Below are 68,453 nucleotides of genomic sequence, written 5' to 3'. Positions count from 1 at the left end.
GCGCTGCCTGCCACACCCCCTTGCTGCCCGCACTGTCTTCACTGCTGGCAGGCCTCTGTGTGCACAGCCCAGTCTCTGCCAAGGGAACAAGGGGCTTGCTCGCCCCTTGCTAGGACCTCCTCCTACAGCACTCTGGACCAGGGCACACACGCCCCTGGACCAGCAGCCTGCAAGGAAGCTGCAGCTGAGCCAGCCACAAAGGCCTGCAGCCCTGGGCAGGGAGCCTTCTGCTAAGGACAGCTTTGCCACTCCAAAGCCCTGCAGGAGTTCCTGGAGGCTCAGGCCTGCAGCATTTTCCATCACAGGGCACTGGGTGCCCAAAGCCTCCCCTGCGGCTTCCGAGCACCCTGCAGCCCACAGGCCCTTGGCCCCCACTCTGTTGCCAGAGGCAAGTCCTAGGCAGGACTCTCGAGCTTGTAGAGCCACAGGGCCTCCAGCTTGGAAACCTGCTCAGGAACTCAGTGGCAGCCAGGCTTCACCTTCCATGCTTGTGAGCCAGCAGATGGAGCCCTCGCTCCACCGAAAAACTCTCTGCTTTGCCTTCAGCCAGGGAATCGCCTAGCTCAGCTCTCTCTGCCTCAAGCAGAAACTCGAGGGTGCATCCAGCCTGCAGAAAGAAGAGTGCCTTTTCCTGAGCACTGCTCTGCTCTGGCAGCTCCCTGAAGGCCTTCTGGGGCCTTCTCTGCCCTCACCCAGTCGTGCCATTCGGCCCACCCGGGGAGCAAAGGTCCCCCCTCGGCAGGGCTCAGGGTACGGCCTGTGTGTTTTCAGGGCTGGGAAAGGGCCGATCCAGAAGCTGGGTGTGCACTTGGGAATGGGGCCTGGTGGGCCTAGCCGGCCTTCCCTAGTTGGGAAGCAGGAGATCTGGGGCCTCCGAGCTGCATGCCCATCCCCTCCCTGGATGCCCCTCTTGCTTTCTCTCTGCTGCCAAGCCTCTCTCACCACACGTGCGTCTCATCGAAAGGAGCAGGCTGCTTGCCATTCTTTGCAAGGACCTCACCCCACAGGCCTCGTTTCCTCGAACGGGAGTGCACACTGACCCAGAGCCTCCAGAGGAGCTGCTGTCTCTCCAGCCACAAAGGCCTGCAGCTGAATCCACGACAGCCTGCTGCATGGAGGGCGTCTATGGGAGAGGGCCATACATGCCAGGTGGGTGCCTCTCTGGCACACCGCTTTCCATGGGCAGACACGGTGTGTGCCAAGTGTCTCCTGTGTGCAGAAAATGTAGTCCCGGTGCCCGCGGTGCAGGGAATCCTCTTTGCACCCAGAGCAATGTGCTGGGCAGGCCTCCCATGCTGGGAGAGCCTCCACTTCCCCCAACTGTCCAAGGGCCTCAGAAGCACACTTCGAGGGAGTGGTGGGTCTGACAGGCAGAACGGCCCGAGTGAGGAACGTGGATGGCAGGCCAAAGCCAGCCCTAGGGCCTGTGCTGGCCTAGGCCACTGCCAGCCAGCAGGGCCTCGACAGAGCACAGTTCATTCGAGTAGGCCCCAGGGGCTTGCCTGTGTGCCTCTTGCCCTGCTGGGAAGCTGCAGGTCCAGAGGCTGTGGGAGCCCGGGGCCACTGGGGCCTGAGCACAAAACCGTCAGGACCCCACTCTCAAGCAGGACTCCTGCCACCTCGGCGCTGCCTGCCACACCCCCTTGCTGCCCGCACTGTCTTCACTGCTGGCAGGCCTCTGTGTGCACAGCCCAGTCTCTGCCAAGGGAACAAGGGGCTTGCTCGCCCCTTGCTAGGACCTCCTCCTACAGCACTCTGGACCAGGGCACACACGCCCCTGGACCAGCAGCCTGCAAGGAAGCTGCAGCTGAGCCAGCCACAAAGGCCTGCAGCCCTGGGCAGGGAGCCTTCTGCTAAGGACAGCTTTGCCACTCCAAAGCCCTGCAGGAGTTCCTGGAGGCTCAGGCCTGCAGCATTTTCCATCACAGGGCACTGGGTGCCCAAAGCCTCCCCTGCGGCTTCCGAGCACCCTGCAGCCCACAGGCCCTTGGCCCCCACTCTGTTGCCAGAGGCAAGTCCTAGGCAGGACTCTCGAGCTTGTAGAGCCACAGGGCCTCCAGCTTGGAAACCTGCTCAGGAACTCAGTGGCAGCCAGGCTTCACCTTCCATGCTTGTGAGCCAGCAGATGGAGCCCTCGCTCCACCGAAAAACTCTCTGCTTTGCCTTCAGCCAGGGAATCGCCTAGCTCAGCTCTCTCTGCCTCAAGCAGAAACTCGAGGGTGCATCCAGCCTGCAGAAAGAAGAGTGCCTTTTCCTGAGCACTGCTCTGCTCTGGCAGCTCCCTGAAGGCCTTCTGGGGCCTTCTCTGCCCTCACCCAGTCGTGCCATTCGGCCCACCCGGGGAGCAAAGGTCCCCCCTCGGCAGGGCTCAGGGTACGGCCTGTGTGTTTTCAGGGCTGGGAAAGGGCCGATCCAGAAGCTGGGTGTGCACTTGGGAATGGGGCCTGGTGGGCCTAGCTGGCCTTCCCTAGTTGGGAAGCAGGAGATCTGGGGCCTCCGAGCTGCATGCCCATCCCATCCCTGGATGCCCCTCTTGCTTTCTCTCTGCTGCCAAGCCTCTCTCACCACACGTGCGTCTCATCGAAAGGAGCAGGCTGCTTGCCATTCTTTGCAAGGACCTCACCCCACAGGCCTCGTTTCCTCGAACGGGAGTGCACACTGACCCAGAGCCTCCAGAGGAGCTGCTGTCTCTCCAGCCACAAAGGCCTGCAGCTGAATCCACGACAGCCTGCTGCATGGAGGGCGTCTATGGGAGAGGGCCATACATGCCAGGTGGGTGCCTCTCTGGCACACCGCTTTCCATGGGCAGACACGGTGTGTGCCAAGTGTCTCCTGTGTGCAGAAAATGTAGTCCCGGTGCCCGCGGTGCAGGGAATCCTCTTTGCACCCAGAGCAATGTGCTGGGCAGGCCTCCCATGCTGGGAGAGCCTCCACTTCCCCCAACTGTCCAAGGGCCTCAGGAGCACACTTCGAGGGAGTGGTGGGTCTGACAGGCAGAACGGCCCGAGTGAGGAACGTGGATGGCAGGCCAAAGCCAGCCCTAGGGCCTGTGCTGGCCTAGGCCACTGCCAGCCAGCAGGGCCTTGACAGAGCACAGTTCATTCGAGTAGGCCCCAGGGGCTTGCCTGTGTGCCTCTTGCCCTGCTGGGAAGCTGCAGGTCCAGAGGCTGTGTGAGCCCGGGGCCACTTGGGCCTGAGCACAAAACCGTCAGGACCCCACTCTCAAGCAGGACTCCTGCCACCTCGGCGCTGCCTGCCACACCCCCTTGCTGCCCGCACTGTCTTCACTGCTGGCAGGCCTCTGTGTGCACAGCCCAGTCTCTGCCAAGGGAACAAGGGGCTTGCTCGCCCCTTGCTAGGACCTCCTCCTACAGCACTCTGGACCAGGGCACACACGCCCCTGGACCAGCAGCCTGCAAGGAAGCTGCAGCTGAGCCAGCCACAAAGGCCTGCAGCCCTGGGCAGGGAGCCTTCTGCTAAGGACAGCTTTGCCACTCCAAAGCCCTGCAGGAGTTCCTGGAGGCTCAGGCCTGCAGCATTTTCCATCACAGGGCACTGGGTGCCCAAAGCCTCCCCTGTGGCTTCCGAGCACCCTACAGCCCACAGGCCCTTGGCCCCCACTCTGTTGCCAGAGGCAAGTCCTAGGCAGGACTCTCGAGCTTGTAGAGCCACAGGGCCTCCAGCTTGGAAACCTGCTCAGGAACTCAGTGGCAGCCAGGCTTCACCTTCCATGCTTGTCGGCAAGCAGATGAAGCCCTCGCTCCACCGAAAAACTCTCTGCTTTGCCTTCAGCCAGGGAATCGCCTAGCTCAGCTCTCTCTGCCTCAAGCAGAAACTCGAGGGTGCATCCAGCCTGCAGAAAGAAGAGTGCCTTTTCCTGAGCACTGCTCTGCTCTGGCAGCTCCCTGAAGGCCTTCTGGGGCCTTCTCTGCCCTCACCCAGTCGTGCCATTCGGCCCACCCGGGGAGCAAAGGTCCCCCCTCGGCAGGGCTCAGGGTACGGCCTGTGTGTTTTCAGGGCTGGGAAAGGGCCGATCCAGAAGCTGGGTGTGCACTTGGGAATGGGGCCTGGTGGGCCTAGCTGGCCTTCCCTAGTTGGGAAGCAGGAGATCTGGGGCCTCCGAGCTGCATGCCCATCCCATCCCTGGATGCCCCTCTTGCTTTCTCTCTGCTGCCAAGCCTCTCTCACCACACGTGCGTCTCATCGAAAGGAGCAGGCTGCTTGCCATTCTTTGCAAGGACCTCACCCCACAGGCCTCGTTTCCTCGAACGGGAGTGCACACTGACCCAGAGCCTCCAGAGGAGCTGCTGTCTCTCCAGCCACAAAGGCCTGCAGCTGAATCCACGACAGCCTGCTGCATGGAGGGCGTCTATGGGAGAGGGCCATACATGCCAGGTGGGTGCCTCTCTGGCACACCGCTTTCCATGGGCAGACACGGTGTGTGCCAAGTGTCTCCTGTGTGCAGAAAATGTAGTCCCGGTGCCCGCGGTGCAGGGAATCCTCTTTGCACCCAGAGCAATGTGCTGGGCAGGCCTCCCATGCTGGGAGAGCCTCCACTTCCCCCAACTGTCCAAGGGCCTCAGGAGCACACTTCGAGGGAGTGGTGGGTCTGACAGGCAGAACGGCCCGAGTGAGGAACGTGGATGGCAGGCCAAAGCCAGCCCTAGGGCCTGTGCTGGCCTAGGCCACTGCCAGCCAGCAGGGCCTTGACAGAGCACAGTTCATTCGAGTAGGCCCCAGGGGCTTGCCTGTGTGCCTCTTGCCCTGCTGGGAAGCTGCAGGTCCAGAGGCTGTGTGAGCCCGGGGCCACTTGGGCCTGAGCACAAAACCGTCAGGACCCCACTCTCAAGCAGGACTCCTGCCACCTCGGCGCTGCCTGCCACACCCCCTTGCTGCCCGCACTGTCTTCACTGCTGGCAGGCCTCTGTGTGCACAGCCCAGTCTCTGCCAAGGGAACAAGGGGCTTGCTCGCCCCTTGCTAGGACCTCCTCCTACAGCACTCTGGACCAGGGCACACACGCCCCTGGACCAGCAGCCTGCAAGGAAGCTGCAGCTGAGCCAGCCACAAAGGCCTGCAGCCCTGGGCAGGGAGCCTTCTGCTAAGGACAGCTTTGCCACTCCAAAGCCCTGCAGGAGTTCCTGGAGGCTCAGGCCTGCAGCATTTTCCATCACAGGGCACTGGGTGCCCAAAGCCTCCCCTGTGGCTTCCGAGCACCCTACAGCCCACAGGCCCTTGGCCCCCACTCTGTTGCCAGAGGCAAGTCCTAGGCAGGACTCTCGAGCTTGTAGAGCCACAGGGCCTCCAGCTTGGAAACCTGCTCAGGAACTCAGTGGCAGCCAGGCTTCACCTTCCATGCTTGTCGGCAAGCAGATGAAGCCCTCGCTCCACCGAAAAACTCTCTGCTTTGCCTTCAGCCAGGGAATCGCCTAGCTCAGCTCTCTCTGCCTCAAGCAGAAACTCGAGGGTGCATCCAGCCTGCAGAAAGAAGAGTGCCTTTTCCTGAGCACTGCTCTGCTCTGGCAGCTCCCTGAAGGCCTTCTGGGGCCTTCTCTGCCCTCACCCAGTCGTGCCATTCGGCCCACCCGGGGAGCAAAGGTCCCCCCTCGGCAGGGCTCAGGGTACGGCCTGTGTGTTTTCAGGGCTGGGAAAGGGCCGATCCAGAAGCTGGGTGTGCACTTGGGAATGGGGCCTGGTGGGCCTAGCCGGCCTTCCCTAGTTGGGAAGCAGGAGATCTGGGGCCTCCGAGCTGCATGCCCATCCCCTCCCTGGATGCCCCTCTTGCTTTCTCTCTGCTGCCAAGCCTCTCTCACCACACGTGCGTCTCATCGAAAGGAGCAGGCTGCTTGCCATTCTTTGCAAGGACCTCACCCCACAGGCCTCGTTTCCTCGAACGGGAGTGCACACTGACCCAGAGCCTCCAGAGGAGCTGCTGTCTCTCCAGCCACAAAGGCCTGCAGCTGAATCCACGACAGCCTGCTGCATGGAGGGCGTCTATGGGAGAGGGCCATACATGCCAGGTGGGTGCCTCTCTGGCACACCGCTTTCCATGGGCAGACACGGTGTGTGCCAAGTGTCTCCTGTGTGCAGAAAATGTAGTCCCGGTGCCCGCGGTGCAGGGAATCCTCTTTGCACCCAGAGCAATGTGCTGGGCAGGCCTCCCATGCTGGGAGAGCCTCCACTTCCCCCAACTGTCCAAGGGCCTCAGAAGCACACTTCGAGGGAGTGGTGGGTCTGACAGGCAGAACGGCCCGAGTGAGGAACGTGGATGGCAGGCCAAAGCCAGCCCTAGGGCCTGTGCTGGCCTAGGCCACTGCCAGCCAGCAGGGCCTCGACAGAGCACAGTTCATTCGAGTAGGCCCCAGGGGCTTGCCTGTGTGCCTCTTGCCCTGCTGGGAAGCTGCAGGTCCAGAGGCTGTGGGAGCCCGGGGCCACTGGGGCCTGAGCACAAAACCGTCAGGACCCCACTCTCAAGCAGGACTCCTGCCACCTCGGCGCTGCCTGCCACACCCCCTTGCTGCCCGCACTGTCTTCACTGCTGGCAGGCCTCTGTGTGCACAGCCCAGTCTCTGCCAAGGGAACAAGGGGCTTGCTCGCCCCTTGCTAGGACCTCCTCCTACAGCACTCTGGACCAGGGCACACACGCCCCTGGACCAGCAGCCTGCAAGGAAGCTGCAGCTGAGCCAGCCCCAAAGGCCTGCAGCCCTGGGCAGGGAGCCTTCTGCTAAGGACAGCTTTGCCACTCCAAAGCCCTGCAGGAGTTCCTGGAGGCTCAGGCCTGCAGCATTTTCCATCACAGGGCACTGGGTGCCCAAAGCCTCCCCTGCGGCTTCCGAGCACCCTGCAGCCCACAGGCCCTTGGCCCCCACTCTGTTGCCAGAGGCAAGTCCTAGGCAGGACTCTCGAGCTTGTAGAGCCACAGGGCCTCCAGCTTGGAAACCTGCTCAGGAACTCAGTGGCAGCCAGGCTTCACCTTCCATGCTTGTGAGCCAGCAGATGGAGCCCTCGCTCCACCGAAAAACTCTCTGCTTTGCCTTCAGCCAGGGAATCGCCTAGCTCAGCTCTCTCTGCCTCAAGCAGAAACTCGAGGGTGCATCCAGCCTGCAGAAAGAAGAGTGCCTTTTCCTGAGCACTGCTCTGCTCTGGCAGCTCCCTGAAGGCCTTCTGGGGCCTTCTCTGCCCTCACCCAGTCGTGCCATTCGGCCCACCCGGGGAGCAAAGGTCCCCCCTCGGCAGGGCTCAGGGTACGGCCTGTGTGTTTTCAGGGCTGGGAAAGGGCCGATCCAGAAGCTGGGTGTGCACTTGGGAATGGGGCCTGGTGGGCCTAGCCGGCCTTCCCTAGTTGGGAAGCAGGAGATCTGGGGCCTCCGAGCTGCATGCCCATCCCATCCCTGGATGCCCCTCTTGCTTTCTCTCTGCTGCCAAGCCTCTCTCACCACACGTGCGTCTCATCGAAAGGAGCAGGCTGCTTGCCATTCTTTGCAAGGACCTCACCCCACAGGCCTCGTTTCCTCGAACGGGAGTGCACACTGACCCAGAGCCTCCAGAGGAGCTGCTGTCTCTCCAGCCACAAAGGCCTGCAGCTGAATCCACGACAGCCTGCTGCATGGAGGGCGTCTATGGGAGAGGGCCATACATGCCAGGTGGGTGCCTCTCTGGCACACCGCTTTCCATGGGCAGACACGGTGTGTGCCAAGTGTCTCCTGTGTGCAGAAAATGTAGTCCCGGTGCCCGCGGTGCAGGGAATCCTCTTTGCACCCAGAGCAATGTGCTGGGCAGGCCTCCCATGCTGGGAGAGCCTCCACTTCCCCCAACTGTCCAAGGGCCTCAGAAGCACACTTCGAGGGAGTGGTGGGTCTGACAGGCAGAACGGCCCGAGTGAGGAACGTGGATGGCAGGCCAAAGCCAGCCCTAGGGCCTGTGCTGGCCTAGGCCACTGCCAGCCAGCAGGGCCTCGACAGAGCACAGTTCATTCGAGTAGGCCCCAGGGGCTTGCCTGTGTGCCTCTTGCCCTGCTGGGAAGCTGCAGGTCCAGAGGCTGTGTGAGCCCGGGGCCACTGGGGCCTGAGCACAAAACCGTCAGGACCCCACTCTCAAGCAGGACTCCTGCCACCTCGGCGCTGCCTGCCACACCCCCTTGCTGCCCGCACTGTCTTCACTGCTGGCAGGCCTCTGTGTGCACAGCCCAGTCTCTGCCAAGGGAACAAGGGGCTTGCTCGCCCCTTGCTAGGACCTCCTCCTACAGCACTCTGGACCAGGGCACACACGCCCCTGGACCAGCAGCCTGCAAGGAAGCTGCAGCTGAGCCAGCCACAAAGGCCTGCAGCCCTGGGCAGGGAGCCTTCTGCTAAGGACAGCTTTGCCACTCCAAAGCCCTGCAGGAGTTCCTGGAGGCTCAGGCCTGCAGCGTTTTCCATCACAGGGCACTGGGTGCCCAAAGCCTCCCCTGCGGCTTCCGAGCACCCTGCAGCCCACAGGCCCTTGGCCCCCACTCTGTTGCCAGAGGCAAGTCCTAGGCAGGACTCTCGAGCTTGTAGAGCCACAGGGCCTCCAGCTTGGAAACCTGCTCAGGAACTCAGTGGCAGCCAGGCTTCACCTTCCATGCTTGTCGGCAAGCAGATGAAGCCCTCGCTCCACCGAAAAACTCTCTGCTTTGCCTTCAGCCAGGGAATCGCCTAGCTCAGCTCTCTCTGCCTCAAGCAGAAACTCGAGGGTGCATCCAGCCTGCAGAAAGAAGAGTGCCTTTTCCTGAGCACTGCTCTGCTCTGGCAGCTCCCTGAAGGCCTTCTGGGGCCTTCTCTGCCCTCACCCAGTCGTGCCATTCGGCACACCCGGGGAGCAAAGGTGCCCCCTCGGCAGGGCTCAGGGTACGGCCTGTGTGTGTTTTCAGGGCTGGGAAAGGGCCGATCCAGAAGCTGGGTGTGCACTTGGGAATGGGGCCTGGTGGGCCTAGCCGGCCTTCCCTGGTTGGGAAGCAGGAGATCTGGGGCCTCCGAGCTGCATGCCCATCCCCTCCCTGGATGCCCCTCTTGCCTTCTCTCTGCTGCCAAGCCTCTCTCACCACACGTGCGTCTCATCGAAAGGAGCAGGCTGCTTGCCATTCTTTGCAAGGACCTCACCCCACAGGCCTCATTTCCTCGAACGGGAGTGCACACTGACCCAGAGCCTCCAGAGGAGCTGCTGTCTCTCCAGCCACAAAGGCCTGCAGCTGAATCCACGACAGCCTGCTGCATGGAGGGCGTCTATGGGAGAGGGCCATAAATCCCAGGTGGGTGCCTCTCTGGCACACCGCTTTCCATGGGCAGACACGGTGTGTGCCAAGTGTCTCCTGTGTGCAGAAAATGTAGTCCCGGTGCCCGCGGTGCAGGGAATCCTCTTTGCACCCAGAGCAATGTGCTGGGCAGGCCTCCCATGCTGGGAGAGCCTCCACTTCCCCCAACTGTCCAAGGGCCTCAGGAGCACACTTCGAGGGAGTGGTGGGTCTGACAGGCAGAACGGCCCGAGTGAGGAACGTGGATGGCAGGCCAAAGCCAGCCCTAGGGCCTGTGCTGGCCTAGGCCACTGCCAGCCAGCAGGGCCTCGACAGAGCACAGTTCATTCGAGTAGGCCCCAGGGGCTTGCCTGTGTGCCTCTTGCCCTGCTGGGAAGCTGCAGGTCCAGAGGCTGTGTGAGCCCGGGGCCACTGGGGCCTGAGCACAAAACCGTCAGGACCCCACTCTCAAGCAGGACTCCTGCCACCTCGGCGCTGCCTGCCACACCCCCTTGCTGCCCGCACTGTCTTCACTGCTGGCAGGCCTCTGTGTGCACAGCCCAGTCTCTGCCAAGGGAACAAGGGGCTTGCTCGCCCCTTGCTAGGACCTCCTCCTACAGCACTCTGGACCAGGGCACACACGCCCCTGGACCAGCAGCCTGCAAGGAAGCTGCAGCTGAGCCAGCCCCAAAGGCCTGCAGCCCTGGGCAGGGAGCCTTCTGCTAAGGACAGCTTTGCCACTCCAAAGCCCTGCAGGAGTTCCTGGAGGCTCAGGCCTGCAGCATTTTCCATCACAGGGCACTGGGTGCCCAAAGCCTCCCCTGTGGCTTCCGAGCACCCTACAGCCCACAGGCCCTTGGCCCCCACTCTGTTGCCAGAGGCAAGTCCTAGGCAGGACTCTCGAGCTTGTAGAGCCACAGGGCCTCCAGCTTGGAAACCTGCTCAGGAACTCAGTGGCAGCCAGGCTTCACCTTCCATGCTTGTCGGCAAGCAGATGAAGCCCTCGCTCCACCGAAAAACTCTCTGCTTTGCCTTCAGCCAGGGAATCGCCTAGCTCAGCTCTCTCTGTCTCAAGCAGAAACTCGAGGGTGCATCCAGCCTGCAGAAAGAAGAGTGCCTTTTCCTGAGCACTGCTCTGCTCTGGCAGCTCCCTGAAGGCCTTCTGGGGCCTTCTCTGCCCTCACCCAGTCGTGCCATTCGGCCCACCCGGGGAGCAAAGGTCCCCCCTCGGCAGGGCTCAGGGTACGGCCTGTGTGTTTTCAGGGCTGGGAAAGGGCCGATCCAGAAGCTGGGTGTGCACTTGGGAATGGGGCCTGGTGGGCCTAGCCGGCCTTCCCTAGTTGGTAAGCAGGAGATGTGGGGCCTCCGAGCTGCATGCCCATCCCATCCCTGGATGCCCCTCTTGCTTTCTCTCTGCTGCCAAGCCTCTCTCACCACACGTGCGTCTCATCGAAAGGAGCAGGCTGCTTGCCATTCTTTGCAAGGACCTCACCCCACAGGCCTCGTTTCCTCGAACGGGAGTGCACACTGACCCAGAGCCTCCAGAGGAGCTGCTGTCTCTCCAGCCACAAAGGCCTGCAGCTGAATCCACGACAGCCTGCTGCATGGAGGGCGTCTATGGGAGAGGGCCATACATGCCAGGTGGGTGCCTCTCTGGCACACCGCTTTCCATGGGCAGACACGGTGTGTGCCAAGTGTCTCCTGTGTGCAGAAAATGTAGTCCCGGTGCCCGCGGTGCAGGGAATCCTCTTTGCACCCAGAGCAATGTGCTGGGCAGGCCTCCCATGCTGGGAGAGCCTCCACTTCCCCCAACTGTCCAAGGGCCTCAGAAGCACACTTCGAGGGAGTGGTGGGTCTGACAGGCAGAACGGCCCGAGTGAGGAACGTGGATGGCAGGCCAAAGCCAGCCCTAGGGCCTGTGCTGGCCTAGGCCACTGCCAGCCAGCAGGGCCTCGACAGAGCACAGTTCATTCGAGTAGGCCCCAGGGGCTTGCCTGTGTGCCTCTTGCCCTGCTGGGAAGCTGCAGGTCCAGAGGCTGTGGGAGCCCGGGGCCACTGGGGCCTGAGCACAAAACCGTCAGGACCCCACTCTCAAGCAGGACTCCTGCCACCTCGGCGCTGCCTGCCACACCCCCTTGCTGCCCGCACTGTCTTCACTGCTGGCAGGCCTCTGTGTGCACAGCCCAGTCTCTGCCAAGGGAACAAGGGGCTTGCTCGCCCCTTGCTAGGACCTCCTCCTACAGCACTCTGGACCAGGGCACACACGCCCCTGGACCAGCAGCCTGCAAGGAAGCTGCAGCTGAGCCAGCCACAAAGGCCTGCAGCCCTGGGCAGGGAGCCTTCTGCTAAGGACAGCTTTGCCACTCCAAAGCCCTGCAGGAGTTCCTGGAGGCTCAGGCCTGCAGCATTTTCCATCACAGGGCACTGGGTGCCCAAAGCCTCCCCTGCGGCTTCCGAGCACCCTGCAGCCCACAGGCCCTTGGCCCCCACTCTGTTGCCAGAGGCAAGTCCTAGGCAGGACTCTCGAGCTTGTAGAGCCACAGGGCCTCCAGCTTGGAAACCTGCTCAGGAACTCAGTGGCAGCCAGGCTTCACCTTCCATGCTTGTGAGCCAGCAGATGGAGCCCTCGCTCCACCGAAAAACTCTCTGCTTTGCCTTCAGCCAGGGAATCGCCTAGCTCAGCTCTCTCTGCCTCAAGCAGAAACTCGAGGGTGCATCCAGCCTGCAGAAAGAAGAGTGCCTTTTCCTGAGCACTGCTCTGCTCTGGCAGCTCCCTGAAGGCCTTCTGGGGCCTTCTCTGCCCTCACCCAGTCGTGCCATTCGGCCCACCCGGGGAGCAAAGGTCCCCCCTCGGCAGGGCTCAGGGTACGGCCTGTGTGTTTTCAGGGCTGGGAAAGGGCCGATCCAGAAGCTGGGTGTGCACTTGGGAATGGGGCCTGGTGGGCCTAGCCGGCCTTCCCTAGTTGGGAAGCAGGAGATCTGGGGCCTCCGAGCTGCATGCCCATCCCCTCCCTGGATGCCCCTCTTGCTTTCTCTCTGCTGCCAAGCCTCTCTCACCACACGTGCGTCTCATCGAAAGGAGCAGGCTGCTTGCCATTCTTTGCAAGGACCTCACCCCACAGGCCTCGTTTCCTCGAACGGGAGTGCACACTGACCCAGAGCCTCCAGAGGAGCTGCTGTCTCTCCAGCCACAAAGGCCTGCAGCTGAATCCACGACAGCCTGCTGCATGGAGGGCGTCTATGGGAGAGGGCCATACATGCCAGGTGGGTGCCTCTCTGGCACACCGCTTTCCATGGGCAGACACGGTGTGTGCCAAGTGTCTCCTGTGTGCAGAAAATGTAGTCCCGGTGCCCGCGGTGCAGGGAATCCTCTTTGCACCCAGAGCAATGTGCTGGGCAGGCCTCCCATGCTGGGAGAGCCTCCACTTCCCCCAACTGTCCAAGGGCCTCAGAAGCACACTTCGAGGGAGTGGTGGGTCTGACAGGCAGAACGGCCCGAGTGAGGAACGTGGATGGCAGGCCAAAGCCAGCCCTAGGGCCTGTGCTGGCCTAGGCCACTGCCAGCCAGCAGGGCCTCGACAGAGCACAGTTCATTCGAGTAGGCCCCAGGGGCTTGCCTGTGTGCCTCTTGCCCTGCTGGGAAGCTGCAGGTCCAGAGGCTGTGGGAGCCCGGGGCCACTGGGGCCTGAGCACAAAACCGTCAGGACCCCACTCTCAAGCAGGACTCCTGCCACCTCGGCGCTGCCTGCCACACCCCCTTGCTGCCCGCACTGTCTTCACTGCTGGCAGGCCTCTGTGTGCACAGCCCAGTCTCTGCCAAGGGAACAAGGGGCTTGCTCGCCCCTTGCTAGGACCTCCTCCTACAGCACTCTGGACCAGGGCACACACGCCCCTGGACCAGCAGCCTGCAAGGAAGCTGCAGCTGAGCCAGCCACAAAGGCCTGCAGCCCTGGGCAGGGAGCCTTCTGCTAAGGACAGCTTTGCCACTCCAAAGCCCTGCAGGAGTTCCTGGAGGCTCAGGCCTGCAGCATTTTCCATCACAGGGCACTGGGTGCCCAAAGCCTCCCCTGCGGCTTCCGAGCACCCTGCAGCCCACAGGCCCTTGGCCCCCACTCTGTTGCCAGAGGCAAGTCCTAGGCAGGACTCTCGAGCTTGTAGAGCCACAGGGCCTCCAGCTTGGAAACCTGCTCAGGAACTCAGTGGCAGCCAGGCTTCACCTTCCATGCTTGTGAGCCAGCAGATGGAGCCCTCGCTCCACCGAAAAACTCTCTGCTTTGCCTTCAGCCAGGGAATCGCCTAGCTCAGCTCTCTCTGCCTCAAGCAGAAACTCGAGGGTGCATCCAGCCTGCAGAAAGAAGAGTGCCTTTTCCTGAGCACTGCTCTGCTCTGGCAGCTCCCTGAAGGCCTTCTGGGGCCTTCTCTGCCCTCACCCAGTCGTGCCATTCGGCCCACCCGGGGAGCAAAGGTCCCCCCTCGGCAGGGCTCAGGGTACGGCCTGTGTGTTTTCAGGGCTGGGAAAGGGCCGATCCAGAAGCTGGGTGTGCACTTGGGAATGGGGCCTGGTGGGCCTAGCTGGCCTTCCCTAGTTGGGAAGCAGGAGATCTGGGGCCTCCGAGCTGCATGCCCATCCCATCCCTGGATGCCCCTCTTGCTTTCTCTCTGCTGCCAAGCCTCTCTCACCACACGTGCGTCTCATCGAAAGGAGCAGGCTGCTTGCCATTCTTTGCAAGGACCTCACCCCACAGGCCTCGTTTCCTCGAACGGGAGTGCACACTGACCCAGAGCCTCCAGAGGAGCTGCTGTCTCTCCAGCCACAAAGGCCTGCAGCTGAATCCACGACAGCCTGCTGCATGGAGGGCGTCTATGGGAGAGGGCCATACATGCCAGGTGGGTGCCTCTCTGGCACACCGCTTTCCATGGGCAGACACGGTGTGTGCCAAGTGTCTCCTGTGTGCAGAAAATGTAGTCCCGGTGCCCGCGGTGCAGGGAATCCTCTTTGCACCCAGAGCAATGTGCTGGGCAGGCCTCCCATGCTGGGAGAGCCTCCACTTCCCCCAACTGTCCAAGGGCCTCAGGAGCACACTTCGAGGGAGTGGTGGGTCTGACAGGCAGAACGGCCCGAGTGAGGAACGTGGATGGCAGGCCAAAGCCAGCCCTAGGGCCTGTGCTGGCCTAGGCCACTGCCAGCCAGCAGGGCCTTGACAGAGCACAGTTCATTCGAGTAGGCCCCAGGGGCTTGCCTGTGTGCCTCTTGCCCTGCTGGGAAGCTGCAGGTCCAGAGGCTGTGTGAGCCCGGGGCCACTTGGGCCTGAGCACAAAACCGTCAGGACCCCACTCTCAAGCAGGACTCCTGCCACCTCGGCGCTGCCTGCCACACCCCCTTGCTGCCCGCACTGTCTTCACTGCTGGCAGGCCTCTGTGTGCACAGCCCAGTCTCTGCCAAGGGAACAAGGGGCTTGCTCGCCCCTTGCTAGGACCTCCTCCTACAGCACTCTGGACCAGGGCACACACGCCCCTGGACCAGCAGCCTGCAAGGAAGCTGCAGCTGAGCCAGCCACAAAGGCCTGCAGCCCTGGGCAGGGAGCCTTCTGCTAAGGACAGCTTTGCCACTCCAAAGCCCTGCAGGAGTTCCTGGAGGCTCAGGCCTGCAGCATTTTCCATCACAGGGCACTGGGTGCCCAAAGCCTCCCCTGTGGCTTCCGAGCACCCTACAGCCCACAGGCCCTTGGCCCCCACTCTGTTGCCAGAGGCAAGTCCTAGGCAGGACTCTCGAGCTTGTAGAGCCACAGGGCCTCCAGCTTGGAAACCTGCTCAGGAACTCAGTGGCAGCCAGGCTTCACCTTCCATGCTTGTCGGCAAGCAGATGAAGCCCTCGCTCCACCGAAAAACTCTCTGCTTTGCCTTCAGCCAGGGAATCGCCTAGCTCAGCTCTCTCTGCCTCAAGCAGAAACTCGAGGGTGCATCCAGCCTGCAGAAAGAAGAGTGCCTTTTCCTGAGCACTGCTCTGCTCTGGCAGCTCCCTGAAGGCCTTCTGGGGCCTTCTCTGCCCTCACCCAGTCGTGCCATTCGGCCCACCCGGGGAGCAAAGGTCCCCCCTCGGCAGGGCTCAGGGTACGGCCTGTGTGTTTTCAGGGCTGGGAAAGGGCCGATCCAGAAGCTGGGTGTGCACTTGGGAATGGGGCCTGGTGGGCCTAGCCGGCCTTCCCTAGTTGGGAAGCAGGAGATCTGGGGCCTCCGAGCTGCATGCCCATCCCCTCCCTGGATGCCCCTCTTGCTTTCTCTCTGCTGCCAAGCCTCTCTCACCACACGTGCGTCTCATCGAAAGGAGCAGGCTGCTTGCCATTCTTTGCAAGGACCTCACCCCACAGGCCTCGTTTCCTCGAACGGGAGTGCACACTGACCCAGAGCCTCCAGAGGAGCTGCTGTCTCTCCAGCCACAAAGGCCTGCAGCTGAATCCACGACAGCCTGCTGCATGGAGGGCGTCTATGGGAGAGGGCCATACATGCCAGGTGGGTGCCTCTCTGGCACACCGCTTTCCATGGGCAGACACGGTGTGTGCCAAGTGTCTCCTGTGTGCAGAAAATGTAGTCCCGGTGCCCGCGGTGCAGGGAATCCTCTTTGCACCCAGAGCAATGTGCTGGGCAGGCCTCCCATGCTGGGAGAGCCTCCACTTCCCCCAACTGTCCAAGGGCCTCAGAAGCACACTTCGAGGGAGTGGTGGGTCTGACAGGCAGAACGGCCCGAGTGAGGAACGTGGATGGCAGGCCAAAGCCAGCCCTAGGGCCTGTGCTGGCCTAGGCCACTGCCAGCCAGCAGGGCCTCGACAGAGCACAGTTCATTCGAGTAGGCCCCAGGGGCTTGCCTGTGTGCCTCTTGCCCTGCTGGGAAGCTGCAGGTCCAGAGGCTGTGTGAGCCCGGGGCCACTGGGGCCTGAGCACAAAACCGTCAGGACCCCACTCTCAAGCAGGACTCCTGCCACCTCGGCGCTGCCTGCCACACCCCCTTGCTGCCCGCACTGTCTTCACTGCTGGCAGGCCTCTGTGTGCACAGCCCAGTCTCTGCCAAGGGAACAAGGGGCTTGCTCGCCCCTTGCTAGGACCTCCTCCTACAGCACTCTGGACCAGGGCACACACGCCCCTGGACCAGCAGCCTGCAAGGAAGCTGCAGCTGAGCCAGCCCCAAAGGCCTGCAGCCCTGGGCAGGGAGCCTTCTGCTAAGGACAGCTTTGCCACTCCAAAGCCCTGCAGGAGTTCCTGGAGGCTCAGGCCTGCAGCATTTTCCATCACAGGGCACTGGGTGCCCAAAGCCTCCCCTGCGGCTTCCGAGCACCCTGCAGCCCACAGGCCCTTGGCCCCCACTCTGTTGCCAGAGGCAAGTCCTAGGCAGGACTCTCGAGCTTGTAGAGCCACAGGGCCTCCAGCTTGGAAACCTGCTCAGGAACTCAGTGGCAGCCAGGCTTCACCTTCCATGCTTGTGAGCCAGCAGATGGAGCCCTCGCTCCACCGAAAAACTCTCTGCTTTGCCTTCAGCCAGGGAATCGCCTAGCTCAGCTCTCTCTGCCTCAAGCAGAAACTCGAGGGTGCATCCAGCCTGCAGAAAGAAGAGTGCCTTTTCCTGAGCACTGCTCTGCTCTGGCAGCTCCCTGAAGGCCTTCTGGGGCCTTCTCTGCCCTCACCCAGTCGTGCCATTCGGCCCACCCGGGGAGCAAAGGTCCCCCCTCGGCAGGGCTCAGGGTACGGCCTGTGTGTTTTCAGGGCTGGGAAAGGGCCGATCCAGAAGCTGGGTGTGCACTTGGGAATGGGGCCTGGTGGGCCTAGCCGGCCTTCCCTAGTTGGGAAGCAGGAGATCTGGGGCCTCCGAGCTGCATGCCCATCCCATCCCTGGATGCCCCTCTTGCTTTCTCTCTGCTGCCAAGCCTCTCTCACCACACGTGCGTCTCATCGAAAGGAGCAGGCTGCTTGCCATTCTTTGCAAGGACCTCACCCCACAGGCCTCGTTTCCTCGAACGGGAGTGCACACTGACCCAGAGCCTCCAGAGGAGCTGCTGTCTCTCCAGCCACAAAGGCCTGCAGCTGAATCCACGACAGCCTGCTGCATGGAGGGCGTCTATGGGAGAGGGCCATACATGCCAGGTGGGTGCCTCTCTGGCACACCGCTTTCCATGGGCAGACACGGTGTGTGCCAAGTGTCTCCTGTGTGCAGAAAATGTAGTCCCGGTGCCCGCGGTGCAGGGAATCCTCTTTGCACCCAGAGCAATGTGCTGGGCAGGCCTCCCATGCTGGGAGAGCCTCCACTTCCCCCAACTGTCCAAGGGCCTCAGAAGCACACTTCGAGGGAGTGGTGGGTCTGACAGGCAGAACGGCCCGAGTGAGGAACGTGGATGGCAGGCCAAAGCCAGCCCTAGGGCCTGTGCTGGCCTAGGCCACTGCCAGCCAGCAGGGCCTCGACAGAGCACAGTTCATTCGAGTAGGCCCCAGGGGCTTGCCTGTGTGCCTCTTGCCCTGCTGGGAAGCTGCAGGTCCAGAGGCTGTGTGAGCCCGGGGCCACTGGGGCCTGAGCACAAAACCGTCAGGACCCCACTCTCAAGCAGGACTCCTGCCACCTCGGCGCTGCCTGCCACACCCCCTTGCTGCCCGCACTGTCTTCACTGCTGGCAGGCCTCTGTGTGCACAGCCCAGTCTCTGCCAAGGGAACAAGGGGCTTGCTCGCCCCTTGCTAGGACCTCCTCCTACAGCACTCTGGACCAGGGCACACACGCCCCTGGACCAGCAGCCTGCAAGGAAGCTGCAGCTGAGCCAGCCACAAAGGCCTGCAGCCCTGGGCAGGGAGCCTTCTGCTAAGGACAGCTTTGCCACTCCAAAGCCCTGCAGGAGTTCCTGGAGGCTCAGGCCTGCAGCATTTTCCATCACAGGGCACTGGGTGCCCAAAGCCTCCCCTGCGGCTTCCGAGCACCCTGCAGCCCACAGGCCCTTGGCCCCCACTCTGTTGCCAGAGGCAAGTCCTAGGCAGGACTCTCGAGCTTGTAGAGCCACAGGGCCTCCAGCTTGGAAACCTGCTCAGGAACTCAGTGGCAGCCAGGCTTCACCTTCCATGCTTGTCGGCAAGCAGATGAAGCCCTCGCTCCACCGAAAAACTCTCTGCTTTGCCTTCAGCCAGGGAATCGCCTAGCTCAGCTCTCTCTGCCTCAAGCAGAAACTCGAGGGTGCATCCAGCCTGCAGAAAGAAGAGTGCCTTTTCCTGAGCACTGCTCTGCTCTGGCAGCTCCCTGAAGGCCTTCTGGGGCCTTCTCTGCCCTCACCCAGTCGTGCCATTCGGCACACCCGGGGAGCAAAGGTGCCCCCTCGGCAGGGCTCAGGGTACGGCCTGTGTGTGTTTTCAGGGCTGGGAAAGGGCCGATCCAGAAGCTGGGTGTGCACTTGGGAATGGGGCCTGGTGGGCCTAGCCGGCCTTCCCTGGTTGGGAAGCAGGAGATCTGGGGCCTCCGAGCTGCATGCCCATCCCCTCCCTGGATGCCCCTCTTGCCTTCTCTCTGCTGCCAAGCCTCTCTCACCACACGTGCGTCTCATCGAAAGGAGCAGGCTGCTTGCCATTCTTTGCAAGGACCTCACCCCACAGGCCTCATTTCCTCGAACGGGAGTGCACACTGACCCAGAGCCTCCAGAGGAGCTGCTGTCTCTCCAGCCACAAAGGCCTGCAGCTGAATCCACGACAGCCTGCTGCATGGAGGGCGTCTATGGGAGAGGGCCATAAATCCCAGGTGGGTGCCTCTCTGGCACACCGCTTTCCATGGGCAGACACGGTGTGTGCCAAGTGTCTCCTGTGTGCAGAAAATGTAGTCCCGGTGCCCGCGGTGCAGGGAATCCTCTTTGCACCCAGAGCAATGTGCTGGGCAGGCCTCCCATGCTGGGAGAGCCTCCACTTCCCCCAACTGTTCAAGGGCCTCAGGAGCACACTTCGAGGGAGTGGTGGGTCTGACAGGCAGAACGGCCCGAGTGAGGAACGTGGATGGCAGGCCAAAGCCAGCCCTAGGGCCTGTGCTGGCCTAGGCCACTGCCAGCCAGCAGGGCCTCGACAGAGCACAGTTCATTCGAGTAGGCCCCAGGGGCTTGCCTGTGTGCCTCTTGCCCTGCTGGGAAGCTGCAGGTCCAGAGGCTGTGTGAGCCCGGGGCCACTGGGGCCTGAGCACAAAACCGTCAGGACCCCACTCTCAAGCAGGACTCCTGCCACCTCGGCGCTGCCTGCCACACCCCCTTGCTGCCCGCACTGTCTTCACTGCTGGCAGGCCTCTGTGTGCACAGCCCAGTCTCTGCCAAGGGAACAAGGGGCTTGCTCGCCCCTTGCTAGGACCTCCTCCTACAGCACTCTGGACCAGGGCACACACGCCCCTGGACCAGCAGCCTGCAAGGAAGCTGCAGCTGAGCCAGCCACAAAGGCCTGCAGCCCTGGGCAGGGAGCCTTCTGCTAAGGACAGCTTTGCCACTCCAAAGCCCTGCAGGAGTTCCTGGAGGCTCAGGCCTGCAGCATTTTCCATCACAGGGCACTGGGTGCCCAAAGCCTCCCCTGTGGCTTCCGAGCACCCTACAGCCCACAGGCCCTTGGCCCCCACTCTGTTGCCAGAGGCAAGTCCTAGGCAGGACTCTCGAGCTTGTAGAGCCACAGGGCCTCCAGCTTGGAAACCTGCTCAGGAACTCAGTGGCAGCCAGGCTTCACCTTCCATGCTTGTCGGCAAGCAGATGAAGCCCTCGCTCCACCGAAAAACTCTCTGCTTTGCCTTCAGCCAGGGAATCGCCTAGCTCAGCTCTCTCTGTCTCAAGCAGAAACTCGAGGGTGCATCCAGCCTGCAGAAAGAAGAGTGCCTTTTCCTGAGCACTGCTCTGCTCTGGCAGCTCCCTGAAGGCCTTCTGGGGCCTTCTCTGCCCTCACCCAGTCGTGCCATTCGGCCCACCCGGGGAGCAAAGGTCCCCCCTCGGCAGGGCTCAGGGTACGGCCTGTGTGTTTTCAGGGCTGGGAAAGGGCCGATCCAGAAGCTGGGTGTGCACTTGGGAATGGGGCCTGGTGGGCCTAGCCGGCCTTCCCTAGTTGGTAAGCAGGAGATGTGGGGCCTCCGAGCTGCATGCCCATCCCATCCCTGGATGCCCCTCTTGCTTTCTCTCTGCTGCCAAGCCTCTCTCACCACACGTGCGTCTCATCGAAAGGAGCAGGCTGCTTGCCATTCTTTGCAAGGACCTCACCCCACAGGCCTCGTTTCCTCGAACGGGAGTGCACACTGACCCAGAGCCTCCAGAGGAGCTGCTGTCTCTCCAGCCACAAAGGCCTGCAGCTGAATCCACGACAGCCTGCTGCATGGAGGGCGTCTATGGGAGAGGGCCATACATGCCAGGTGGGTGCCTCTCTGGCACACCGCTTTCCATGGGCAGACACGGTGTGTGCCAAGTGTCTCCTGTGTGCAGAAAATGTAGTCCCGGTGCCCGCGGTGCAGGGAATCCTCTTTGCACCCAGAGCAATGTGCTGGGCAGGCCTCCCATGCTGGGAGAGCCTCCACTTCCCCCAACTGTCCAAGGGCCTCAGAAGCACACTTCGAGGGAGTGGTGGGTCTGACAGGCAGAACGGCCCGAGTGAGGAACGTGGATGGCAGGCCAAAGCCAGCCCTAGGGCCTGTGCTGGCCTAGGCCACTGCCAGCCAGCAGGGCCTCGACAGAGCACAGTTCATTCGAGTAGGCCCCAGGGGCTTGCCTGTGTGCCTCTTGCCCTGCTGGGAAGCTGCAGGTCCAGAGGCTGTGGGAGCCCGGGGCCACTGGGGCCTGAGCACAAAACCGTCAGGACCCCACTCTCAAGCAGGACTCCTGCCACCTCGGCGCTGCCTGCCACACCCCCTTGCTGCCCGCACTGTCTTCACTGCTGGCAGGCCTCTGTGTGCACAGCCCAGTCTCTGCCAAGGGAACAAGGGGCTTGCTCGCCCCTTGCTAGGACCTCCTCCTACAGCACTCTGGACCAGGGCACACACGCCCCTGGACCAGCAGCCTGCAAGGAAGCTGCAGCTGAGCCAGCCCCAAAGGCCTGCAGCCCTGGGCAGGGAGCCTTCTGCTAAGGACAGCTTTGCCACTCCAAAGCCCTGCAGGAGTTCCTGGAGGCTCAGGCCTGCAGCATTTTCCATCACAGGGCACTGGGTGCCCAAAGCCTCCCCTGCGGCTTCCGAGCACCCTGCAGCCCACAGGCCCTTGGCCCCCACTCTGTTGCCAGAGGCAAGTCCTAGGCAGGACTCTCGAGCTTGTAGAGCCACAGGGCCTCCAGCTTGGAAACCTGCTCAGGAACTCAGTGGCAGCCAGGCTTCACCTTCCATGCTTGTGAGCCAGCAGATGGAGCCCTCGCTCCACCGAAAAACTCTCTGCTTTGCCTTCAGCCAGGGAATCGCCTAGCTCAGCTCTCTCTGCCTCAAGCAGAAACTCGAGGGTGCATCCAGCCTGCAGAAAGAAGAGTGCCTTTTCCTGAGCACTGCTCTGCTCTGGCAGCTCCCTGAAGGCCTTCTGGGGCCTTCTCTGCCCTCACCCAGTCGTGCCATTCGGCCCACCCGGGGAGCAAAGGTCCCCCCTCGGCAGGGCTCAGGGTACGGCCTGTGTGTTTTCAGGGCTGGGAAAGGGCCGATCCAGAAGCTGGGTGTGCACTTGGGAATGGGGCCTGGTGGGCCTAGCCGGCCTTCCCTAGTTGGGAAGCAGGAGATCTGGGGCCTCCGAGCTGCATGCCCATCCCATCCCTGGATGCCCCTCTTGCTTTCTCTCTGCTGCCAAGCCTCTCTCACCACACGTGCGTCTCATCGAAAGGAGCAGGCTGCTTGCCATTCTTTGCAAGGACCTCACCCCACAGGCCTCGTTTCCTCGAACGGGAGTGCACACTGACCCAGAGCCTCCAGAGGAGCTGCTGTCTCTCCAGCCACAAAGGCCTGCAGCTGAATCCACGACAGCCTGCTGCATGGAGGGCGTCTATGGGAGAGGGCCATACATGCCAGGTGGGTGCCTCTCTGGCACACCGCTTTCCATGGGCAGACACGGTGTGTGCCAAGTGTCTCCTGTGTGCAGAAAATGTAGTCCCGGTGCCCGCGGTGCAGGGAATCCTCTTTGCACCCAGAGCAATGTGCTGGGCAGGCCTCCCATGCTGGGAGAGCCTCCACTTCCCCCAACTGTCCAAGGGCCTCAGGAGCACACTTCGAGGGAGTGGTGGGTCTGACAGGCAGAACGGCCCGAGTGAGGAACGTGGATGGCAGGCCAAAGCCAGCCCTAGGGCCTGTGCTGGCCTAGGCCACTGCCAGCCAGCAGGGCCTTGACAGAGCACAGTTCATTCGAGTAGGCCCCAGGGGCTTGCCTGTGTGCCTCTTGCCCTGCTGGGAAGCTGCAGGTCCAGAGGCTGTGTGAGCCCGGGGCCACTTGGGCCTGAGCACAAAACCGTCAGGACCCCACTCTCAAGCAGGACTCCTGCCACCTCGGCGCTGCCTGCCACACCCCCTTGCTGCCCGCACTGTCTTCACTGCTGGCAGGCCTCTGTGTGCACAGCCCAGTCTCTGCCAAGGGAACAAGGGGCTTGCTCGCCCCTTGCTAGGACCTCCTCCTACAGCACTCTGGACCAGGGCACACACGCCCCTGGACCAGCAGCCTGCAAGGAAGCTGCAGCTGAGCCAGCCACAAAGGCCTGCAGCCCTGGGCAGGGAGCCTTCTGCTAAGGACAGCTTTGCCACTCCAAAGCCCTGCAGGAGTTCCTGGAGGCTCAGGCCTGCAGCATTTTCCATCACAGGGCACTGGGTGCCCAAAGCCTCCCCTGTGGCTTCCGAGCACCCTACAGCCCACAGGCCCTTGGCCCCCACTCTGTTGCCAGAGGCAAGTCCTAGGCAGGACTCTCGAGCTTGTAGAGCCACAGGGCCTCCAGCTTGGAAACCTGCTCAGGAACTCAGTGGCAGCCAGGCTTCACCTTCCATGCTTGTCGGCAAGCAGATGAAGCCCTCGCTCCACCGAAAAACTCTCTGCTTTGCCTTCAGCCAGGGAATCGCCTAGCTCAGCTCTCTCTGCCTCAAGCAGAAACTCGAGGGTGCATCCAGCCTGCAGAAAGAAGAGTGCCTTTTCCTGAGCACTGCTCTGCTCTGGCAGCTCCCTGAAGGCCTTCTGGGGCCTTCTCTGCCCTCACCCAGTCGTGCCATTCGGCCCACCCGGGGAGCAAAGGTCCCCCCTCGGCAGGGCTCAGGGTACGGCCTGTGTGTTTTCAGGGCTGGGAAAGGGCCGATCCAGAAGCTGGGTGTGCACTTGGGAATGGGGCCTGGTGGGCCTAGCCGGCCTTCCCTAGTTGGGAAGCAGGAGATCTGGGGCCTCCGAGCTGCATGCCCATCCCCTCCCTGGATGCCCCTCTTGCTTTCTCTCTGCTGCCAAGCCTCTCTCACCACACGTGCGTCTCATCGAAAGGAGCAGGCTGCTTGCCATTCTTTGCAAGGACCTCACCCCACAGGCCTCGTTTCCTCGAACGGGAGTGCACACTGACCCAGAGCCTCCAGAGGAGCTGCTGTCTCTCCAGCCACAAAGGCCTGCAGCTGAATCCACGACAGCCTGCTGCATGGAGGGCGTCTATGGGAGAGGGCCATACATGCCAGGTGGGTGCCTCTCTGGCACACCGCTTTCCATGGGCAGACACGGTGTGTGCCAAGTGTCTCCTGTGTGCAGAAAATGTAGTCCCGGTGCCCGCGGTGCAGGGAATCCTCTTTGCACCCAGAGCAATGTGCTGGGCAGGCCTCCCATGCTGGGAGAGCCTCCACTTCCCCCAACTGTCCAAGGGCCTCAGAAGCACACTTCGAGGGAGTGGTGGGTCTGACAGGCAGAACGGCCCGAGTGAGGAACGTGGATGGCAGGCCAAAGCCAGCCCTAGGGCCTGTGCTGGCCTAGGCCACTGCCAGCCAGCAGGGCCTCGACAGAGCACAGTTCATTCGAGTAGGCCCCAGGGGCTTGCCTGTGTGCCTCTTGCCCTGCTGGGAAGCTGCAGGTCCAGAGGCTGTGGGAGCCCGGGGCCACTGGGGCCTGAGCACAAAACCGTCAGGACCCCACTCTCAAGCAGGACTCCTGCCACCTCGGCGCTGCCTGCCACACCCCCTTGCTGCCCGCACTGTCTTCACTGCTGGCAGGCCTCTGTGTGCACAGCCCAGTCTCTGCCAAGGGAACAAGGGGCTTGCTCGCCCCTTGCTAGGACCTCCTCCTACAGCACTCTGGACCAGGGCACACACGCCCCTGGACCAGCAGCCTGCAAGGAAGCTGCAGCTGAGCCAGCCACAAAGGCCTGCAGCCCTGGGCAGGGAGCCTTCTGCTAAGGACAGCTTTGCCACTCCAAAGCCCTGCAGGAGTTCCTGGAGGCTCAGGCCTGCAGCATTTTCCATCACAGGGCACTGGGTGCCCAAAGCCTCCCCTGCGGCTTCCGAGCACCCTGCAGCCCACAGGCCCTTGGCCCCCACTCTGTTGCCAGAGGCAAGTCCTAGGCAGGACTCTCGAGCTTGTAGAGCCACAGGGCCTCCAGCTTGGAAACCTGCTCAGGAACTCAGTGGCAGCCAGGCTTCACCTTCCATGCTTGTGAGCCAGCAGATGGAGCCCTCGCTCCACCGAAAAACTCTCTGCTTTGCCTTCAGCCAGGGAATCGCCTAGCTCAGCTCTCTCTGCCTCAAGCAGAAACTCGAGGGTGCATCCAGCCTGCAGAAAGAAGAGTGCCTTTTCCTGAGCACTGCTCTGCTCTGGCAGCTCCCTGAAGGCCTTCTGGGGCCTTCTCTGCCCTCACCCAGTCGTGCCATTCGGCCCACCCGGGGAGCAAAGGTCCCCCCTCGGCAGGGCTCAGGGTACGGCCTGTGTGTTTTCAGGGCTGGGAAAGGGCCGATCCAGAAGCTGGGTGTGCACTTGGGAATGGGGCCTGGTGGGCCTAGCCGGCCTTCCCTAGTTGGGAAGCAGGAGATCTGGGGCCTCCGAGCTGCATGCCCATCCCATCCCTGGATGCCCCTCTTGCTTTCTCTCTGCTGCCAAGCCTCTCTCACCACACGTGCGTCTCATCGAAAGGAGCAGGCTGCTTGCCATTCTTTGCAAGGACCTCACCCCACAGGCCTCGTTTCCTCGAACGGGAGTGCACACTGACCCAGAGCCTCCAGAGGAGCTGCTGTCTCTCCAGCCACAAAGGCCTGCAGCTGAATCCACGACAGCCTGCTGCATGGAGGGCGTCTATGGGAGAGGGCCATACATGCCAGGTGGGTGCCTCTCTGGCACACCGCTTTCCATGGGCAGACACGGTGTGTGCCAAGTGTCTCCTGTGTGCAGAAAATGTAGTCCCGGTGCCCGCGGTGCAGGGAATCCTCTTTGCACCCAGAGCAATGTGCTGGGCAGGCCTCCCATGCTGGGAGAGCCTCCACTTCCCCCAACTGTCCAAGGGCCTCAGGAGCACACTTCGAGGGAGTGGTGGGTCTGACAGGCAGAACGGCCCGAGTGAGGAACGTGGATGGCAGGCCAAAGCCAGCCCTAGGGCCTGTGCTGGCCTAGGCCACTGCCAGCCAGCAGGGCCTTGACAGAGCACAGTTCATTCGAGTAGGCCCCAGGGGCTTGCCTGTGTGCCTCTTGCCCTGCTGGGAAGCTGCAGGTCCAGAGGCTGTGTGAGCCCGGGGCCACTTGGGCCTGAGCACAAAACCGTCAGGACCCCACTCTCAAGCAGGACTCCTGCCACCTCGGCGCTGCCTGCCACACCCCCTTGCTGCCCGCACTGTCTTCACTGCTGGCAGGCCTCTGTGTGCACAGCCCAGTCTCTGCCAAGGGAACAAGGGGCTTGCTCGCCCCTTGCTAGGACCTCCTCCTACAGCACTCTGGACCAGGGCACACACGCCCCTGGACCAGCAGCCTGCAAGGAAGCTGCAGCTGAGCCAGCCACAAAGGCCTGCAGCCCTGGGCAGGGAGCCTTCTGCTAAGGACAGCTTTGCCACTCCAAAGCCCTGCAGGAGTTCCTGGAGGCTCAGGCCTGCAGCATTTTCCATCACAGGGCACTGGGTGCCCAAAGCCTCCCCTGTGGCTTCCGAGCACCCTACAGCCCACAGGCCCTTGGCCCCCACTCTGTTGCCAGAGGCAAGTCCTAGGCAGGACTCTCGAGCTTGTAGAGCCACAGGGCCTCCAGCTTGGAAACCTGCTCAGGAACTCAGTGGCAGCCAGGCTTCACCTTCCATGCTTGTCGGCAAGCAGATGAAGCCCTCGCTCCACCGAAAAACTCTCTGCTTTGCCTTCAGCCAGGGAATCGCCTAGCTCAGCTCTCTCTGCCTCAAGCAGAAACTCGAGGGTGCATCCAGCCTGCAGAAAGAAGAGTGCCTTTTCCTGAGCACTGCTCTGCTCTGGCAGCTCCCTGAAGGCCTTCTGGGGCCTTCTCTGCCCTCACCCAGTCGTGCCATTCGGCCCACCCGGGGAGCAAAGGTCCCCCCTCGGCAGGGCTCAGGGTACGGCCTGTGTGTTTTCAGGGCTGGGAAAGGGCCGATCCAGAAGCTGGGTGTGCACTTGGGAATGGGGCCTGGTGGGCCTAGCCGGCCTTCCCTAGTTGGGAAGCAGGAGATCTGGGGCCTCCGAGCTGCATGCCCATCCCCTCCCTGGATGCCCCTCTTGCTTTCTCTCTGCTGCCAAGCCTCTCTCACCACACGTGCGTCTCATCGAAAGGAGCAGGCTGCTTGCCATTCTTTGCAAGGACCTCACCCCACAGGCCTCGTTTCCTCGAACGGGAGTGCACACTGACCCAGAGCCTCCAGAGGAGCTGCTGTCTCTCCAGCCACAAAGGCCTGCAGCTGAATCCACGACAGCCTGCTGCATGGAGGGCGTCTATGGGAGAGGGCCATACATGCCAGGTGGGTGCCTCTCTGGCACACCGCTTTCCATGGGCAGACACGGTGTGTGCCAAGTGTCTCCTGTGTGCAGAAAATGTAGTCCCGGTGCCCGCGGTGCAGGGAATCCTCTTTGCACCCAGAGCAATGTGCTGGGCAGGCCTCCCATGCTGGGAGAGCCTCCACTTCCCCCAACTGTCCAAGGGCCTCAGAAGCACACTTCGAGGGAGTGGTGGGTCTGACAGGCAGAACGGCCCGAGTGAGGAACGTGGATGGCAGGCCAAAGCCAGCCCTAGGGCCTGTGCTGGCCTAGGCCACTGCCAGCCAGCAGGGCCTCGACAGAGCACAGTTCATTCGAGTAGGCCCCAGGGGCTTGCCTGTGTGCCTCTTGCCCTGCTGGGAAGCTGCAGGTCCAGAGGCTGTGGGAGCCCGGGGCCACTGGGGCCTGAGCACAAAACCGTCAGGACCCCACTCTCAAGCAGGACTCCTGCCACCTCGGTGCTGCCTGCCACACCCCCTTGCTGCCCGCACTGTCTTCACTGCTGGCAGGCCTCTGTGTGCACAGCCCAGTCTCTGCCAAGGGAACAAGGGGCTTGCTCGCCCCTTGCTAGGACCTCCTCCTACAGCACTCTGGACCAGGGCACACACGCCCCTGGACCAGCAGCCTGCAAGGAAGCTGCAGCTGAGCCAGCCCCAAAGGCCTGCAGCCCTGGGCAGGGAGCCTTCTGCTAAGGACAGCTTTGCCACTCCAAAGCCCTGCAGGAGTTCCTGGAGGCTCAGGCCTGCAGCATTTTCCATCACAGGGCACTGGGTGCCCAAAGCCTCCCCTGCGGCTTCCGAGCACCCTGCAGCCCACAGGCCCTTGGCCCCCACTCTGTTGCCAGAGGCAAGTCCTAGGCAGGACTCTCGAGCTTGTAGAGCCACAGGGCCTCCAGCTTGGAAACCTGCTCAGGAACTCAGTGGCAGCCAGGCTTCACCTTCCATGCTTGTGAGCCAGCAGATGGAGCCCTCGCTCCACCGAAAAACTCTCTGCTTTGCCTTCAGCCAGGGAATCGCCTAGCTCAGCTCTCTCTGCCTCAAGCAGAAACTCGAGGGTGCATCCAGCCTGCAGAAAGAAGAGTGCCTTTTCCTGAGCACTGCTCTGCTCTGGCAGCTCCCTGAAGGCCTTCTGGGGCCTTCTCTGCCCTCACCCAGTCGTGCCATTCGGCCCACCCGGGGAGCAAAGGTCCCCCCTCGGCAGGGCTCAGGGTACGGCCTGTGTGTTTTCAGGGCTGGGAAAGGGCCGATCCAGAAGCTGGGTGTGCACTTGGGAATGGGGCCTGGTGGGCCTAGCCGGCCTTCCCTAGTTGGGAAGCAGGAGATCTGGGGCCTCCGAGCTGCATGCCCATCCCATCCCTGGATGCCCCTCTTGCTTTCTCTCTGCTGCCAAGCCTCTCTCACCACACGTGCGTCTCATCGAAAGGAGCAGGCTGCTTGCCATTCTTTGCAAGGACCTCACCCCACAGGCCTCGTTTCCTCGAACGGGAGTGCACACTGACCCAGAGCCTCCAGAGGAGCTGCTGTCTCTCCAGCCACAAAGGCCTGCAGCTGAATCCACGACAGCCTGCTGCATGGAGGGCGTCTATGGGAGAGGGCCATACATGCCAGGTGGGTGCCTCTCTGGCACACCGCTTTCCATGGGCAGACACGGTGTGTGCCAAGTGTCTCCTGTGTGCAGAAAATGTAGTCCCGGTGCCCGCGGTGCAGGGAATCCTCTTTGCACCCAGAGCAATGTGCTGGGCAGGCCTCCCATGCTGGGAGAGCCTCCACTTCCCCCAACTGTCCAAGGGCCTCAGAAGCACACTTCGAGGGAGTGGTGGGTCTGACAGGCAGAACGGCCCGAGTGAGGAACGTGGATGGCAGGCCAAAGCCAGCCCTAGGGCCTGTGCTGGCCTAGGCCACTGCCAGCCAGCAGGGCCTCGACAGAGCACAGTTCATTCGAGTAGGCCCCAGGGGCTTGCCTGTGTGCCTCTTGCCCTGCTGGGAAGCTGCAGGTCCAGAGGCTGTGTGAGCCCGGGGCCACTGGGGCCTGAGCACAAAACCGTCAGGACCCCACTCTCAAGCAGGACTCCTGCCACCTCGGCGCTGCCTGCCACACCCCCTTGCTGCCCGCACTGTCTTCACTGCTGGCAGGCCTCTGTGTGCACAGCCCAGTCTCTGCCAAGGGAACAAGGGGCTTGCTCGCCCCTTGCTAGGACCTCCTCCTACAGCACTCTGGACCAGGGCACACACGCCCCTGGACCAGCAGCCTGCAAGGAAGCTGCAGCTGAGCCAGCCCCAAAGGCCTGCAGCCCTGGGCAGGGAGCCTTCTGCTAAGGACAGCTTTGCCACTCCAAAGCCCTGCAGGAGTTCCTGGAGGCTCAGGCCTGCAGCATTTTCCATCACAGGGCACTGGGTGCCCAAAGCCTCCCCTGCGGCTTCCGAGCACCCTGCAGCCCACAGGCCCTTGGCCCCCACTCTGTTGCCAGAGGCAAGTCCTAGGCAGGACTCTCGAGCTTGTAGAGCCACAGGGCCTCCAGCTTGGAAACCTGCTCAGGAACTCAGTGGCAGCCAGGCTTCACCTTCCATGCTTGTCGGCAAGCAGATGAAGCCCTCGCTCCACCGAAAAACTCTCTGCTTTGCCTTCAGCCAGGGAATCGCCTAGCTCAGCTCTCTCTGCCTCAAGCAGAAACTCGAGGGTGCATCCAGCCTGCAGAAAGAAGAGTGCCTTTTCCTGAGCACTGCTCTGCTCTGGCAGCTCCCTGAAGGCCTTCTGGGGCCTTCTCTGCCCTCACCCAGTCGTGCCATTCGGCACACCCGGGGAGCAAAGGTGCCCCCTCGGCAGGGCTCAGGGTACGGCCTGTGTGTGTTTTCAGGGCTGGGAAAGGGCCGATCCAGAAGCTGGGTGTGCACTTGGGAATGGGGCCTGGTGGGCCTAGCCGGCCTTCCCTGGTTGGGAAGCAGGAGATCTGGGGCCTCCGAGCTGCATGCCCATCCCCTCCCTGGATGCCCCTCTTGCCTTCTCTCTGCTGCCAAGCCTCTCTCACCACACGCGCGTCTCATCGAAAGGAGCAGGCTGCTTGCCATTCTTTGCAAGGACCTCACCCCACAGGCCTCATTTCCTCGAACGGGAGTGCACACTGACCCAGAGCCTCCAGAGGAGCTGCTGTCTCTCCAGCCACAAAGGCCTGCAGCTGAATCCACGACAGCCTGCTGCATGGAGGGCGTCTATGGGAGAGGGCCATAAATCCCAGGTGGGTGCCTCTCTGGCACACCGCTTTCCATGGGCAGACACGGTGTGTGCCAAGTGTCTCCTGTGTGCAGAAAATGTAGTCCCGGTGCCCGCGGTGCAGGGAATCCTCTTTGCACCCAGAGCAATGTGCTGGGCAGGCCTCCCATGCTGGGAGAGCCTCCACTTCCCCCAACTGTCCAAGGGCCTCAGGAGCACACTTCGAGGGAGTGGTGGGTCTGACAGGCAGAACGGCCCGAGTGAGGAACGTGGATGGCAGGCCAAAGCCAGCCCTAGGGCCTGTGCTGGCCTAGGCCACTGCCAGCCAGCAGGGCCTCGACAGAGCACAGTTCATTCGAGTAGGCCCCAGGGGCTTGCCTGTGTGCCTCTTGCCCTGCTGGGAAGCTGCAGGTCCAGAGGCTGTGTGAGCCCGGGGCCACTGGGGCCTGAGCACAAAACCGTCAGGACCCCACTCTCAAGCAGGACTCCTGCCACCTCGGCGCTGCCTGCCACACCCCCTTGCTGCCCGCACTGTCTTCACTGCTGGCAGGCCTCTGTGTGCACAGCCCAGTCTCTGCCAAGGGAACAAGGGGCTTGCTCGCCCCTTGCTAGGACCTCCTCCTACAGCACTCTGGACCAGGGCACACACGCCCCTGGACCAGCAGCCTGCAAGGAAGCTGCAGCTGAGCCAGCCACAAAGGCCTGCAGCCCTGGGCAGGGAGCCTTCTGCTAAGGACAGCTTTGCCACTCCAAAGCCCTGCAGGAGTTCCTGGAGGCTCAGGCCTGCAGCATTTTCCATCACAGGGCACTGGGTGCCCAAAGCCTCCCCTGTGGCTTCCGAGCACCCTACAGCCCACAGGCCCTTGGCCCCCACTCTGTTGCCAGAGGCAAGTCCTAGGCAGGACTCTCGAGCTTGTAGAGCCACAGGGCCTCCAGCTTGGAAACCTGCTCAGGAACTCAGTGGCAGCCAGGCTTCACCTTCCATGCTTGTCGGCAAGCAGATGAAGCCCTCGCTCCACCGAAAAACTCTCTGCTTTGCCTTCAGCCAGGGAATCGCCTAGCTCAGCTCTCTCTGTCTCAAGCAGAAACTCGAGGGTGCATCCAGCCTGCAGAAAGAAGAGTGCCTTTTCCTGAGCACTGCTCTGCTCTGGCAGCTCCCTGAAGGCCTTCTGGGGCCTTCTCTGCCCTCACCCAGTCGTGCCATTCGGCCCACCCGGGGAGCAAAGGTGCCCCCTCGGCAGGGCTCAGGGTACGGCCTGTGTGTGTTTTCAGGGCTGGGAAAGGGCCGATCCAGAAGCTGGGTGTGCACTTGGGAATGGGGCCTGGTGGGCCTAGCCGGCCTTCCCTGGTTGGGAAGCAGGAGATCTGGGGCCTCCGAGCTGCATGCCCATCCCATCCCTGGATGCCCCTCTTGCTTTCTCTCTGCTGCCAAGCCTCTCTCACCACACGTGCGTCTCATCGAAAGGAGCAGGCTGCTTGCCATTCTTTGCAAGGACCTCACCCCACAGGCCTCGTTTCCTCGAACGGGAGTGCACACTGACCCAGAGCCTCCAGAGGAGCTGCTGTCTCTCCAGCCACAAAGGCCTGCAGCTGAATCCACGACAGCCTGCTGCATGGAGGGCGTCTATGGGAGAGGGCCATACATGCCAGGTGGGTGCCTCTCTGGCACACCGCTTTCCATGGGCAGACACGGTGTGTGCCAAGTGTCTCCTGTGTGCAGAAAATGTAGTCCCGGTGCCCGCGGTGCAGGGAATCCTCTTTGCACCCAGAGCAATGTGCTGGGCAGGCCTCCCATGCTGGGAGAGCCTCCACTTCCCCCAACTGTCCAAGGGCCTCAGGAGCACACTTCGAGGGAGTGGTGGGTCTGACAGGCAGAACGGCCCGAGTGAGGAACGTGGATGGCAGGCCAAAGCCAGCCCTAGGGCCTGTGCTGGCCTAGGCCACTGCCAGCCAGCAGGGCCTCGACAGAGCACAGTTCATTCGAGTAGGCCCCAGGGGCTTGCCTGTGTGCCTCTTGCCCTGCTGGGAAGCTGCAGGTCCAGAGGCTGTGTGAGCCCGGGGCCACTGGGGCCTGAGCACAAAACCGTCAGGACCCCACTCTCAAGCAGGACTCCTGCCACCTCGGCGCTGCCTGCCACACCCCCTTGCTGCCCGCACTGTCTTCACTGCTGGCAGGCCTCTGTGTGCACAGCCCAGTCTCTGCCAAGGGAACAAGGGGCTTGCTCGCCCCTTGCTAGGACCTCCTCCTACAGCACTCTGGACCAGGGCACACACGCCCCTGGACCAGCAGCCTGCAAGGAAGCTGCAGCTGAGCCAGCCCCAAAGGCCTGCAGCCCTGGGCAGGGAGCCTTCTGCTAAGGACAGCTTTGCCACTCCAAAGCCCTGCAGGAGTTCCTGGAGGCTCAGGCCTGCAGCATTTTCCATCACAGGGCACTGGGTGCCCAAAGCCTCCCCTGCGGCTTCCGAGCACCCTGCAGCCCACAGGCCCTTGGCCCCCACTCTGTTGCCAGAGGCAAGTCCTAGGCAGGACTCTCGAGCTTGTAGAGCCACAGGGCCTCCAGCTTGGAAACCTGCTCAGGAACTCAGTGGCAGCCAGGCTTCACCTTCCATGCTTGTGAGCCAGCAGATGGAGCCCTCGCTCCACCGAAAAACTCTCTGCTTTGCCTTCAGCCAGGGAATCGCCTAGCTCAGCTCTCTCTGCCTCAAGCAGAAACTCGAGGGTGCATCCAGCCTGCAGAAAGAAGAGTGCCTTTTCCTGAGCACTGCTCTGCTCTGGCAGCTCCCTGAAGGCCTTCTGGGGCCTTCTCTGCCCTCACCCAGTCGTGCCATTCGGCCCACCCGGGGAGCAAAGGTCCCCCCTCGGCAGGGCTCAGGGTACGGCCTGTGTGTTTTCAGGGCTGGGAAAGGGCCGATCCAGAAGCTGGGTGTGCACTTGGGAATGGGGCCTGGTGGGCCTAGCCGGCCTTCCCTGGTTGGGAAGCAGGAGATCTGGGGCCTCCGAGCTGCATGCCCATCCCATCCCTGGATGCCCCTCTTGCTTTCTCTCTGCTGCCAAGCCTCTCTCACCACACGTGCGTCTCATCGAAAGGAGCAGGCTGCTTGCCATTCTTTGCAAGGACCTCACCCCACAGGCCTCGTTTCCTCGAACGGGAGTGCACACTGACCCAGAGCCTCCAGAGGAGCTGCTGTCTCTCCAGCCACAAAGGCCTGCAGCTGAATCCACGACAGCCTGCTGCATGGAGGGCGTCTATGGGAGAGGGCCATACATGCCAGGTGGGTGCCTCTCTGGCACACCGCTTTCCATGGGCAGACACGGTGTGTGCCAAGTGTCTCCTGTGTGCAGAAAATGTAGTCCCGGTGCCCGCGGTGCAGGGAATCCTCTTTGCACCCAGAGCAATGTGCTGGGCAGGCCTCCCATGCTGGGAGAGCCTCCACTTCCCCCAACTGTCCAAGGGCCTCAGAAGCACACTTCGAGGGAGTGGTGGGTCTGACAGGCAGAACGGCCCGAGTGAGGAACGTGGATGGCAGGCCAAAGCCAGCCCTAGGGCCTGTGCTGGCCTAGGCCACTGCCAGCCAGCAGGGCCTCGACAGAGCACAGTTCATTCGAGTAGGCCCCAGGGGCTTGCCTGTGTGCCTCTTGCCCTGCTGGGAAGCTGCAGGTCCAGAGGCTGTGTGAGCCCGGGGCCACTGGGGCCTGAGCACAAAACCGTCAGGACCCCACTCTCAAGCAGGACTCCTGCCACCTCGGCGCTGCCTGCCACACCCCCTTGCTGCCCGCACTGTCTTCACTGCTGGCAGGCCTCTGTGTGCACAGCCCAGTCTCTGCCAAGGGAACAAGGGGCTTGCTCGCCCCTTGCTAGGACCTCCTCCTACAGCACTCTGGACCAGGGCACACACGCCCCTGGACCAGCAGCCTGCAAGGAAGCTGCAGCTGAGCCAGCCCCAAAGGCCTGCAGCCCTGGGCAGGGAGCCTTCTGCTAAGGACAGCTTTGCCACTCCAAAGCCCTGCAGGAGTTCCTGGAGGCTCAGGCCTGCAGCATTTTCCATCACAGGGCACTGGGTGCCCAAAGCCTCCCCTGCGGCTTCCGAGCACCCTGCAGCCCACAGGCCCTTGGCCCCCACTCTGTTGCCAGAGGCAAGTCCTAGGCAGGACTCTCGAGCTTGTAGAGCCACAGGGCCTCCAGCTTGGAAACCTGCTCAGGAACTCAGTGGCAGCCAGGCTTCACCTTCCATGCTTGTGAGCCAGCAGATGGAGCCCTCGCTCCACCGAAAAACTCTCTGCTTTGCCTTCAGCCAGGGAATCGCCTAGCTCAGCTCTCTCTGCCTCAAGCAGAAACTCGAGGGTGCATCCAGCCTGCAGAAAGAAGAGTGCCTTTTCCTGAGCACTGCTCTCCTCTGGCAGCTCCCTGAAGGCCTTCTGGGGCCTTCTCTGCCCTCACCCAGTCGTGCCATTCGGCCCACCCGGGGAGCAAAGGTGCCCCCTCGGCAGGGCTCAGGGTACGGCCTGTGTGTTTTCAGGGCTGGGAAAGGGCCGATCCAGAAGCTGGGTGTGCACTTGGGAATGGGGCCTGGTGGGCCTAGCCGGCCTTCCCTAGTTGGGAAGCAGGAGATCTGGGGCCTCCGAGCTGCATGCCCATCCCCTCCCTGGATGCCCCTCTTGCTTTCTCTCTGCTGCCAAGCCTCTCTCACCACACGTGCGTCTCATCGAAAGGAGCAGGCTGCTTGCCATTCTTTGCAAGGACCTCACCCCACAGGCCTCGTTTCCTCGAACGGGAGTGCACACTGACCCAGAGCCTCCAGAGGAGCTGCTGTCTCTCCAGCCACAAAGGCCTGCAGCTGAATCCACGACAGCCTGCTGCATGGAGGGCGTCTATGGGAGAGGGCCATACATGCCAGGTGGGTGCCTCTCTGGCACACCGCTTTCCATGGGCAGACACGGTGTGTGCCAAGTGTCTCCTGTGTGCAGAAAATGTAGTCCCGGTGCCCGCGGTGCAGGGAATCCTCTTTGCACCCAGAGCAATGTGCTGGGCAGGCCTCCCATGCTGGGAGAGCCTCCACTTCCCCCAACTGTCCAAGGGCCTCAGGAGCACACTTCGAGGGAGTGGTGGGTCTGACAGGCAGAACGGCCCGAGTGAGGAACGTGGATGGCAGGCCAAAGCCAGCCCTAGGGCCTGTGCTGGCCTAGGCCACTGCCAGCCAGCAGGGCCTCGACAGAGCACAGTTCATTCGAGTAGGCCCCAGGGGCTTGCCTGTGTGCCTCTTGCCCTGCTGGGAAGCTGCAGGTCCAGAGGCTGTGTGAGCCCGGGGCCACTGGGGCCTGAGCACAAAACCGTCAGGACCCCACTCTCAAGCAGGACTCCTGCCACCTCGGCGCTGCCTGCCACACCCCCTTGCTGCCCGCACTGTCTTCACTGCTGGCAGGCCTCTGTGTGCACAGCCCAGTCTCTGCCAAGGGAACAAGGGGCTTGCTCGCCCCTTGCTAGGACCTCCTCCTACAGCACTCTGGACCAGGGCACACACGCCCCTGGACCAGCAGCCTGCAAGGAAGCTGCAGCTGAGCCAGCCCCAAAGGCCTGCAGCCCTGGGCAGGGAGCCTTCTGCTAAGGACAGCTTTGCCACTCCAAAGCCCTGCAGGAGTTCCTGGAGGCTCAGGCCTGCAGCATTTTCCATCACAGGGCACTGGGTGCCCAAAGCCTCCCCTGCGGCTTCCGAGCACCCTGCAGCCCACAGGCCCTTGGCCCCCACTCTGTTGCCAGAGGCAAGTCCTAGGCAGGACTCTCGAGCTTGTAGAGCCACAGGGCCTCCAGCTTGGAAACCTGCTCAGGAACTCAGTGGCAGCCAGGCTTCACCTTCCATGCTTGTGAGCCAGCAGATGGAGCCCTCGCTCCACCGAAAAACTCTCTGCTTTGCCTTCAGCCAGGGAATCGCCTAGCTCAGCTCTCTCTGCCTCAAGCAGAAACTCGAGGGTGCATCCAGCCTGCAGAAAGAAGAGTGCCTTTTCCTGAGCACTGCTCTGCTCTGGCAGCTCCCTGAAGGCCTTCTGGGGCCTTCTCTGCCCTCACCCAGTCGTGCCATTCGGCCCACCCGGGGAGCAAAGGTCCCCCCTCGGCAGGGCTCAGGGTACGGCCTGTGTGTTTTCAGGGCTGGGAAAGGGCCGATCCAGAAGCTGGGTGTGCACTTGGGAATGGGGCCTGGTGGGCCTAGCCGGCCTTCCCTGGTTGGGAAGCAGGAGATCTGGGGCCTCCGAGCTGCATGCCCATCCCATCCCTGGATGCCCCTCTTGCTTTCTCTCTGCTGCCAAGCCTCTCTCACCACACGTGCGTCTCATCGAAAGGAGCAGGCTGCTTGCCATTCTTTGCAAGGACCTCACCCCACAGGCCTCGTTTCCTCGAACGGGAGTGCACACTGACCCAGAGCCTCCAGAGGAGCTGCTGTCTCTCCAGCCACAAAGGCCTGCAGCTGAATCCACGACAGCCTGCTGCATGGAGGGCGTCTATGGGAGAGGGCCATACATGCCAGGTGGGTGCCTCTCTGGCACACCGCTTTCCATGGGCAGACACGGTGTGTGCCAAGTGTCTCCTGTGTGCAGAAAATGTAGTCCCGGTGCCCGCGGTGCAGGGAATCCTCTTTGCACCCAGAGCAATGTGCTGGGCAGGCCTCCCATGCTGGGAGAGCCTCCACTTCCCCCAACTGTCCAAGGGCCTCAGAAGCACACTTCGAGGGAGTGGTGGGTCTGACAGGCAGAACGGCCCGAGTGAGGAACGTGGATGGCAGGCCAAAGCCAGCCCTAGGGCCTGTGCTGGCCTAGGCCACTGCCTCGACAGAGCACAGTTCATTCGAGTAGGCCCCAGGGGCTTGCCTGTGTGCCTCTTGCCCTGCTGGGAAGCTGCAGGTCCAGAGGCTGTGTGAGCCCGGGGCCACTGGGGCCTGAGCACAAAACCGTCAGGACCCCACTCTCAAGCAGGACTCCTGCCACCTCGGCGCTGCCTGCCACACCCCCTTGCTGCCCGCACTGTCTTCACTGCTGGCAGGCCTCTGTGTGCACAGCCCAGTCTCTGCCAAGGGAACAAGGGGCTTGCTCGCCCCTTGCTAGGACCTCCTCCTACAGCACTCTGGACCAGGGCACACACGCCCCTGGACCAGCAGCCTGCAAGGAAGCTGCAGCTGAGCCAGCCCCAAAGGCCTGCAGCCCTGGGCAGGGAGCCTTCTGCTAAGGACAGCTTTGCCACTCCAAAGCCCTGCAGGAGTTCCTGGAGGCTCAGGCCTGCAGCATTTTCCATCACAGGGCACTGGGTGCCCAAAGCCTCCCCTGCGGCTTCCGAGCACCCTGCAGCCCACAGGCCCTTGGCCCCCACTCTGTTGCCAGAGGCAAGTCCTAGGCAGGACTCTCGAGCTTGTAGAGCCACAGGGCCTCCAGCTTGGAAACCTGCTCAGGAACTCAGTGGCAGCCAGGCTTCACCTTCCATGCTTGTGAGCCAGCAGATGGAGCCCTCGCTCCACCGAAAAACTCTCTGCTTTGCCTTCAGCCAGGGAATCGCCTAGCTCAGCTCTCTCTGCCTCAAGCAGAAACTCGAGGGTGCATCCAGCCTGCAGAAAGAAGAGTGCCTTTTCCTGAGCACTGCTCTCCTCTGGCAGCTCCCTGAAGGCCTTCTGGGGCCTTCTCTGCCCTCACCCAGTCGTGCCATTCGGCCCACCCGGGGAGCAAAGGTGCCCCCTCGGCAGGGCTCAGGGTACGGCCTGTGTGTTTTCAGGGCTGGGAAAGGGCCGATCCAGAAGCTGGGTGTGCACTTGGGAATGGGGCCTGGTGGGCCTAGCCGGCCTTCCCTAGTTGGGAAGCAGGAGATCTGGGGCCTCCGAGCTGCATGCCCATCCCCTCCCTGGATGCCCCTCTTGCTTTCTCTCTGCTGCCAAGCCTCTCTCACCACACGTGCGTCTCATCGAAAGGAGCAGGCTGCTTGCCATTCTTTGCAAGGACCTCACCCCACAGGCCTCGTTTCCTCGAACGGGAGTGCACACTGACCCAGAGCCTCCAGAGGAGCTGCTGTCTCTCCAGCCACAAAGGCCTGCAGCTGAATCCACGACAGCCTGCTGCATGGAGGGCGTCTATGGGAGAGGGCCATACATGCCAGGTGGGTGCCTCTCTGGCACACCGCTTTCCATGGGCAGACACGGTGTGTGCCAAGTGTCTCCTGTGTGCAGAAAATGTAGTCCCGGTGCCCGCGGTGCAGGGAATCCTCTTTGCACCCAGAGCAATGTGCTGGGCAGGCCTCCCATGCTGGGAGAGCCTCCACTTCCCCCAACTGTCCAAGGGCCTCAGGAGCACACTTCGAGGGAGTGGTGGGTCTGACAGGCAGAACGGCCCGAGTGAGGAACGTGGATGGCAGGCCAAAGCCAGCCCTAGGGCCTGTGCTGGCCTAGGCCACTGCCAGCCAGCAGGGCCTCGACAGAGCACAGTTCATTCGAGTAGGCCCCAGGGGCTTGCCTGTGTGCCTCTTGCCCTGCTGGGAAGCTGCAGGTCCAGAGGCTGTGTGAGCCCGGGGCCACTGGGGCCTGAGCACAAAACCGTCAGGACCCCACTCTCAAGCAGGACTCCTGCCACCTCGGCGCTGCCTGCCACACCCCCTTGCTGCCCGCACTGTCTTCACTGCTGGCAGGCCTCTGTGTGCACAGCCCAGTCTCTGCCAAGGGAACAAGGGGCTTGCTCGCCCCTTGCTAGGACCTCCTCCTACAGCACTCTGGACCAGGGCACACACGCCCCTGGACCAGCAGCCTGCAAGGAAGCTGCAGCTGAGCCAGCCCCAAAGGCCTGCAGCCCTGGGCAGGGAGCCTTCTGCTAAGGACAGCTTTGCCACTCCAAAGCCCTGCAGGAGTTCCTGGAGGCTCAGGCCTGCAGCATTTTCCATCACAGGGCACTGGGTGCCCAAAGCCTCCCCTGCGGCTTCCGAGCACCCTGCAGCCCACAGGCCCTTGGCCCCCACTCTGTTGCCAGAGGCAAGTCCTAGGCAGGACTCTCGAGCTTGTAGAGCCACAGGGCCTCCAGCTTGGAAACCTGCTCAGGAACTCAGTGGCAGCCAGGCTTCACCTTCCATGCTTGTCGGCAAGCAGATGAAGCCCTCGCTCCACCGAAAAACTCTCTGCTTTGCCTTCAGCCAGGGAATCGCCTAGCTCAGCTCTCTCTGCCTCAAGCAGAAACTCGAGGGTGCATCCAGCCTGCAGAAAGAAGAGTGCCTTTTCCTGAGCACTGCTCTGCTCTGGCAGCTCCCTGAAGGCCTTCTGGGGCCTTCTCTGCCCTCACCCAGTCGTGCCATTCGGCACACCCGGGGAGCAAAGGTGCCCCCTCGGCAGGGCTCAGGGTACGGCCTGTGTGTGTTTTCAGGGCTGGGAAAGGGCCGATCCAGAAGCTGGGTGTGCACTTGGGAATGGGGCCTGGTGGGCCTAGCCGGCCTTCCCTGGTTGGGAAGCAGGAGATCTGGGGCCTCCGAGCTGCATGCCCATCCCATCCCTGGATGCCCCTCTTGCTTTCTCTCTGCTGCCAAGCCTCTCTCACCACACGTGCGTCTCATCGAAAGGAGCAGGCTGCTTGCCATTCTTTGCAAGGACCTCACCCCACAGGCCTCGTTTCCTCGAACGGGAGTGCACACTGACCCAGAGCCTCCAGAGGAGCTGCTGTCTCTCCAGCCACAAAGGCCTGCAGCTGAATCCACGACAGCCTGCTGCATGGAGGGCGTCTATGGGAGAGGGCCATACATGCCAGGTGGGTGCCTCTCTGGCACACCGCTTTCCATGGGCAGACACGGTGTGTGCCAAGTGTCTCCTGTGTGCAGAAAATGTAGTCCCGGTGCCCGCGGTGCAGGGAATCCTCTTTGCACCCAGAGCAATGTGCTGGGCAGGCCTCCCATGCTGGGAGAGCCTCCACTTCCCCCAACTGTCCAAGGGCCTCAGAAGCACACTTCGAGGGAGTGGTGGGTCTGACAGGCAGAACGGCCCGAGTGAGGAACGTGGATGGCAGGCCAAAGCCAGCCCTAGGGCCTGTGCTGGCCTAGGCCACTGCCAGCCAGCAGGGCCTCGACAGAGCACAGTTCATTCGAGTAGGCCCCAGGGGCTTGCCTGTGTGCCTCTTGCCCTGCTGGGAAGCTGCAGGTCCAGAGGCTGTGTGAGCCCGGGGCCACTGGGGCCTGAGCACAAAACCGTCAGGACCCCACTCTCAAGCAGGACTCCTGCCACCTCGGCGCTGCCTGCCACACCCCCTTGCTGCCCGCACTGTCTTCACTGCTGGCAGGCCTCTGTGTGCACAGCCCAGTCTCTGCCAAGGGAACAAGGGGCTTGCTCGCCCCTTGCTAGGACCTCCTCCTACAGCACTCTGGACCAGGGCACACACGCCCCTGGACCAGCAGCCTGCAAGGAAGCTGCAGCTGAGCCAGCCCCAAAGGCCTGCAGCCCTGGGCAGGGAGCCTTCTGCTAAGGACAGCTTTGCCACTCCAAAGCCCTGCAGGAGTTCCTGGAGGCTCAGGCCTGCAGCATTTTCCATCACAGGGCACTGGGTGCCCAAAGCCTCCCCTGCGGCTTCCGAGCACCCTGCAGCCCACAGGCCCTTGGCCCCCACTCTGTTGCCAGAGGCAAGTCCTAGGCAGGACTCTCGAGCTTGTAGAGCCACAGGGCCTCCAGCTTGGAAACCTGCTCAGGAACTCAGTGGCAGCCAGGCTTCACCTTCCATGCTTGTGAGCCAGCAGATGGAGCCCTCGCTCCACCGAAAAACTCTCTGCTTTGCCTTCAGCCAGGGAATCGCCTAGCTCAGCTCTCTCTGCCTCAAGCAGAAACTCGAGGGTGCATCCAGCCTGCAGAAAGAAGAGTGCCTTTTCCTGAGCACTGCTCTGCTCTGGCAGCTCCCTGAAGGCCTTCTGGGGCCTTCTCTGCCCTCACCCAGTCGTGCCATTCGGCCCACCCGGGGAGCAAAGGTCCCCCCTCGGCAGGGCTCAGGGTACGGCCTGTGTGTGTTTTCAGGGCTGGGAAAGGGCCGATCCAGAAGCTGGGTGTGCACTTGGGAATGGGGCCTGGTGGGCCTAGCCGGCCTTCCCTAGTTGGGAAGCAGGAGATCTGGGGCCTCCGAGCTGCATGCCCATCCCCTCCCTGGATGCCCCTCTTGCTTTCTCTCTGCTGCCAAGCCTCTCTCACCACACGTGCGTCTCATCGAAAGGAGCAGGCTGCTTGCCATTCTTTGCAAGGACCTCACCCCACAGGCCTCGTTTCCTCGAACGGGAGTGCACACTGACCCAGAGCCTCCAGAGGAGCTGCTGTCTCTCCAGCCACAAAGGCCTGCAGCTGAATCCACGACAGCCTGCTGCATGGAGGGCGTCTATGGGAGAGGGCCATACATCCCAGGTTGGTGCCTCTCTGGCACACCGCTTTCCATGGGCAGACACGGTGTGTGCCAAGTGTCTCCTGTGTGCAGAAAATGTAGTCCCGGTGCCCGCGGTGCAGGGAATCCTCTTTGCACCCAGAGCAATGTGCTGGGCAGGCCTCCCATGCTGGGAGAGCCTCCACTTCCCCCAACTGTCCAAGGGCCTCAGGAGCACACTTCGAGGGAGTGGTGGGTCTGACAGGCAGAACGGCCCGAGTGAGGAACGTGGATGGCAGGCCAAAGCCAGCCCTAGGGCCTGTGCTGGCCTAGGCCACTGCCAGCCAGCAGGGCCTCGACAGAGCACAGTTCATTCGAGTAGGCCCCAGGGGCTTGCCTGTGTGCCTCTTGCCCTGCTGGGAAGCTGCAGGTCCAGAGGCTGTGTGAGCCCGGGGCCACTGGGGCCTGAGCACAAAACCGTCAGGACCCCACTCTCAAGCAGGACTCCTGCCACCTCGGCGCTGCCTGCCACACCCCCTTGCTGCCCGCACTGTCTTCACTGCTGGCAGGCCTCTGTGTGCACAGCCCAGTCTCTGCCAAGGGAACAAGGGGCTTGCTCGCCCCTTGCTAGGACCTCCTCCTACAGCACTCTGGACCAGGGCACACACGCCCCTGGACCAGCAGCCTGCAAGGAAGCTGCAGCTGAGCCAGCCACAAAGGCCTGCAGCCCTGGGCAGGGAGCCTTCTGCTAAGGACAGCTTTGCCACTCCAAAGCCCTGCAGGAGTTCCTGGAGGCTCAGGCCTGCAGCGTTTTCCATCACAGGGCACTGGGTGCCCAAAGCCTCCCCTGCGGCTTCCGAGCACCCTGCAGCCCACAGGCCCTTGGCCCCCACTCTGTTGCCAGAGGCAAGTCCTAGGCAGGACTCTCGAGCTTGTAGAGCCACAGGGCCTCCAGCTTGGAAACCTGCTCAGGAACTCAGTGGCAGCCAGGCTTCACCTTCCATGCTTGTGGGCCAGCAGATGGAGCCCTCGCTCCACCGAAAAACTCTCTGCTTTGCCTTCAGCCAGGGAATCGCCTAGCTCAGCTCTCTCTGCCTCAAGCAGAAACTCGAGGGTGCATCCAGCCTGCAGAAAGAAGAGTGCCTTTTCCTGAGCACTGCTCTGCTCTGGCAGCTCCCTGAAGGCCTTCTGGGGCCTTCTCTGCCCTCACCCAGTCGTGCCATTCGGCCCACCCGGGGAGCAAAGGGCCCCCCTCGGCAGGGCTCAGGGTACGGCCTGTGTGTGTTTTCAGGGCTGGGAAAGGGCCGATCCAGAAGCTGGGTGTGCACTTGGGAATGGGGCCTGGTGGGCCTAGCCGGCCTTCCCTGGTTGGGAAGCAGGAGATCTGGGGCCTCCGAGCTGCATGCCCATCCCCTCCCTGGATGCCCCTCTTGCTTCCTCTCTGCTGCCAAGCCTCTCTCACCACACGCGCGTCTCATCGAAAGGAGCAGGCTGCTTGCCATTCTTTGCAAGGACCTCACCCCACAGGCCTCGTTTCCTCGAACGGGAGTGCACACTGACCCAGAGCCTCCAGAGGAGCTGCTGTCTCTCCAGCCACAAAGGCCTGCAGCTGAATCCACGACAGCCTGCTGCATGGAGGGCGTCTATGGGAGAGGGCCATACATGCCAGGTGGGTGCCTCTCTGGCACACCGCTTTCCATGGGCAGACACGGTGTGTGCCAAGTGTCTCCTGTGTGCAGAAAATGTAGTCCCGGTGCCCGCGGTGCAGGGAATCCTCTTTGCACCCAGAGCAATGTGCTGGGCAGGCCTCCCATGCTGGGAGAGCCTCCACTTCCCCCAACTGTCCAAGGGCCTCAGGAGCACACTTCGAGGGAGTGGTGGGTCTGACAGGCAGAACGGCCCGAGTGAGGAACGTGGATGGCAGGCCAAAGCCAGCCCTAGGGCCTGTGCTGGCCTAGGCCACTGCCAGCCAGCAGGGCCTCGACAGAGCACAGTTCATTCGAGTAGGCCCCAGGGGCTTGCCTGTGTGCCTCTTGCCCTGCTGGGAAGCTGCAGGTCCAGAGGCTGTGTGAGCCCGGGGCCACTGGGGCCTGAGCACAAAACCGTCAGGACCCCACTCTCAAGCAGGACTCCTGCCACCTCGGCGCTGCCTGCCACACCCCCTTGCTGCCCGCACTGTCTTCACTGCTGGCAGGCCTCTGTGTGCACAGCCCAGTCTCTGCCAAGGGAACAAGGGGCTTGCTCGCCCCTTGCTAGGACCTCCTCCTACAGCACTCTGGACCAGGGCACACACGCCCCTGGACCAGCAGCCTGCAAGGAAGCTGCAGCTGAGCCAGCCACAAAGGCCTGCAGCCCTGGGCAGGGAGCCTTCTGCTAAGGACAGCTTTGCCACTCCAAAGCCCTGCAGGAGTTCCTGGAGGCTCAGGCCTGCAGCATTTTCCATCACAGGGCACTGGGTGCCCAAAGCCTCCCCTGCGGCTTCCGAGCACCCTGCAGCCCACAGGCCCTTGGCCCCCACTCTGTTGCCAGAGGCAAGTCCTAGGCAGGACTCTCGAGCTTGTAGAGCCACAGGGCCTCCAGCTTGGAAACCTGCTCAGGAACTCAGTGGCAGCCAGGCTTCACCTTCCATGCTTGTCGGCAAGCAGATGAAGCCCTCGCTCCACCGAAAAACTCTCTGCTTTGCCTTCAGCCAGGGAATCGCCTAGCTCAGCTCTCTCTGCCTCAAGCAGAAACTCGAGGGTGCATCCAGCCTGCAGAAAGAAGAGTGCCTTTTCCTGAGCACTGCTCTGCTCTGGCAGCTCCCTGAAGGCCTTCTGGGGCCTTCTCTGCCCTCACCCAGTCGTGCCATTCGGCCCACCCGGGGAGCAAAGGTGCCCCCTCGGCAGGGCTCAGGGTACAGCCTGTGTGTGTTTTCAGGGCTGGGAAAGGGCCGATCCAGAAGCTGGGTGTGCACTTGGGAATGGGGCCTGGTGGGCCTAGCCGGCCTTCCCTGGTTGGGAAGCAGGAGATCTGGGGCCTCCGAGCTGCATGCCCATCCCATCCCTGGATGCCCCTCTTGCTTTCTCTCTGCTGCCAAGCCTCTCTCACCACACGTGCGTCTCATCGAAAGGAGCAGGCTGCTTGCCATTCTTTGCAAGGACCTCACCCCACAGGCCTCGTTTCCTCGAACGGGAGTGCACACTGACCCAGAGCCTCCAGAGGAGCTGCTGTCTCTCCAGCCACAAAGGCCTGCAGCTGAATCCACGACAGCCTGCTGCATGGAGGGCGTCTATGGGAGAGGGCCATACATCCCAGGTGGGTGCCTCTCTGGCACACCGCTTTCCATGGGCAGACACGGTGTGTGCCAAGTGTCTCCTGTGTGCAGAAAATGTAGTCCCGGTGCCCGCGGTGCAGGGAATCCTCTTTGCACCCAGAGCAATGTGCTGGGCAGGCCTCCCATGCTGGGAGAGCCTCCACTTCCCCCAACTGTCCAAGGGCCTCAGAAGCACACTTCGAGGGAGTGGTGGGTCTGACAGGCAGAACGGCCCGAGTGAGGAACGTGGATGGCAGGCCAAAGCCAGCCCTAGGGCCTGTGCTGGCCTAGGCCACTGCCAGCCAGCAGGGCCTCGACAGAGCACAGTTCATTCGAGTAGGCCCCAGGGGCTTGCCTGTGTGCCTCTTGCCCTGCTGGGAAGCTGCAGGTCCAGAGGCTGTGTGAGCCCGGGGCCACTGGGGCCTGAGCACAAAACCGTCAGGACCCCACTCTCAAGCAGGACTCCTGCCACCTCGGCGCTGCCTGCCACACCCCCTTGCTGCCCGCACTGTCTTCACTGCTGGCAGGCCTCTGTGTGCACAGCCCAGTCTCTGCCAAGGGAACAAGGGGCTTGCTCGCCCCTTGCTAGGACCTCCTCCTACAGCACTCTGGACCAGGGCACACACGCCCCTGGACCAGCAGCCTGCAAGGAAGCTGCAGCTGAGCCAGCCCCAAAGGCCTGCAGCCCTGGGCAGGGAGCCTTCTGCTAAGGACAGCTTTGCCACTCCAAAGCCCTGCAGGAGTTCCTGGAGGCTCAGGCCTGCAGCATTTTCCATCACAGGGCACTGGGTGCCCAAAGCCTCCCCTGCGGCTTCCGAGCACCCTGCAGCCCACAGGCCCTTGGCCCCCACTCTGTTGCCAGAGGCAAGTCCTAGGCAGGACTCTCGAGCTTGTAGAGCCACAGGGCCTCCAGCTTGGAAACCTGCTCAGGAACTCAGTGGCAGCCAGGCTTCACCTTCCATGCTTGTGAGCCAGCAGATGGAGCCCTCGCTCCACCGAAAAACTCTCTGCTTTGCCTTCAGCCAGGGAATCGCCTAGCTCAGCTCTCTCTGCCTCAAGCAGAAACTCGAGGGTGCATCCAGCCTGCAGAAAGAAGAGTGCCTTTTCCTGAGCACTGCTCTGCTCTGGCAGCTCCCTGAAGGCCTTCTGGGGCCTTCTCTGCCCTCACCCAGTCGTGCCATTCGGCCCACCCGGGGAGCAAAGGTGCCCCCTCGGCAGGGCTCAGGGTACGGCCTGTGTGTGTTTTCAGGGCTGGGAAAGGGCCGATCCAGAAGCTGGGTGTGCACTTGGGAATGGGGCCTGGTGGGCCTAGCCGGCCTTCCCTAGTTGGGAAGCAGGAGATCTGGGGCCTCCGAGCTGCATGCCCATCCCCTCCCTGGATGCCCCTCTTGCTTTCTCTCTGCTGCCAAGCCTCTCTCACCACACGTGCGTCTCATCGAAAGGAGCAGGCTGCTTGCCATTCTTTGCAAGGACCTCACCCCACAGGCCTCGTTTCCTCGAACGGGAGTGCACACTGACCCAGAGCCTCCAGAGGAGCTGCTGTCTCTCCAGCCACAAAGGCCTGCAGCTGAATCCACGACAGCCTGCTGCATGGAGGGCGTCTATGGGAGAGGGCCATACATCCCAGGTTGGTGCCTCTCTGGCACACCGCTTTCCATGGGCAGACACGGTGTGTGCCAAGTGTCTCCTGTGTGCAGAAAATGTAGTCCCGGTGCCCGCGGTGCAGGGAATCCTCTTTGCACCCAGAGCAATGTGCTGGGCAGGCCTCCCATGCTGGGAGAGCCTCCACTTCCCCCAACTGTCCAAGGGCCTCAGGAGCACACTTCGAGGGAGTGGTGGGTCTGACAGGCAGAACGGCCCGAGTGAGGAACGTGGATGGCAGGCCAAAGCCAGCCCTAGGGCCTGTGCTGGCCTAGGCCACTGCCAGCCAGCAGGGCCTCGACAGAGCACAGTTCATTCGAGTAGGCCCCAGGGGCTTGCCTGTGTGCCTCTTGCCCTGCTGGGAAGCTGCAGGTCCAGAGGCTGTGTGAGCCCGGGGCCACTGGGGCCTGAGCACAAAACCGTCAGGACCCCACTCTCAAGCAGGACTCCTGCCACCTCGGCGCTGCCTGCCACACCCCCTTGCTGCCCGCACTGTCTTCACTGCTGGCAGGCCTCTGTGTGCACAGCCCAGTCTCTGCCAAGGGAACAAGGGGCTTGCTCGCCCCTTGCTAGGACCTCCTCCTACAGCACTCTGGACCAGGGCACACACGCCCCTGGACCAGCAGCCTGCAAGGAAGCTGCAGCTGAGCCAGCCCCAAAGGCCTGCAGCCCTGGGCAGGGAGCCTTCTGCTAAGGACAGCTTTGCCACTCCAAAGCCCTGCAGGAGTTCCTGGAGGCTCAGGCCTGCAGCATTTTCCATCACAGGGCACTGGGTGCCCAAAGCCTCCCCTGCGGCTTCCGAGCACCCTGCAGCCCACAGGCCCTTGGCCCCCACTCTGTTGCCAGAGGCAAGTCCTAGGCAGGACTCTCGAGCTTGTAGAGCCACAGGGCCTCCAGCTTGGAAACCTGCTCAGGAACTCAGTGGCAGCCAGGCTTCACCTTCCATGCTTGTGAGCCAGCAGATGGAGCCCTCGCTCCACCGAAAAACTCTCTGCTTTGCCTTCAGCCAGGGAATCGCCTAGCTCAGCTCTCTCTGCCTCAAGCAGAAACTCGAGGGTGCATCCAGCCTGCAGAAAGAAGAGTGCCTTTTCCTGAGCACTGCTCTGCTCTGGCAGCTCCCTGAAGGCCTTCTGGGGCCTTCTCTGCCCTCACCCAGTCGTGCCATTCGGCCCACCCGGGGAGCAAAGGTCCCCCCTCGGCAGGGCTCAGGGTACGGCCTGTGTGTTTTCAGGGCTGGGAAAGGGCCGATCCAGAAGCTGGGTGTGCACTTGGGAATGGGGCCTGGTGGGCCTAGCCGGCCTTCCCTAGTTGGTAAGCAGGAGATGTGGGGCCTCCGAGCTGCATGCCCATCCCATCCCTGGATGCCCCTCTTGCTTTCTCTCTGCTGCCAAGCCTCTCTCACCACACGTGCGTCTCATCGAAAGGAGCAGGCTGCTTGCCATTCTTTGCAAGGACCTCACCCCACAGGCCTCGTTTCCTCGAACGGGAGTGCACACTGACCCAGAGCCTCCAGAGGAGCTGCTGTCTCTCCAGCCACAAAGGCCTGCAGCTGAATCCACGACAGCCTGCTGCATGGAGGGCGTCTATGGGAGAGGGCCATACATGCCAGGTGGGTGCCTCTCTGGCACACCGCTTTCCATGGGCAGACACGGTGTGTGCCAAGTGTCTCCTGTGTGCAGAAAATGTAGTCCCGGTGCCCGCGGTGCAGGGAATCCTCTTTGCACCCAGAGCAATGTGCTGGGCAGGCCTCCCATGCTGGGAGAGCCTCCACTTCCCCCAACTGTCCAAGGGCCTCAGAAGCACACTTCGAGGGAGTGGTGGGTCTGACAGGCAGAACGGCCCGAGTGAGGAACGTGGATGGCAGGCCAAAGCCAGCCCTAGGGCCTGTGCTGGCCTAGGCCACTGCCAGCCAGCAGGGCCTCGACAGAGCACAGTTCATTCGAGTAGGCCCCAGGGGCTTGCCTGTGTGCCTCTTGCCCTGCTGGGAAGCTGCAGGTCCAGAGGCTGTGGGAGCCCGGGGCCACTGGGGCCTGAGCACAAAACCGTCAGGACCCCACTCTCAAGCAGGACTCCTGCCACCTCGGCGCTGCCTGCCACACCCCCTTGCTGCCCGCACTGTCTTCACTGCTGGCAGGCCTCTGTGTGCACAGCCCAGTCTCTGCCAAGGGAACAAGGGGCTTGCTCGCCCCTTGCTAGGACCTCCTCCTACAGCACTCTGGACCAGGGCACACACGCCCCTGGACCAGCAGCCTGCAAGGAAGCTGCAGCTGAGCCAGCCCCAAAGGCCTGCAGCCCTGGGCAGGGAGCCTTCTGCTAAGGACAGCTTTGCCACTCCAAAGCCCTGCAGGAGTTCCTGGAGGCTCAGGCCTGCAGCATTTTCCATCACAGGGCACTGGGTGCCCAAAGCCTCCCCTGCGGCTTCCGAGCACCCTGCAGCCCACAGGCCCTTGGCCCCCACTCTGTTGCCAGAGGCAAGTCCTAGGCAGGACTCTCGAGCTTGTAGAGCCACAGGGCCTCCAGCTTGGAAACCTGCTCAGGAACTCAGTGGCAGCCAGGCTTCACCTTCCATGCTTGTGAGCCAGCAGATGGAGCCCTCGCTCCACCGAAAAACTCTCTGCTTTGCCTTCAGCCAGGGAATCGCCTAGCTCAGCTCTCTCTGCCTCAAGCAGAAACTCGAGGGTGCATCCAGCCTGCAGAAAGAAGAGTGCCTTTTCCTGAGCACTGCTCTGCTCTGGCAGCTCCCTGAAGGCCTTCTGGGGCCTTCTCTGCCCTCACCCAGTCGTGCCATTCGGCCCACCCGGGGAGCAAAGGTCCCCCCTCGGCAGGGCTCAGGGTACGGCCTGTGTGTTTTCAGGGCTGGGAAAGGGCCGATCCAGAAGCTGGGTGTGCACTTGGGAATGGGGCCTGGTGGGCCTAGCCGGCCTTCCCTAGTTGGGAAGCAGGAGATCTGGGGCCTCCGAGCTGCATGCCCATCCCCTCCCTGGATGCCCCTCTTGCTTTCTCTCTGCTGCCAAGCCTCTCTCACCACACGTGCGTCTCATCGAAAGGAGCAGGCTGCTTGCCATTCTTTGCAAGGACCTCACCCCACAGGCCTCGTTTCCTCGAACGGGAGTGCACACTGACCCAGAGCCTCCAGAGGAGCTGCTGTCTCTCCAGCCACAAAGGCCTGCAGCTGAATCCACGACAGCCTGCTGCATGGAGGGCGTCTATGGGAGAGGGCCATACATGCCAGGTGGGTGCCTCTCTGGCACACCGCTTTCCATGGGCAGACACGGTGTGTGCCAAGTGTCTCCTGTGTGCAGAAAATGTAGTCCCGGTGCCCGCGGTGCAGGGAATCCTCTTTGCACCCAGAGCAATGTGCTGGGCAGGCCTCCCATGCTGGGAGAGCCTCCACTTCCCCCAACTGTCCAAGGGCCTCAGGAGCACACTTCGAGGGAGTGGTGGGTCTGACAGGCAGAACGGCCCGAGTGAGGAACGTGGATGGCAGGCCAAAGCCAGCCCTAGGGCCTGTGCTGGCCTAGGCCACTGCCAGCCAGCAGGGCCTCGACAGAGCACAGTTCATTCGAGTAGGCCCCAGGGGCTTGCCTGTGTGCCTCTTGCCCTGCTGGGAAGCTGCAGGTCCAGAGGCTGTGTGAGCCCGGGGCCACTGGGGCCTGAGCACAAAACCGTCAGGACCCCACTCTCAAGCAGGACTCCTGCCACCTCGGCGCTGCCTGCCACACCCCCTTGCTGCCCGCACTGTCTTCACTGCTGGCAGGCCTCTGTGTGCACAGCCCAGTCTCTGCCAAGGGAACAAGGGGCTTGCTCGCCCCTTGCTAGGACCTCCTCCTACAGCACTCTGGACCAGGGCACACACGCCCCTGGACCAGCAGCCTGCAAGGAAGCTGCAGCTGAGCCAGCCCCAAAGGCCTGCAGCCCTGGGCAGGGAGCCTTCTGCTAAGGACAGCTTTGCCACTCCAAAGCCCTGCAGGAGTTCCTGGAGGCTCAGGCCTGCAGCATTTTCCATCACAGGGCACTGGGTGCCCAAAGCCTCCCCTGCGGCTTCCGAGCACCCTGCAGCCCACAGGCCCTTGGCCCCCACTCTGTTGCCAGAGGCAAGTCCTAGGCAGGACTCTCGAGCTTGTAGAGCCACAGGGCCTCCAGCTTGGAAACCTGCTCAGGAACTCAGTGGCAGCCAGGCTTCACCTTCCATGCTTGTGAGCCAGCAGATGGAGCCCTCGCTCCACCGAAAAACTCTCTGCTTTGCCTTCAGCCAGGGAATCGCCTAGCTCAGCTCTCTCTGCCTCAAGCAGAAACTCGAGGGTGCATCCAGCCTGCAGAAAGAAGAGTGCCTTTTCCTGAGCACTGCTCTGCTCTGGCAGCTCCCTGAAGGCCTTCTGGGGCCTTCTCTGCCCTCACCCAGTCGTGCCATTCGGCCCACCCGGGGAGCAAAGGTCCCCCCTCGGCAGGGCTCAGGGTACGGCCTGTGTGTGTTTTCAGGGCTGGGAAAGGGCCGATCCAGAAGCTGGGTGTGCACTTGGGAATGGGGCCTGGTGGGCCTAGCCGGCCTTCCCTAGTTGGGAAGCAGGAGATCTGGGGCCTCCGAGCTGCATGCCCATCCCCTCCCTGGATGCCCCTCTTGCTTTCTCTCTGCTGCCAAGCCTCTCTCACCACACGTGCGTCTCATCGAAAGGAGCAGGCTGCTTGCCATTCTTTGCAAGGACCTCACCCCACAGGCCTCGTTTCCTCGAACGGGAGTGCACACTGACCCAGAGCCTCCAGAGGAGCTGCTGTCTCTCCAGCCACAAAGGCCTGCAGCTGAATCCACGACAGCCTGCTGCATGGAGGGCGTCTATGGGAGAGGGCCATACATCCCAGGTTGGTGCCTCTCTGGCACACCGCTTTCCATGGGCAGACACGGTGTGTGCCAAGTGTCTCCTGTGTGCAGAAAATGTAGTCCCGGTGCCCGCGGTGCAGGGAATCCTCTTTGCACCCAGAGCAATGTGCTGGGCAGGCCTCCCATGCTGGGAGAGCCTCCACTTCCCCCAACTGTCCAAGGGCCTCAGGAGCACACTTCGAGGGAGTGGTGGGTCTGACAGGCAGAACGGCCCGAGTGAGGAACGTGGATGGCAGGCCAAAGCCAGCCCTAGGGCCTGTGCTGGCCTAGGCCACTGCCAGCCAGCAGGGCCTCGACAGAGCACAGTTCATTCGAGTAGGCCCCAGGGGCTTGCCTGTGTGCCTCTTGCCCTGCTGGGAAGCTGCAGGTCCAGAGGCTGTGTGAGCCCGGGGCCACTGGGGCCTGAGCACAAAACCGTCAGGACCCCACTCTCAAGCAGGACTCCTGCCACCTCGGCGCTGCCTGCCACACCCCCTTGCTGCCCGCACTGTCTTCACTGCTGGCAGGCCTCTGTGTGCACAGCCCAGTCTCTGCCAAGGGAACAAGGGGCTTGCTCGCCCCTTGCTAGGACCTCCTCCTACAGCACTCTGGACCAGGGCACACACGCCCCTGGACCAGCAGCCTGCAAGGAAGCTGCAGCTGAGCCAGCCCCAAAGGCCTGCAGCCCTGGGCAGGGAGCCTTCTGCTAAGGACAGCTTTGCCACTCCAAAGCCCTGCAGGAGTTCCTGGAGGCTCAGGCCTGCAGCATTTTCCATCACAGGGCACTGGGTGCCCAAAGCCTCCCCTGCGGCTTCCGAGCACCCTGCAGCCCACAGGCCCTTGGCCCCCACTCTGTTGCCAGAGGCAAGTCCTAGGCAGGACTCTCGAGCTTGTAGAGCCACAGGGCCTCCAGCTTGGAAACCTGCTCAGGAACTCAGTGGCAGCCAGGCTTCACCTTCCATGCTTGTGAGCCAGCAGATGGAGCCCTCGCTCCACCGAAAAACTCTCTGCTTTGCCTTCAGCCAGGGAATCGCCTAGCTCAGCTCTCTCTGCCTCAAGCAGAAACTCGAGGGTGCATCCAGCCTGCAGAAAGAAGAGTGCCTTTTCCTGAGCACTGCTCTGCTCTGGCAGCTCCCTGAAGGCCTTCTGGGGCCTTCTCTGCCCTCACCCAGTCGTGCCATTCGGCCCACCCGGGGAGCAAAGGTCCCCCCTCGGCAGGGCTCAGGGTACGGCCTGTGTGTTTTCAGGGCTGGGAAAGGGCCGATCCAGAAGCTGGGTGTGCACTTGGGAATGGGGCCTGGTGGGCCTAGCCGGCCTTCCCTAGTTGGGAAGCAGGAGATCTGGGGCCTCCGAGCTGCATGCCCATCCCATCCCTGGATGCCCTCTTGCTTTCTCTCTGCTGCCAAGCCTCTCTCACCACACGTGCGTCTCATCGAAAGGAGCAGGCTGCTTGCCATTCTTTGCAAGGACCTCACCCCACAGGCCTCGTTTCCTCGAACGGGAGTGCACACTGACCCAGAGCCTCCAGAGGAGCTGCTGTCTCTCCAGCCACAAAGGCCTGCAGCTGAATCCACGACAGCCTGCTGCATGGAGGGCGTCTATGGGAGAGGGCCATACATGCCAGGTGGGTGCCTCTCTGGCACACCGCTTTCCATGGGCAGACACGGTGTGTGCCAAGTGTCTCCTGTGTGCAGAAAATGTAGTCCCGGTGCCGCGGTGCAGGGAATCCTCTTTGCACCCAGAGCAATGTGCTGGGCAGGCCTCCCATGCTGGGAGAGCCTCCACTTCCCCCAACTGTCCAAGGGCCTCAGAAGCACACTTCGAGGGAGTGGTGGGTCTGACAGGCAGAACGGCCCGAGTGAGGAACGTGGATGGCAGGCCAAAGCCAGCCCTAGGGCCTGTGCTGGCCTAGGCCACTGCCAGCCAGCAGGGCCTCGACAGAGCACAGTTCATTCGAGTAGGCCCCAGGGGCTTGCCTGTGTGCCTCTTGCCCTGCTGGGAAGCTGCAGGTCCAGAGGCTGTGGGAGCCCGGGGCCACTGGGGCCTGAGCACAAAACCGTCAGGACCCCACTCTCAAGCAGGACTCCTGCCACCTCGGCGCTGCCTGAGCCACACCCCCTTGCTGCCCGCACTGTCTTCACTGCTGGCAGGCCTCTGTGTGCACAGCCCAGTCTCTGCCAAGGGAACAAGGGGCTTGCTCGCCCCTTGCTAGGACCTCCTCCTACAGCACTCTGGACCAGGGCACACACGCCCCTGGACCAGCAGCCTGCAAGGAAGCTGCAGCTGAGCCAGCCCCAAAGGCCTGCAGCCCTGGGCAGGGAGCCTTCTGCTAAGGACAGCTTTGCCACTCCAAAGCCCTGCAGGAGTTCCTGGAGGCTCAGGCCTGCAGCATTTTCCATCACAGGGCACTGGGTGCCCAAAGCCTCCCCTGCGGCTTCCGAGCACCCTGCAGCCCACAGGCCCTTGGCCCCCACTCTGTTGCCAGAGGCAAGTCCTAGGCAGGACTCTCGAGCTTGTAGAGCCACAGGGCCTCCAGCTTGGAAACCTGCTCAGGAACTCAGTGGCAGCCAGGCTTCACCTTCCATGCTTGTGAGCCAGCAGATGGAGCCCTCGCTCCACCGAAAAACTCTCTGCTTTGCCTTCAGCCAGGGAATCGCCTAGCTCAGCTCTCTCTGCCTCAAGCAGAAACTCGAGGGTGCATCCAGCCTGCAGAAAGAAGAGTGCCTTTTCCTGAGCACTGCTCTGCTCTGGCAGCTCCCTGAAGGCCTTCTGGGGCCTTCTCTGCCCTCACCCAGTCGTGCCATTCGGCCCACCCGGGGAGCAAAGGTCCCCCCTCGGCAGGGCTCAGGGTACGGCCTGTGTGTTTTCAGGGCTGGGAAAGGGCCGATCCAGAAGCTGGGTGTGCACTTGGGAATGGGGCCTGGTGGGCCTAGCCGGCCTTCCCTAGTTGGGAAGCAGGAGATCTGGGGCCTCCGAGCTGCATGCCCATCCCCTCCCTGGATGCCCCTCTTGCTTTCTCTCTGCTGCCAAGCCTCTCTCACCACACGTGCGTCTCATCGAAAGGAGCAGGCTGCTTGCCATTCTTTGCAAGGACCTCACCCCACAGGCCTCGTTTCCTCGAACGGGAGTGCACACTGACCCAGAGCCTCCAGAGGAGCTGCTGTCTCTCCAGCCACAAAGGCCTGCAGCTGAATCCACGACAGCCTGCTGCATGGAGGGCGTCTATGGGAGAGGGCCATACATGCCAGGTGGGTGCCTCTCTGGCACACCGCTTTCCATGGGCAGACACGGTGTGTGCCAAGTGTCTCCTGTGTGCAGAAAATGTAGTCCCGGTGCCCGCGGTGCAGGGAATCCTCTTTGCACCCAGAGCAATGTGCTGGGCAGGCCTCCCATGCTGGGAGAGCCTCCACTTCCCCCAACTGTCCAAGGGCCTCAGGAGCACACTTCGAGGGAGTGGTGGGTCTGACAGGCAGAACGGCCCGAGTGAGGAACGTGGATGGCAGGCCAAAGCCAGCCCTAGGGCCTGTGCTGGCCTAGGCCACTGCCAGCCAGCAGGGCCTTGACAGAGCACAGTTCATTCGAGTAGGCCCCAGGGGCTTGCCTGTGTGCCTCTTGCCCTGCTGGGAAGCTGCAGGTCCAGAGGCTGTGTGAGCCCGGGGCCACTTGGGCCTGAGCACAAAACCGTCAGGACCCCACTCTCAAGCAGGACTCCTGCCACCTCGGCGCTGCCTGCCACACCCCCTTGCTGCCCGCACTGTCTTCACTGCTGGCAGGCCTCTGTGTGCACAGCCCAGTCTCTGCCAAGGGAACAAGGGGCTTGCTCGCCCCTTGCTAGGACCTCCTCCTACAGCACTCTGGACCAGGGCACACACGCCCCTGGACCAGCAGCCTGCAAGGAAGCTGCAGCTGAGCCAGCCACAAAGGCCTGCAGCCCTGGGCAGGGAGCCTTCTGCTAAGGACAGCTTTGCCACTCCAAAGCCCTGCAGGAGTTCCTGGAGGCTCAGGCCTGCAGCATTTTCCATCACAGGGCACTGGGTGCCCAAAGCCTCCCCTGTGGCTTCCGAGCACCCTACAGCCCACAGGCCCTTGGCCCCCACTCTGTTGCCAGAGGCAAGTCCTAGGCAGGACTCTCGAGCTTGTAGAGCCACAGGGCCTCCAGCTTGGAAACCTGCTCAGGAACTCAGTGGCAGCCAGGCTTCACCTTCCATGCTTGTCGGCAAGCAGATGAAGCCCTCGCTCCACCGAAAAACTCTCTGCTTTGCCTTCAGCCAGGGAATCGCCTAGCTCAGCTCTCTCTGCCTCAAGCAGAAACTCGAGGGTGCATCCAGCCTGCAGAAAGAAGAGTGCCTTTTCCTGAGCACTGCTCTGCTCTGGCAGCTCCCTGAAGGCCTTCTGGGGCCTTCTCTGCCCTCACCCAGTCGTGCCATTCGGCCCACCCGGGGAGCAAAGGTCCCCCCTCGGCAGGGCTCAGGGTACGGCCTGTGTGTTTTCAGGGCTGGGAAAGGGCCGATCCAGAAGCTGGGTGTGCACTTGGGAATGGGGCCTGGTGGGCCTAGCCGGCCTTCCCTAGTTGGGAAGCAGGAGATCTGGGGCCTCCGAGCTGCATGCCCATCCCCTCCCTGGATGCCCCTCTTGCTTTCTCTCTGCTGCCAAGCCTCTCTCACCACACGTGCGTCTCATCGAAAGGAGCAGGCTGCTTGCCATTCTTTGCAAGGACCTCACCCCACAGGCCTCGTTTCCTCGAACGGGAGTGCACACTGACCCAGAGCCTCCAGAGGAGCTGCTGTCTCTCCAGCCACAAAGGCCTGCAGCTGAATCCACGACAGCCTGCTGCATGGAGGGCGTCTATGGGAGAGGGCCATACATGCCAGGTGGGTGCCTCTCTGGCACACCGCTTTCCATGGGCAGACACGGTGTGTGCCAAGTGTCTCCTGTGTGCAGAAAATGTAGTCCCGGTGCCCGCGGTGCAGGGAATCCTCTTTGCACCCAGAGCAATGTGCTGGGCAGGCCTCCCATGCTGGGAGAGCCTCCACTTCCCCCAACTGTCCAAGGGCCTCAGAAGCACACTTCGAGGGAGTGGTGGGTCTGACAGGCAGAACGGCCCGAGTGAGGAACGTGGATGGCAGGCCAAAGCCAGCCCTAGGGCCTGTGCTGGCCTAGGCCACTGCCAGCCAGCAGGGCCTCGACAGAGCACAGTTCATTCGAGTAGGCCCCAGGGGCTTGCCTGTGTGCCTCTTGCCCTGCTGGGAAGCTGCAGGTCCAGAGGCTGTGGGAGCCCGGGGCCACTGGGGCCTGAGCACAAAACCGTCAGGACCCCACTCTCAAGCAGGACTCCTGCCACCTCGGCGCTGCCTGCCACACCCCCTTGCTGCCCGCACTGTCTTCACTGCTGGCAGGCCTCTGTGTGCACAGCCCAGTCTCTGCCAAGGGAACAAGGGGCTTGCTCGCCCCTTGCTAGGACCTCCTCCTACAGCACTCTGGACCAGGGCACACACGCCCCTGGACCAGCAGCCTGCAAGGAAGCTGCAGCTGAGCCAGCCCCAAAGGCCTGCAGCCCTGGGCAGGGAGCCTTCTGCTAAGGACAGCTTTGCCACTCCAAAGCCCTGCAGGAGTTCCTGGAGGCTCAGGCCTGCAGCATTTTCCATCACAGGGCACTGGGTGCCCAAAGCCTCCCCTGCGGCTTCCGAGCACCCTGCAGCCCACAGGCCCTTGGCCCCCACTCTGTTGCCAGAGGCAAGTCCTAGGCAGGACTCTCGAGCTTGTAGAGCCACAGGGCCTCCAGCTTGGAAACCTGCTCAGGAACTCAGTGGCAGCCAGGCTTCACCTTCCATGCTTGTGAGCCAGCAGATGGAGCCCTCGCTCCACCGAAAAACTCTCTGCTTTGCCTTCAGCCAGGGAATCGCCTAGCTCAGCTCTCTCTGCCTCAAGCAGAAACTCGAGGGTGCATCCAGCCTGCAGAAAGAAGAGTGCCTTTTCCTGAGCACTGCTCTGCTCTGGCAGCTCCCTGAAGGCCTTCTGGGGCCTTCTCTGCCCTCACCCAGTCGTGCCATTCGGCCCACCCGGGGAGCAAAGGTCCCCCCTCGGCAGGGCTCAGGGTACGGCCTGTGTGTTTTCAGGGCTGGGAAAGGGCCGATCCAGAAGCTGGGTGTGCACTTGGGAATGGGGCCTGGTGGGCCTAGCCGGCCTTCCCTAGTTGGGAAGCAGGAGATCTGGGGCCTCCGAGCTGCATGCCCATCCCCTCCCTGGATGCCCCTCTTGCTTTCTCTCTGCTGCCAAGCCTCTCTCACCACACGTGCGTCTCATCGAAAGGAGCAGGCTGCTTGCCATTCTTTGCAAGGACCTCACCCCACAGGCCTCGTTTCCTCGAACGGGAGTGCACACTGACCCAGAGCCTCCAGAGGAGCTGCTGTCTCTCCAGCCACAAAGGCCTGCAGCTGAATCCACGACAGCCTGCTGCATGGAGGGCGTCTATGGGAGAGGGCCATACATGCCAGGTGGGTGCCTCTCTGGCACACCGCTTTCCATGGGCAGACACGGTGTGTGCCAAGTGTCTCCTGTGTGCAGAAAATGTAGTCCCGGTGCCCGCGGTGCAGGGAATCCTCTTTGCACCCAGAGCAATGTGCTGGGCAGGCCTCCCATGCTGGGAGAGCCTCCACTTCCCCCAACTGTCCAAGGGCCTCAGAAGCACACTTCGAGGGAGTGGTGGGTCTGACAGGCAGAACGGCCCGAGTGAGGAACGTGGATGGCAGGCCAAAGCCAGCCCTAGGGCCTGTGCTGGCCTAGGCCACTGCCAGCCAGCAGGGCCTCGACAGAGCACAGTTCATTCGAGTAGGCCCCAGGGGCTTGCCTGTGTGCCTCTTGCCCTGCTGGGAAGCTGCAGGTCCAGAGGCTGTGGGAGCCCGGGGCCACTGGGGCCTGAGCACAAAACCGTCAGGACCCCACTCTCAAGCAGGACTCCTGCCACCTCGGCGCTGCCTGCCACACCCCCTTGCTGCCCGCACTGTCTTCACTGCTGGCAGGCCTCTGTGTGCACAGCCCAGTCTCTGCCAAGGGAACAAGGGGCTTGCTCGCCCCTTGCTAGGACCTCCTCCTACAGCACTCTGGACCAGGGCACACACGCCCCTGGACCAGCAGCCTGCAAGGAAGCTGCAGCTGAGCCAGCCCCAAAGGCCTGCAGCCCTGGGCAGGGAGCCTTCTGCTAAGGACAGCTTTGCCACTCCAAAGCCCTGCAGGAGTTCCTGGAGGCTCAGGCCTGCAGCATTTTCCATCACAGGGCACTGGGTGCCCAAAGCCTCCCCTGCGGCTTCCGAGCACCCTGCAGCCCACAGGCCCTTGGCCCCCACTCTGTTGCCAGAGGCAAGTCCTAGGCAGGACTCTCGAGCTTGTAGAGCCACAGGGCCTCCAGCTTGGAAACCTGCTCAGGAACTCAGTGGCAGCCAGGCTTCACCTTCCATGCTTGTGAGCCAGCAGATGGAGCCCTCGCTCCACCGAAAAACTCTCTGCTTTGCCTTCAGCCAGGGAATCGCCTAGCTCAGCTCTCTCTGCCTCAAGCAGAAACTCGAGGGTGCATCCAGCCTGCAGAAAGAAGAGTGCCTTTTCCTGAGCACTGCTCTGCTCTGGCAGCTCCCTGAAGGCCTTCTGGGGCCTTCTCTGCCCTCACCCAGTCGTGCCATTCGGCCCACCCGGGGAGCAAAGGTCCCCCCTCGGCAGGGCTCAGGGTACGGCCTGTGTGTTTTCAGGGCTGGGAAAGGGCCGATCCAGAAGCTGGGTGTGCACTTGGGAATGGGGCCTGGTGGGCCTAGCCGGCCTTCCCTAGTTGGGAAGCAGGAGATCTGGGGCCTCCGAGCTGCATGCCCATCCCATCCCTGGATGCCCCTCTTGCTTTCTCTCTGCTGCCAAGCCTCTCTCACCACACGTGCGTCTCATCGAAAGGAGCAGGCTGCTTGCCATTCTTTGCAAGGACCTCACCCCACAGGCCTCGTTTCCTCGAACGGGAGTGCACACTGACCCAGAGCCTCCAGAGGAGCTGCTGTCTCTCCAGCCACAAAGGCCTGCAGCTGAATCCACGACAGCCTGCTGCATGGAGGGCGTCTATGGGAGAGGGCCATACATGCCAGGTGGGTGCCTCTCTGGCACACCGCTTTCCATGGGCAGACACGGTGTGTGCCAAGTGTCTCCTGTGTGCAGAAAATGTAGTCCCGGTGCCCGCGGTGCAGGGAATCCTCTTTGCACCCAGAGCAATGTGCTGGGCAGGCCTCCCATGCTGGGAGAGCCTCCACTTCCCCCAACTGTCCAAGGGCCTCAGGAGCACACTTCGAGGGAGTGGTGGGTCTGACAGGCAGAACGGCCCGAGTGAGGAACGTGGATGGCAGGCCAAAGCCAGCCCTAGGGCCTGTGCTGGCCTAGGCCACTGCCAGCCAGCAGGGCCTTGACAGAGCACAGTTCATTCGAGTAGGCCCCAGGGGCTTGCCTGTGTGCCTCTTGCCCTGCTGGGAAGCTGCAGGTCCAGAGGCTGTGTGAGCCCGGGGCCACTTGGGCCTGAGCACAAAACCGTCAGGACCCCACTCTCAAGCAGGACTCCTGCCACCTCGGCGCTGCCTGCCACACCCCCTTGCTGCCCGCACTGTCTTCACTGCTGGCAGGCCTCTGTGTGCACAGCCCAGTCTCTGCCAAGGGAACAAGGGGCTTGCTCGCCCCTTGCTAGGACCTCCTCCTACAGCACTCTGGACCAGGGCACACACGCCCCTGGACCAGCAGCCTGCAAGGAAGCTGCAGCTGAGCCAGCCCCAAAGGCCTGCAGCCCTGGGCAGGGAGCCTTCTGCTAAGGACAGCTTTGCCACTCCAAAGCCCTGCAGGAGTTCCTGGAGGCTCAGGCCTGCAGCATTTTCCATCACAGGGCACTGGGTGCCCAAAGCCTCCCCTGTGGCTTCCGAGCACCCTACAGCCCACAGGCCCTTGGCCCCCACTCTGTTGCCAGAGGCAAGTCCTAGGCAGGACTCTCGAGCTTGTAGAGCCACAGGGCCTCCAGCTTGGAAACCTGCTCAGGAACTCAGTGGCAGCCAGGCTTCACCTTCCATGCTTGTCGGCAAGCAGATGAAGCCCTCGCTCCACCGAAAAACTCTCTGCTTTGCCTTCAGCCAGGGAATCGCCTAGCTCAGCTCTCTCTGCCTCAAGCAGAAACTCGAGGGTGCATCCAGCCTGCAGAAAGAAGAGTGCCTTTTCCTGAGCACTGCTCTGCTCTGGCAGCTCCCTGAAGGCCTTCTGGGGCCTTCTCTGCCCTCACCCAGTCGTGCCATTCGGCCCACCCGGGGAGCAAAGGTCCCCCCTCGGCAGGGCTCAGGGTACGGCCTGTGTGTTTTCAGGGCTGGGAAAGGGCCGATCCAGAAGCTGGGTGTGCACTTGGGAATGGGGCCTGGTGGGCCTAGCCGGCCTTCCCTAGTTGGGAAGCAGGAGATCTGGGGCCTCCGAGCTGCATGCCCATCCCCTCCCTGGATGCCCCTCTTGCTTTCTCTCTGCTGCCAAGCCTCTCTCACCACACGTGCGTCTCATCGAAAGGAGCAGGCTGCTTGCCATTCTTTGCAAGGACCTCACCCCACAGGCCTCGTTTCCTCGAACGGGAGTGCACACTGACCCAGAGCCTCCAGAGGAGCTGCTGTCTCTCCAGCCACAAAGGCCTGCAGCTGAATCCACGACAGCCTGCTGCATGGAGGGCGTCTATGGGAGAGGGCCATACATGCCAGGTGGGTGCCTCTCTGGCACACCGCTTTCCATGGGCAGACACGGTGTGTGCCAAGTGTCTCCTGTGTGCAGAAAATGTAGTCCCGGTGCCCGCGGTGCAGGGAATCCTCTTTGCACCCAGAGCAATGTGCTGGGCAGGCCTCCCATGCTGGGAGAGCCTCCACTTCCCCCAACTGTCCAAGGGCCTCAGAAGCACACTTCGAGGGAGTGGTGGGTCTGACAGGCAGAACGGCCCGAGTGAGGAACGTGGATGGCAGGCCAAAGCCAGCCCTAGGGCCTGTGCTGGCCTAGGCCACTGCCAGCCAGCAGGGCCTCGACAGAGCACAGTTCATTCGAGTAGGCCCCAGGGGCTTGCCTGTGTGCCTCTTGCCCTGCTGGGAAGCTGCAGGTCCAGAGGCTGTGGGAGCCCGGGGCCACTGGGGCCTGAGCACAAAACCGTCAGGACCCCACTCTCAAGCAGGACTCCTGCCACCTCGGCGCTGCCTGCCACACCCCCTTGCTGCCCGCACTGTCTTCACTGCTGGCAGGCCTCTGTGTGCACAGCCCAGTCTCTGCCAAGGGAACAAGGGGCTTGCTCGCCCCTTGCTAGGACCTCCTCCTACAGCACTCTGGACCAGGGCACACACGCCCCTGGACCAGCAGCCTGCAAGGAAGCTGCAGCTGAGCCAGCCCCAAAGGCCTGCAGCCCTGGGCAGGGAGCCTTCTGCTAAGGACAGCTTTGCCACTCCAAAGCCCTGCAGGAGTTCCTGGAGGCTCAGGCCTGCAGCATTTTCCATCACAGGGCACTGGGTGCCCAAAGCCTCCCCTGCGGCTTCCGAGCACCCTGCAGCCCACAGGCCCTTGGCCCCCACTCTGTTGCCAGAGGCAAGTCCTAGGCAGGACTCTCGAGCTTGTAGAGCCACAGGGCCTCCAGCTTGGAAACCTGCTCAGGAACTCAGTGGCAGCCAGGCTTCACCTTCCATGCTTGTGAGCCAGCAGATGGAGCCCTCGCTCCACCGAAAAACTCTCTGCTTTGCCTTCAGCCAGGGAATCGCCTAGCTCAGCTCTCTCTGCCTCAAGCAGAAACTCGAGGGTGCATCCAGCCTGCAGAAAGAAGAGTGCCTTTTCCTGAGCACTGCTCTGCTCTGGGAGCTCCCTGAAGGCCTTCTGGGGCCTTCTCTGCCCTCACCCAGTCGTGCCATTCGGCCCACCCGGGGAGCAAAGGTCCCCCCTCGGCAGGGCTCAGGGTACGGCCTGTGTGTTTTCAGGGCTGGGAAAGGGCCGATCCAGAAGCTGGGTGTGCACTTGGGAATGGGGCCTGGTGGGCCTAGCCGGCCTTCCCTAGTTGGGAAGCAGGAGATCTGGGGCCTCCGAGCTGCATGCCCATCCCATCCCTGGATGCCCCTCTTGCTTTCTCTCTGCTGCCAAGCCTCTCTCACCACACGTGCGTCTCATCGAAAGGAGCAGGCTGCTTGCCATTCTTTGCAAGGACCTCACCCCACAGGCCTCGTTTCCTCGAACGGGAGTGCACACTGACCCAGAGCCTCCAGAGGAGCTGCTGTCTCTCCAGCCACAAAGGCCTGCAGCTGAATCCACGACAGCCTGCTGCATGGAGGGCGTCTATGGGAGAGGGCCATACATGCCAGGTGGGTGCCTCTCTGGCACACCGCTTTCCATGGGCAGACACGGTGTGTGCCAAGTGTCTCCTGTGTGCAGAAAATGTAGTCCCGGTGCCCGCGGTGCAGGGAATCCTCTTTGCACCCAGAGCAATGTGCTGGGCAGGCCTCCCATGCTGGGAGAGCCTCCACTTCCCCCAACTGTCCAAGGGCCTCAGGAGCACACTTCGAGGGAGTGGTGGGTCTGACAGGCAGAACGGCCCGAGTGAGGAACGTGGATGGCAGGCCAAAGCCAGCCCTAGGGCCTGTGCTGGCCTAGGCCACTGCCAGCCAGCAGGGCCTCGACAGAGCACAGTTCATTCGAGTAGGCCCCAGGGGCTTGCCTGTGTGCCTCTTGCCCTGCTGGGAAGCTGCAGGTCCAGAGGCTGTGTGAGCCCGGGGCCACTGGGGCCTGAGCACAAAACCGTCAGGACCCCACTCTCAAGCAGGACTCCTGCCACCTCGGCGCTGCCTGCCACACCCCCTTGCTGCCCGCACTGTCTTCACTGCTGGCAGGCCTCTGTGTGCACAGCCCAGTCTCTGCCAAGGGAACAAGGGGCTTGCTCGCCCCTTGCTAGGACCTCCTCCTACAGCACTCTGGACCAGGGCACACACGCCCCTGGACCAGCAGCCTGCAAGGAAGCTGCAGCTGAGCCAGCCACAAAGGCCTGCAGCCCTGGGCAGGGAGCCTTCTGCTAAGGACAGCTTTGCCACTCCAAAGCCCTGCAGGAGTTCCTGGAGGCTCAGGCCTGCAGCATTTTCCATCACAGGGCACTGGGTGCCCAAAGCCTCCCCTGTGGCTTCCGAGCACCCTACAGCCCACAGGCCCTTGGCCCCCACTCTGTTGCCAGAGGCAAGTCCTAGGCAGGACTCTCGAGCTTGTAGAGCCACAGGGCCTCCAGCTTGGAAACCTGCTCAGGAACTCAGTGGCAGCCAGGCTTCACCTTCCATGCTTGTCGGCAAGCAGATGAAGCCCTCGCTCCACCGAAAAACTCTCTGCTTTGCCTTCAGCCAGGGAATCGCCTAGCTCAGCTCTCTCTGCCTCAAGCAGAAACTCGAGGGTGCATCCAGCCTGCAGAAAGAAGAGTGCCTTTTCCTGAGCACTGCTCTGCTCTGGCAGCTCCCTGAAGGCCTTCTGGGGCCTTCTCTGCCCTCACCCAGTCGTGCCATTCGGCCCACCCGGGGAGCAAAGGTCCCCCCTCGGCAGGGCTCAGGGTACGGCCTGTGTGTGTTTTCAGGGCTGGGAAAGGGCCGATCCAGAAGCTGGGTGTGCACTTGGGAATGGGGCCTGGTGGGCCTAGCCGGCCTTCCCTAGTTGGGAAGCAGGAGATCTGGGGCCTCCGAGCTGCATGCCCATCCCCTCCCTGGATGCCCCTCTTGCTTTCTCTCTGCTGCCAAGCCTCTCTCACCACACGTGCGTCTCATCGAAAGGAGCAGGCTGCTTGCCATTCTTTGCAAGGACCTCACCCCACAGGCCTCGTTTCCTCGAACGGGAGTGCACACTGACCCAGAGCCTCCAGAGGAGCTGCTGTCTCTCCAGCCACAAAGGCCTGCAGCTGAATCCACGACAGCCTGCTGCATGGAGGGCGTCTATGGGAGAGGGCCATACATGCCAGGTGGGTGCCTCTCTGGCACACCGCTTTCCATGGGCAGACACGGTGTGTGCCAAGTGTCTCCTGTGTGCAGAAAATGTAGTCCCGGTGCCCGCGGTGCAGGGAATCCTCTTTGCACCCAGAGCAATGTGCTGGGCAGGCCTCCCATGCTGGGAGAGCCTCCACTTCCCCCAACTGTCCAAGGGCCTCAGAAGCACACTTCGAGGGAGTGGTGGGTCTGACAGGCAGAACGGCCCGAGTGAGGAACGTGGATGGCAGGCCAAAGCCAGCCCTAGGGCCTGTGCTGGCCTAGGCCACTGCCAGCCAGCAGGGCCTCGACAGAGCACAGTTCATTCGAGTAGGCCCCAGGGGCTTGCCTGTGTGCCTCTTGCCCTGCTGGGAAGCTGCAGGTCCAGAGGCTGTGGGAGCCCGGGGCCACTGGGGCCTGAGCACAAAACCGTCAGGACCCCACTCTCAAGCAGGACTCCTGCCACCTCGGCGCTGCCTGCCACACCCCCTTGCTGCCCGCACTGTCTTCACTGCTGGCAGGCCTCTGTGTGCACAGCCCAGTCTCTGCCAAGGGAACAAGGGGCTTGCTCGCCCCTTGCTAGGACCTCCTCCTACAGCACTCTGGACCAGGGCACACACGCCCCTGGACCAGCAGCCTGCAAGGAAGCTGCAGCTGAGCCAGCCCCAAAGGCCTGCAGCCCTGGGCAGGGAGCCTTCTGCTAAGGACAGCTTTGCCACTCCAAAGCCCTGCAGGAGTTCCTGGAGGCTCAGGCCTGCAGCATTTTCCATCACAGGGCACTGGGTGCCCAAAGCCTCCCCTGCGGCTTCCGAGCACCCTGCAGCCCACAGGCCCTTGGCCCCCACTCTGTTGCCAGAGGCAAGTCCTAGGCAGGACTCTCGAGCTTGTAGAGCCACAGGGCCTCCAGCTTGGAAACCTGCTCAGGAACTCAGTGGCAGCCAGGCTTCACCTTCCATGCTTGTGAGCCAGCAGATGGAGCCCTCGCTCCACCGAAAAACTCTCTGCTTTGCCTTCAGCCAGGGAATCGCCTAGCTCAGCTCTCTCTGCCTCAAGCAGAAACTCGAGGGTGCATCCAGCCTGCAGAAAGAAGAGTGCCTTTTCCTGAGCACTGCTCTGCTCTGGGAGCTCCCTGAAGGCCTTCTGGGGCCTTCTCTGCCCTCACCCAGTCGTGCCATTCGGCCCACCCGGGGAGCAAAGGTCCCCCCTCGGCAGGGCTCAGGGTACGGCCTGTGTGTTTTCAGGGCTGGGAAAGGGCCGATCCAGAAGCTGGGTGTGCACTTGGGAATGGGGCCTGGTGGGCCTAGCCGGCCTTCCCTAGTTGGGAAGCAGGAGATCTGGGGCCTCCGAGCTGCATGCCCATCCCATCCCTGGATGCCCCTCTTGCTTTCTCTCTGCTGCCAAGCCTCTCTCACCACACGTGCGTCTCATCGAAAGGAGCAGGCTGCTTGCCATTCTTTGCAAGGACCTCACCCCACAGGCCTCGTTTCCTCAAACGGGAGTGCACACTGACCCAGAGCCTCCAGAGGAGCTGCTGTCTCTCCAGCCACAAAGGCCTGCAGCTGAATCCACGACAGCCTGCTGCATGGAGGGCGTCTATGGGAGAGGGCCATACATGCCAGGTGGGTGCCTCTCTGGCACACCGCTTTCCATGGGCAGACACGGTGTGTGCCAAGTGTCTCCTGTGTGCAGAAAATGTAGTCCCGGTGCCCGCGGTGCAGGGAATCCTCTTTGCACCCAGAGCAATGTGCTGGGCAGGCCTCCCATGCTGGGAGAGCCTCCACTTCCCCCAACTGTCCAAGGGCCTCAGGAGCACACTTCGAGGGAGTGGTGGGTCTGACAGGCAGAACGGCCCGAGTGAGGAACGTGGATGGCAGGCCAAAGCCAGCCCTAGGGCCTGTGCTGGCCTAGGCCACTGCCAGCCAGCAGGGCCTCGACAGAGCACAGTTCATTCGAGTAGGCCCCAGGGGCTTGCCTGTGTGCCTCTTGCCCTGCTGGGAAGCTGCAGGTCCAGAGGCTGTGGGAGCCCGGGGCCACTGGGGCCTGAGCACAAAACCGTCAGGACCCCACTCTCAAGCAGGACTCCTGCCACCTCGGCGCTGCCTGCCACACCCCCTTGCTGCCCGCACTGTCTTCACTGCTGGCAGGCCTCTGTGTGCACAGCCCAGTCTCTGCCAAGGGAACAAGGGGCTTGCTCGCCCCTTGCTAGGACCTCCTCCTACAGCACTCTGGACCAGGGCACACACGCCCCTGGACCAGCAGCCTGCAAGGAAGCTGCAGCTGAGCCAGCCACAAAGGCCTGCAGCCCTGGGCAGGGAGCCTTCTGCTAAGGACAGCTTTGCCACTCCAAAGCCCTGCAGGAGTTCCTGGAGGCTCAGGCCTGCAGCATTTTCCATCACAGGGCACTGGGTGCCCAAAGCCTCCCCTGTGGCTTCCGAGCACCCTACAGCCCACAGGCCCTTGGCCCCCACTCTGTTGCCAGAGGCAAGTCCTAGGCAGGACTCTCGAGCTTGTAGAGCCACAGGGCCTCCAGCTTGGAAACCTGCTCAGGAACTCAGTGGCAGCCAGGCTTCACCTTCCATGCTTGTCGGCAAGCAGATGAAGCCCTCGCTCCACCGAAAAACTCTCTGCTTTGCCTTCAGCCAGGGAATCGCCTAGCTCAGCTCTCTCTGCCTCAAGCAGAAACTCGAGGGTGCATCCAGCCTGCAGAAAGAAGAGTGCCTTTTCCTGAGCACTGCTCTGCTCTGGCAGCTCCCTGAAGGCCTTCTGGGGCCTTCTCTGCCCTCACCCAGTCGTGCCATTCGGCCCACCCGGGGAGCAAAGGTCCCCCCTCGGCAGGGCTCAGGGTACGGCCTGTGTGTGTTTTCAGGGCTGGGAAAGGGCCGATCCAGAAGCTGGGTGTGCACTTGGGAATGGGGCCTGGTGGGCCTAGCCGGCCTTCCCTAGTTGGGAAGCAGGAGATCTGGGGCCTCCGAGCTGCATGCCCATCCCCTCCCTGGATGCCCCTCTTGCTTTCTCTCTGCTGCCAAGCCTCTCTCACCACACGTGCGTCTCATCGAAAGGAGCAGGCTGCTTGCCATTCTTTGCAAGGACCTCACCCCACAGGCCTCGTTTCCTCGAACGGGAGTGCACACTGACCCAGAGCCTCCAGAGGAGCTGCTGTCTCTCCAGCCACAAAGGCCTGCAGCTGAATCCACGACAGCCTGCTGCATGGAGGGCGTCTATGGGAGAGGGCCATACATGCCAGGTGGGTGCCTCTCTGGCACACCGCTTTCCATGGGCAGACACGGTGTGTGCCAAGTGTCTCCTGTGTGCAGAAAATGTAGTCCCGGTGCCCGCGGTGCAGGGAATCCTCTTTGCACCCAGAGCAATGTGCTGGGCAGGCCTCCCATGCTGGGAGAGCCTCCACTTCCCCCAACTGTCCAAGGGCCTCAGAAGCACACTTCGAGGGAGTGGTGGGTCTGACAGGCAGAACGGCCCGAGTGAGGAACGTGGATGGCAGGCCAAAGCCAGCCCTAGGGCCTGTGCTGGCCTAGGCCACTGCCAGCCAGCAGGGCCTCGACAGAGCACAGTTCATTCGAGTAGGCCCCAGGGGCTTGCCTGTGTGCCTCTTGCCCTGCTGGGAAGCTGCAGGTCCAGAGGCTGTGGGAGCCCGGGGCCACTGGGGCCTGAGCACAAAACCGTCAGGACCCCACTCTCAAGCAGGACTCCTGCCACCTCGGCGCTGCCTGCCACACCCCCTTGCTGCCCGCACTGTCTTCACTGCTGGCAGGCCTCTGTGTGCACAGCCCAGTCTCTGCCAAGGGAACAAGGGGCTTGCTCGCCCCTTGCTAGGACCTCCTCCTACAGCACTCTGGACCAGGGCACACACGCCCCTGGACCAGCAGCCTGCAAGGAAGCTGCAGCTGAGCCAGCCACAAAGGCCTGCAGCCCTGGGCAGGGAGCCTTCTGCTAAGGACAGCTTTGCCACTCCAAAGCCCTGCAGGAGTTCCTGGAG

This window comes from Hippopotamus amphibius, chromosome 3 (genome assembly GCF_030028045.1).
Source record: "Hippopotamus amphibius kiboko isolate mHipAmp2 chromosome 3, mHipAmp2.hap2, whole genome shotgun sequence".
NCBI lineage: Eukaryota > Metazoa > Chordata > Mammalia > Artiodactyla > Hippopotamidae > Hippopotamus > Hippopotamus amphibius.
Note: the sequence above shows the minus strand (reverse complement) of the source record.